At 43.0% G+C, this 72,089-nt stretch overlaps 1 protein-coding gene across 5 annotated transcripts; it reads right to left on the reverse strand.

Annotated features, from left to right (window-relative positions):
• Positions 1-25,985: 25,985 nt before the first annotated feature.
• IRS2 (insulin receptor substrate 2) lies at positions 25,986-55,620 on the reverse strand. Of its 5 annotated transcripts, none has more exons than XR_009451367.1 (3): positions 51,078-55,620; positions 32,921-33,371; positions 25,986-28,451 (listed from the first exon to the last, which is right to left on the reverse strand). XR_009451367.1 is itself a non-coding variant. In XM_059685101.1 (3 exons), exons 1-2 carry the CDS (start codon positions 55,081-55,083, stop codon positions 40,169-40,171), a joined length of 4,215 nt encoding a protein of 1,404 aa, XP_059541084.1. In that variant the 5' UTR covers positions 55,084-55,620; the 3' UTR covers positions 25,986-28,451; positions 40,154-40,168. The 5 variants fall into 5 exon arrangements, 4 of the variants coding, with proteins under 4 accessions (XP_059541084.1, XP_059541087.1, XP_059541085.1 ...); XM_059685101.1 differs by lacking the exon at positions 32,921-33,371 and adding an exon at positions 40,154-40,377; XM_059685104.1 differs by lacking the exon at positions 32,921-33,371 and having other exon boundaries at positions 51,078-55,619.
• Positions 55,621-72,089: the final 16,469 nt, after the last annotated feature.

Genomic DNA, 72,089 nt, shown 5'->3' on the forward strand with positions numbered 1-72,089 from the left:
AAAAGTAGCCAGCGGCAGGAAAAAAAGGAAGCAACAAAAAAGAGAAAGGAAGCTGGCAGTCCCCCCACCACTACCCCCACAATTCAGCTTTCAGATCCATCCGGAACAATTGCCTGCAGCCACTGGGAACCCTTCACAAAGCGGGAAGGTCTATTGCAAATTAAAAACAACAGCCTGCCAGTCAAAGGAAATGTTTCTAAGCACAGAAAGAGGGATACCACTGTGGGGGGTGGGTAAAAGGGCTTTGAGCACTTCTTCGAAGCTGCTCACACACAAAAGCACCTCTGTGCCTTTAAAACAGGAACTCCTGTAAGTGTCCCCGGGTTTCATAACCTGGATGCTGCCCGCAGTGATGTGGTTTGGAAATTAACCTTGCTTTTCTTCCCACTGCTGTTTTACATATTAATTAAAGTGTTTTCCTCAGATCAGGAATGCCTGCAGGCTGGCTGGGTTCTGCAAAGGCAGTTCATTCCCTGCTGCTCCGCCCCAGCCACAGCTGTGCAGAATTCAATGATTAAAACTTTCCCAAGTCTGCAGTAGACCCCTGTCTCCCTTCACTGGCTTCGTGGTAGAGAGCACACACTTTAATATGTCCTTTAAAAGTCATTGTTTCTTTTCCCCAAAGACAGATTGTGCAGAGCTAATTTAGGGGAGTGTGTTGTAGAAGACATTGTTGAGAAGGTGGCCAACTATTTTCTCCAACTCTAGTTACCTCACTCATGAGTCCACTTCTTTCCTTTTCTTTTTCCATCAGTGCTTGGAGAACATGTGTAAACAACTCACATTTTATGAATAAGTTGACTTGTTTAAATTTATTTGTTTTTAGAGAAACTGGTGGCTTAAAATTTGAAGGTGCGGGAAGATCAGATCCCCCAATGTGTGCAAGTGTTCAACAGAGTTCAGACCCCAATCGCCTGCTCCATTGTCAGACATTTTATGGCCCCATTTTCAACTTTGAATATCATTTTTTTAATGTGCTTAAGATACACAATAAGGCCAGGATTAATTTTCTATCTAGGTACGAGTTAATATTTCTGCCACTCAAGATAATAAAATTAAGTCATAGTTACTTCCTTAGGCTTTGGATACTTTAGCCCAATACATTCTTTTCAATTCTGAATTATAATTGGACTGTTTCCACGAACTTCTTGGATTATGTTAAATAAACACCATTTTGTGATTTTAGATAACCATTTTTTTTTTCTATAAAATCAAGTGTTAAGTGATGTAAATGGGTAGGCAGTGAGACAGACAAGATCAGAGCAAGGGTGATAGGCCAGGTGCAGAAAGTCACCAGGGTGGAAAGCCTCAGGTGCCTAGCAACAGGAAAAACTGGGAAAATAAGGATCTCAACCCCAGGTAACCTTTCCTCCCCTAGCACAGCTTCATTCAGTTTAGACCCCATGACCTTTCATGTCATTGGTCATGCAGTTTGGACCCTCCCTGACCTTTCCTCCCCAAGCATATTGCTAGTCATGAGGGTTAGACCCCCTCAGAGGAGGAATGAACAAGGAAGCCAGATAACAGGCCTTAAGCATTAAATCCCCAGGACAATGAGGTTCTGGCCCTCATCAAATACATCTAGGCCTTGGTTGTATTCAAACTCTAGGCACAGAAAAGCAGCAAAAGCCTCCCTCCCTTGACCTCAGGACCAGTTGCATTGACTAATGACCCTGCCCTAGTGCCAACCAATCAGTGGAAACCCGGACACACCAGGAATGCTGATGAATATTCTATTGAGAATAGAAGACTTCCTCACCCCCCTAAAATCACCACCCTTAAAAGCCCTTGGGAAGGAGGACCCAGTGCCTTTCCCCTCTCCCATCTTCACTCCCTATACTCCCACCCCAAGCACTTTACCTCCTGAGCACATTTCTTCTACCACTCACTTCTTCCACCTCTGTGAGTTTCTAAATAAACTTTCTCTTATAGTTTGAGTCTTGGCTCTGAATTCTTTCTTAGCCAAACTCAAGTACCAAGGTTGCTGAACCAAAGTGTGGTCTGACTATCCCAGGTAAAACTTGGTGCCATTCTAGCCACCAACAAAACTATAAAATGCAAAACTATAAATTGTAGGGGCTATAAAATGTAGGGACGATTGGGAATCTGTAATGAAAGTAATTAAATTCATATACCTAAAAGCAGAATATTCCAAAATTGATATAAAGGATATTTTGTAGATCCCAGTACAGAGAAGTATATCTTGTTGATTTATTAAAAGAAAACAAAGCTACCCTCAATATTTTCCTGCTTGGTATTTATTTGTAAAATTCAAGAGAGAGTAATGAAGGTCAGGGTTCATTGAAATGAGAGTTTAGGGGTAACCTCCATACTATCTATCAGTGGTAGCATCAGAAATTCTATTACTGTTGACTTATTCCTTGAAAACATGTCTACAGTAAACCCTCCTGCATGTTGTACATGTGCCAGTAGAATGGCAGAAATTCTGAACTAAGCCACTTAATTAACAGGAAATTTAGTGGCTCCTGTGCTGTAAGTCAAGAGACAGGGCTGCTTCCTATCTGGAGGAGCCAGGAGTCCACCGTGTCCTCAGTCTCAGTTTCTCGCCTGCATTAGTTTTGTCACAACACTGAAAGCTCTTGGTGTCCTGGGCTGATCCCCTGAGAGCTTGCTTATGTCCACTGAGTGATCGCTTCCAGAAGAACTTTCATTTGGCTGGGAAAGCCCTCCATGAGCTGTAAAAGTCTCCCTTCCCAGGCGTGCAGCAGTCCTGAGCCATTCAACAGCATGGTGGTGGCTCAGTTGCCACTCCCAGAGGGAGCTGTGGGTGGGACCAGCCTCCCTCACTGCTTAAGGTCTGCCTGGATTTAGCTTTCTCTTAAGAAACGTTTATTGAATGAAACTGACTGAGATTTGTAGCAAAGGAACAGCCTGTGCAAAATTGCAGATCCCCATCACAAGAATAATCCAAAGAGAGAGAAACCATTGATTACCTGTCAGGAATGTCATCAGGTTTTCTGCCCTGAGAAGGACATAAGCTGCAATGCCTTCTGAGGCTTTTTTCAATTCCAACATCTGTCAGATGTTATACTTGTTGAAAAAGGAATGACTTGAACCCAAATCTTTGCCTCAGGGACAGTTTAGTGGATTCAAGTGGTTACTTTGGAAGGCAACTCCACAGAGCCCAGTGGGGAGGTGGGGAGTCGACAAGGAAGGGAATGTGGTGAAGGATGTGCTTGGGAGTGAGTTAACACGGGGGCAGTTGGGACTCCAAGTGGCTGAGGACCACATAAACAGGGAAGACACAGCTCAGGGCTTCCCTCAGGCAGGACCATGGGTGAGGTGGCAGGGGTCATGGGGCACAGGGAGCTGCCCTTTGTGGTGAGCAGAGTCGGGGTGTGGTGGGCCCCAAGTCCTGCTAAGGTGACTCTAAGAGACGCAGCAGAGTGGTTACCTGGGAAAGCACAGCAGGCAATGGGAACAGAAGTTTCAAGGAGAAACTTTCAGAGAAGAACCTGGGAACCAAACCAAACCAGAAAGCTTTTCAGGACACAGTTAGAGTTTTCCTCCCAGTGAAGTTGGGACACATCTGACCTATTTTCTTAATAGGATCACAGTGCTTCTTAATAAAGAATAAATCAAAAGGGGGCAGGGGCAAGAGCAGGGTGACAAGTTAAGAAGGAAGCCAAAATCCAGGCCAGAGGAAACAGCCGAGCCAAGTGACAGCAGTGGGAGCTGAGGAGCTTTCAGTAGTGGACAGAGGACCCATTTGAAGGGATAGCCCCCAAGGACTTGCCGCTGTGCTGGAGACCAGGAAGATTGCCACCTGCCACCACATTTGGCCTAAGCAGCTGAAAGAATGGAGCTGCCATAGTGTGGTGGGGAGGTGACAGGAACAGTAAGGTCAGGGATTAGGGAGGCCACAGGGAAACACGGATCTGGGGATGTGGAGAGCCATGGGCATATAGATGGTTTCTGCATATTTACAGACATGAGATTGGATGGTGTGACCATGGTGGTGCGTGTAAAAGGCAGCACATATGTCTGAGGCCCGAGGCTGGTGGGATAATGTCAAAGAGACTAAATGAAAGCAGGCAGAGATGAAGGAGGAATGCAAGCAAATGTGCTGTCCTGGAAACCAGAGATGCATTCAAGGGAGAAGAAAGTGGCCAATGGTCAAATCTACATGACTGAGGAGAGAGAGAGAGAGAGAGAGAGAGAGAGAGAGAGAGAGAGAGAGAGGAAGGGAAGGGAAGGGAAGGGAAGGGAAGGGAAGGGAAGGGAAGGGAAGGGAAGAGAAGAGAAGAGAAGAGAAGAGAAGAGAAGAGAAGAGAAGAGAAGAGAAGAGAAGAGAAGAGAAGAGAAGAGAAGAGAAGAGAAGAGAAGGGAAGAGAAGGGAAGAGAAGGGAAGAGAAGGGAAGAGAAGGGAAGAGAAGGGAAGAGAAGGGAAGAGAAGAGAAGAGAAGGTTTGCAGATGGTATTCTTTTTCTGTTTAGTTGCCTTGACCTGGGGGTGGGGGAGTGGCAAGGGGAAGTGGGGGTGGGGGGAGCTGAACTCTGCTGCTTCTGACTCAAGCTGTTATTTTATTCCTTATAATGTCCCCACATGTTTAAAGAAGTGAATGTGCATATTGTGGGATTTAACATAATTTTCAATGAATGAGGGAATTCAGGTAGAGGGTTTCTCAAAATGCTAATATCAAATGGTCAGATCTTCTAAAGGAACATCTAGGGTACATTTTATGAATAGGTTTATTAAATCCAAGAGGCCCCCCAAAAGGATACACACTCATGATATATTTGCCTGTTACACATAATCATATCTTTCAAGAACAGCCCTGCCAAAATATACAGAAGAGTGTCGCCGAGTTACCCAAACTGGCCACAAAAGCTATTTATCAAAATGCAAAGTTAGTCTCCTACAGAACTGCCTTTTCATACAAACCCACAATCCCACAAACAAATGATTTTGAAGACCCAAGAATTCACATTTTTTGAGAGATCCAACGCTATTGGTACAAAAACTTCAATCACCGAGAGGCCAACGCCGCACGAGGTTTAAGCTCCCTGAAGCTGTTTGGTCTTTCTTAACCACATGACACTCCTCTCCAGTTCACTCTTTTGGATGATTTGCACATTTCTAAAAGGATTATCCCTGAGTTATAAAACCACAGTTACCATTATACTTTTATAATCATCACTTATTATTTTGAGTCAATTTTCTAAATATTTACATCCATGAGTTTCAAGGTTCATGGTAGATGGGACAGTCACTGATTCCTTCCCTCAAGGGACATACACTTTAGTAGAGAGTTAAAACAGTTACCCTAATTCAGGGGCAAAATGGGACAAAAAAGTGATGTGGATCAGTCATGTGTTCGAGGGGATCAGGGAAGTCATGGAAGAGGTAACAATGGAGAAAGACCTTCAACAATGAGCAAGTTTTTGCCAAGCAGTTAGGAAACAGGAGAAGCATGAAGATAGAAAGGTGTAAATGTGCAGAGAGGACTCCTTATTCCTGCCTGCCATGGGGCTGCTGCAGCACAGGAAATGTGCAGATGGGCTACAGGCGATAAGGCTGGAGTCCAGGCTGGAGCTTTAAGGGCCTGCAACACTAATATGTAGACTTTGGACTTGGTAACAAGGGGAAACTGTTAAGGTTTTTTGCATAGAGCAGTGACATAATCCAAGCTGAGCATCAGAACCATTAGTCTGTCTCTGTGCAGAGGTGGACTAAAGTGAGATAAACTGGGACAGGAAGTCCAGGCGTAATAAGCAATGTTATCAGTGGGAATGGATGGATTCCAGTGACATGTCTGCCGGGAGCCGGTCCATGCTTGCTGTTTCAAGGGACCTGGCATATATGGCATACTGTTCTTAATATGTTTGCTCACCTTCTTGGCACTATGTGTTTTAACCAAGGTCTCCTAGAAAGGTTGTTTCCCCAGGTAGGAATTTTTCCCTGAAGTCAGGGAGGGAATAAAACCCCTTAACTAAGTGCCAGGCAGGTAATTAATCACTTTAACTACAAACAATCATGCTTAAGCTGCATAATCTTTACTCCCTGGAATGGAGATAAGAAACGCCCTAACCTTTGTAATAGAGATTGATAGGATTGAATCAACTGGTATAAATACAGTTGTAACAAGACAGAAAGAGACAGAACTTAGAACACAGAACTTACAAGACAGAATTCAGAAGACAGAAAGACACAGAACTTAGAACACAGGGCTTGGAAGACAGGACCAAGAGAGACAGAGCCTAGGCACAGAACCTACACAGAACGTTCTCTAGAGACAGAAGATGGACCCCAGCATCTGAACCTGACTACAAAAATTGGCAAGAGAACCTGACTAGAACCTGGTGACTGAACCTGACTGGAGTACCTGGACAGAACCTCTCTGGAGAGCCTAAGCAGAACCTCTCTGGAAATCGAGACCAGAACTTGGCTGGAGATCCTGGCTAGGCTGCTGATCAACTGAACCCTGTCTCCATGTCCTTCCTTCTTCGCCGACTCCGTCCACACCTTTGGGAACCCCTGGACCCGCTGGGGTTGGACCCCGGCACATGTCAAAGACTGAAACTGATTGGCTGTAGGCAGAGTGAAGGAGGCTGTCAGAAATAAGCCGCCCACTCTAAGTCTTAGCCGCCCTGACTCAGAGAAAATGGTCAGGAGGTGGAATTGGTTTTTGGGGAAGACAACGATACAGTTTTGGACATGTTGAATTTTTAAGATGCCATAAGGGAAACCCAAATTAAGGCATCTCGCAGGCAACTGTGCATGCAAGGTGGTGGCTTCTGGGATTTGAGAGGCAGCTGCAAAGAGAAACCAAAGAGCAAGGTCATAAATAGAGAAAGAAAATGAAGAGCTGAGAAGGTCACTGATGGAAACTTGGAGTTGATGAGGTTATAGAGCAGAAGAAGCAAGAAGGGGTGAAGGAAGAGGATCATTCAGCAATCAGAGACCAAGAAGTGAGGGCATGGGGACTGTGTGTACAGGTTTGGAATCAGACAGATTGGAGTCCAAGCCCTGATCCTGCTCTTCTGTGGTCATAAAACCTTGGGAAATTGGTCTCAACTCTCTGTCAGCAATCCATCATGTTTTAAATGAGAGTTGTTGTGAGGGTGAAATGAGAAGAGCGGTGTTTGGTGGGAGGTCTGGCTCACAACAAGCACTCAAGAAAAGGTGTCATGACTTCATTAAGCAGGGATGATGAGTCACAGGGAGCTGCTCAACAGCAATGTGTTATTGTTTTGGTAAGTAGAAAGTTGTCAACACAACCATTTCACTGGCTGGCATAGTGGGAGCCAGACTACAAAGGGCTAGGGAAGGAGTGACTATGGAAATAGACAGGCATTTCTGTCTCCTTTTCTTGACCTGGAGAAAGTCTTTTTTCCTTCCTTCCAATTGTAGCTGACAATTTATCTCTTGAAGGTTTTTCTTGACTCTTCAAACCAGAATTAGTGGCTCCAGCCTTTGGTGTCTTGATAGGTCTTTGTTCTTTATATTAGGTCCCAGTGACACAATCTAGTCATTCATTTTCTTACATGCATGTTTTCCAGGAACTCGCCCACACTGATTAGACTGAGAGTGATTCAAACTGGAATGATGACTGACTATGGATGACACAGCAGGAGGACGAGTGTGCCAAGTGGGTGCGGGGGGGCGGGGGGGATGGTTAAGAAGAGGAGGAAGAAGGGATCTCTGATTGGTGAATGCAATTACGTGGAAATAAGGATTATTTCGACAAAGCCAGGGCCACTGTTGGGTGGTGAAGACTGAGGAGATGGACTGAGAAAGCCCATGCAGTGTCCTTGTCTTATAACAGGTTCAAATGATGTTCTGAGGTGTTAAGAAGACAAAGATGGAGAAATAACAAAACATCAATGAAACCCAAATTGAAATTAGAAATTTGACATGGTGTGTCATGTGCAATCCCATGCTAGGATGCCCCTTACTACAGGATCACAAATTCCTGCCAGGAATTTGACACCTGTCAGGCCTTTCATGGCTGATCTCCTCACTTCTACAGGATGAACGTGGATGGAAATGCATATGAAGCTATTGAGGGTGGATGAACTGGGAGAATAGAGAGAAGGGAAGGACTAGTGGTAACCATTGACTGGTGCACAAGTTCAAGAGGAGCATCTATTGTCATGTGACTTTACAAACTAAACCACAGGACTTCAATGGCAGACACCAATAAAGCTTCACCTTTGCTCTGAAGGTTTTGCTTTGAGTTTGTGAGTCAGTTGGGTGACTTCTCATCTAGACTGGGTTCTCTTATGTGTTTGGGACAACTGGACTGACTGGTGTCTTCTCCATGTGGTCGCTCATCAGCCAGCAGACTAGCCTGGACATGTACCATGGTAAAGGCAGGGCTCCAGGAAAACAAAAAAAAGGCTGCGAGGCTTCCTGAGGACCAGGTACTGTCACGTCCTCCACATCCTACTGGCTACAGCAAGTCACAGGCCAACTAGACTCTATTTTTTGGTGAAAGAAATCTCAAAGTCACATCTCAGGGGGTTGGGCATAGGGCCAGACAAGAGAGAGGAGTATGTAGGACCATTTTGCAATCAATTTACCACAGGAAGCCGGAAGAAGAGAAGGGGAACAAAGAAGATTGGTAGATGGCCAGGCAAGGGACTTTGGAGTTTGAGGTCTTGGCAATGGATCACTTTCAACTCCTGGTAAGGCCTAATGAGTAAATCTTGGAGTTGCTTGTTGATACTATAATCTGTCATGCAGACTGTCATATAATGAATTGGGTAAGAAATCGTCATCATTTCTTATGATCTATTTTAATGCTGTGACCTATTATAAAATTAATGAACTTCACGAAGGGCTTGTGACTGGAACAAAGTAAGTGAAAAGTATAGATATTTGCTGAATGGATATAATTTAATGACCCATGAGATAATTCACTTATAAGGAAAGTGAGGTCCAGCAAGGTAAGATAATTTGCTCAGTGTGACACAGGAATATTCCCCTAGTCTTTCCTATCTTCCTTTCACTCTTTGTTAATAAGTTTTATATGCCTGATAGAAAAAAGAAATGATTGAAGTAACAGTAACATTAAGTCATGTAATTTTTATTTATCCCATCTCCCCAAAGAAGTACTGAGGCTAATATGATATATTATGTGGTATGAAATAGAGTATCTTATTATATAAGAAACTCTATTATATAGATTCCATGCTAATTACTTAACAATATGGCTTAGAAAATCAAATCCAATAACACTGTTCAATCATTTTATTGTACCGTATTTATTTCAGCATCAGGATTTTCCATGACAACTCATTCCATATTTATTCAAGGAAGGCTTTCATAAAAAAGGATCCTTGTTTTTATAGTCTTAATCTGCTTGTCAGTGTTTCCCTTTGTCAAGAAGAAAGTGGAGATCCTATCCCCAAACTGCATTATAGCCCTTTGCTAAAAACAGCCTCAAACCACAGAGGAATGAGGCTGCAGAAAATAGTAAAAAAAAAGAAGAAGTAGCTCAAAGACAAGGTTCCACAATGAGCATGTGCCATGGAAAGTGATTTGACTAGAAGCATCTGTAACAGCAGCAGAAGTGATCAGCAAGTAAAAGCTGAGGGTGCTGAAACTGGATTTGTAGGCATGACATTATAAAGGAAAACATGGGATCCTGTTTACCCCATAACAAAGCTTATTATTATGAACTAGGGGCCCGGTGCACAAAATTCGTGCACTGGGTGTGTTGCGGGGGGAGTGTCCCTCAGCCCAGCCTGCCCCCTCTCACATACTGGGAGCCCTCAGGCATTGACCCCCATCACCCTCCAATAGCAGGATCAGCCCCTTGCCCAGGCCTGACGCCTCTGGCCTAGGCGTCCGGCCCGGGCAGCGGGGACCCGCAGCTGCAGCGGCCCCACGATCGTGGGCTTTGCTTTAGGCCCAGGCAAGGGACCCCTAGCTCCTGGGACTGCCAGCTTCGACCGTGCCCAGCTCCCATCGCTGGCTCCACCCCTACTTCCTGCTATCACTGGCCAGGGCGGAAAAGGCACCTGATTTTCCGATCATGGCTGGGGGGCAGCTCTTCCCTCCCCCCTGGGTTTCTGATCACTGTCAGTGGCAGGGGGCTTCTTCCTGCTTTCCCTTTCGCCTCCCTGCATTGTGCCTACATATGCAAATTAACCGCCATCTTGTTGGCAGTTAACTGCCAATCTTAGTTGGCAGTTAATTTGCATATAGCCCTGATTAGCCAATGAAAAGTGTAGCTCGTACACCAATTACCATTTTTCTCTTTTATTAGTGTTGATTATTATATAAATTAATATATTGGTTGTATTTAAAACTTCATGTCTGTGCAAATATTCAGATATGTATGTATGTATTTTAATTCAAGTGAATAGATAAATTAATTATCTAATAATAATTGAATCATTCTTTTCTCCTTTCCCATTTTCAATTCTCCCATAACTCTAAAAAATATAAAGGTAAATTAATGTATTGATTATAGACCTGTACTAGTATGGATGGGCATAACAAATGATTAGCCACTTGTCAACCATGGAAAGGAGTGTGGATTCTCCTTCAGGTGTGCTGGAAGCCACTGGGGAATGATTTGATCTGACTTATATGGCATATATCTCACTGAGTTGTATGGAGAATGAAATGGAGGGGGGTGGGTGGGAATAATACAACAGGGAAGATCACTTTGGAGGCAGCAATGTAGCTAAATCAAGAAATGATGATGACATGAACTATGAGGGGAGATGGTGAGAAGGTTAGATTAAGGGCAGGACATCCTTTTAAGGTGAAGAAATTAGGATTTGATGAAGGGTTAAATGTAGGGTATGAGATAGAGGGTAGATAACAAGATGGTTCTCAGCTTCTCAGGCCTGTGTGTTTGATGGATGATGGTGCTATTTACTGAAGTAGGGAAGACTGGTGGGTGGGACGGGTTGTGTTAAATAAGAGGTTTTTTTTGATCATGTTGATTTCAAGGCATCTGTTAGACATGCAGGTGAGATGTTCAGTAGACTTGAGTCATTGGCATATAGATGGTGTTTGGAGCCATATGTTTTTGTAAGATCGCCATCCAAACATTGTGTTTTGGAAGGAGGTGGTAATGAGGATATTTGGCAAGAAAAGCAGAATGGGGGATTCAGGAGGAGGAAGAGCAGGTCTAGGCAAGAATATGATTTTTTTTTTTTTTGATATGTTGAGCCTGAGGTGTCTGTGATACACCATTATGAGTTGTTCAGCTTGGAGTTAAGTGAAGTTGAGACTCATGAAAATTAGAGTTGAGGACTGGAGAGAGTCAGGATATAGTGTTGGGAACTGAAGAATTAGGGTGCATGAGAGTATCCAGAAAGGATGTCGAGTAAGGTGAACAATGGGACAGTTAAGAACACTGATTCATAGCACAGGAAGAGGGAAATGTGCTAATGAGAGAAGCTGTGTCACACAAACTCTAGTCAAGAAAGGATCTGCTTCTCATGTCCGGGTTAGCATCACTGTCCCTTCTTACCACCCATGGAAATTCTGTCCACCAAGCAGTACAATCATAAGAAAAGGGGGTTTGATTCTGTAAACACTCCTAAGGGGCATTTGGGTAAATATTCAGAAAAAGAGAAGGAAAGTCATACCCTGACCACAATGGAGTAGAACCCCGGGGATAAGTAGGTATAGGAAAGAAACTCTTACCACGACTTTGCATAACTTCTCGTCATTTCTCCCCAAACTCCAGAAGACTACTCTCACGTGGACCTCTGTGACATGTGGTGACATAAGGAGATGCTTAGGGAGAAGGCAGCTGCTGATTGTGGAGGTTTCTTCCCCTGCTTCAGAGTGGTTTAGCAGACATCCTTTTCACTGCACAGTGCCATTGGTGTCACCGTTGGATGAGTTATGCCAGGAAGACTGAGTCCATCCTGCCTTAGCGACTCCCCAGCAGGGCCCAGGCCTTCAGTATGTCCGCCTTAGGGGAGACACACTCAGATAACCGGTTACAGTTACCCTTGTGCCATGTCATGAGTGAACCTCCCGGTTCCACTCTGGTTCATTAGCCCATTATTGTGCCAATTTAGAAAGGCAGATTTTGAAGATGAGTGAAATAAAAGGTGAAAAACACGAATTTTTAAGAGTTAGCTCCTCTTCCCAATGTGTGTGATCCACTCACTCTGTGCTTAGCATTATACCCCTTGCTGCCCAATGTGTGGTCCCCACACCTGCAGCATAAGCATCAGCTGGGAGCCTGATAGACAAGCAGAGTCTCAGGCTCCACCCCAGACCTACAGAATCAGAATCTGCATGTAATATCTGTGTGCACATTAACATTGGAGAAGCACTACTATAGAATCTACACTAATAAAAGAGAAACAAATTGACCATCCCTCCGCTATGCCCACCAGCCAATCAGAGTGATATGCAAATTAACCCAACAAAGATGGTGGTTAATTTGCGTACACAGGCGTGTAGTGAAGACTGAAAGCCGCATAGAAGGAAGGCAAGTGCTGCAGAAGGGAGTGAAGCGAGAAAGGAACGGAGCAGAGATGGGAGGGAGCAAAGTGGCAGAGAAGGGAGGGAGTGAGGCGGCGGAGACAGGAGGGAGCAAGGCAGCTTGGCTCCCTTCTCTGCTTTGCTCCGGCCTCAGGAAGCCCTATTCTTGCAGGAATCTTCCTGCAATGGGCCTCTAGTATTAAATAACACTTTACTTAGGTCTTATTTTAGGTGTGAACCAAAGAGGCAAGGCAAAGCAATGCAGATTGCAGAGATATATTGTTAGAGATGGTGTGGCCTGCATACCTACTTGGTACAGCCCTCTCTCACTCCTTTAAGAGTCCCCTTATATATGTTCACTATTTCTAGGACCCAGCAGCAGTCCAAGAGATTTCCCCTGTACCAGCTTTTGAGCAGGAAGTTGAGTGACAAGTGACGTTTGTCCAATGTCGTGCAGGACACAGACCCAGGCTCTGAGTTTTTATCCCAGGATCTTTGATGCTGTAGTTCCTACAATCTCATGTGTCAGAGACTGAGAGGAGCAAACTCTCATATTTTCTTTGCCATCTGCTAGTTTGGACATTTACCACTGTGTCTCAGTTCAGTCACTTCCACATACTTGCCACAAGTGGGTATTTTACAAACGTCTTATAACAGCTATTGTAAACAGGGTGACTTAAAAACAGCAGAAATCTATTGCTCACAGTCTGAGGGCTGGAAGTCCAAGCTCAGGATGCTAACACAATGATGGTCCACTTCTGGGTTGCAGACTGCTGATTTCTCCTTGTATCCTCTGGTGGCGGAAGGGACAAGGGAGCTTTCTTGGGCCTCTTTTATAGGGGACGAATCCCCTCCATCACCTCCCATAGGTCCCACCTCCCAATACCAGCACCTCGGGACTTCAACACATGAATCTGGCAGAGACACAAACATTCAGTCTATAGCAACAAGTAAAGATTAGAAAGTATTCTACAGAATGACAAAAACTATTTCAATATATATATTTTAAGTTTACTTACTAGTACATGTATACCTTTGTGCAGTTCAAGATTTCTAAGTCTCACCTTCCTACCTGACCTTGAGTGCAAAGAAAACAATTAAAAAGTTTTATTTTCTTCCCCTTGATAATAGTTTAGAAAGCAGCTCAATGAAACTCAGGAAAAGGAAGAGGGCACGTGAAACCCTTTTTCCACTGAACTTATTCTTAAGCAATCAAATGAAAGTGCCTGTCAGCCTCTGCAGTATGCCAACCATCTGGCCTTTGCATCCTTCCTGAGTCACCAGGTAAACAGCTACTGGGCTCCCTGTACAGGCTGTCTTGATCTGCTGCTCAATGCCCTTAGGTGTGTATATTTACTCCCAGGGTTGAGCATATTTCAGCCACACCTGGATGCCTCCAGGTAATTGGGAGAAAACTTTTAGTGGAAGGGAAATAGCATAGCTTTGAATAATTGGAATGTGTGTGCAGGGGAAAGTGAGTGGGAGGGAGGGGGGTTACTTACTCTCCTCAGAATAGAGCAACTTTGCTTCCTATTGGGAAAGTGTGCAATTGGAAGGAGATAGACATGCTAAAAGGCTCTCATCACTGCTTCCTGCTGTATTCAATTAGGCTTCTAAAGGATGCCAGAAGGGAATTCCATTATCAGAGTGACTCCAGGATTTACCAGAACTCTGGAGGACAAGTCCAGGGGGCTGCCCTCTTGCAAACATGGTGTGAAACCAAGGCAGGATGTCATGATTAAACCAGATGCAGAGGTACAGTAGTCCCCCTTATCCGTGGTCTTGTTTTCTGTGGTTTCGGTTACCCACGGTCAACCATGGTTCAAAAGTGCTAAATGGAAATTTTTAGAAATAAGCAATTCATAAGCTTTTGATCGTGTGCCTTTCTGAGACTATGATGAAATCTTGCACCCTTCTGCTCTGTCCTTCCCCGGAATCATGAATCATCCCTTTGTCCAGTGTATCCATTGTACCCACCCGGTTGTCATTTAGAAACCATCTCAGTTATCATACTGACTGTCACCATATCACATATAGTATCACAGTGCTTGTGTTCAAGTAACCCCAGTTACTTAATAATTGCCTCACCATGCAAGAGTAGTGATGCTGGCAGTTTGGATATTCCAAAGAAAAGCACTAAAGTGCTTCCTTTAAGTGGAAAAGTGAGTCCAATACAATAAGATATTTTGAGAGGAAAAGAGGCCACATTCACATAACATTTATGACAGTATATTGTTATAATTGTTCTCTTTTATTATTGGTAATTGTTGTTAATCCCTTACTGTGTCTAAGTTATAAATCAAATCTTGTTCATCGCTATGTATACGTAGGAAAAACATGATGTACATAGGGTTCGGCACTACCCGCGGTTTCAGGCAGCCCCTGTGGGTCTTGCTCTGTATTCCTCAGGGTTCAGGGGGCTGCTGTGTTACTTTAATTTCATATCGCCATGGCCCAAGTTAGACGTACCCCCTTCCTAGGGAGTCTTCAAAAGTCAGCTAACTTTTAGCAACCACAGGGGAGGTGATAAGAAAAGGGAACACGGAGCTCTCCGGAGCACTACGCGCTGGCCTTGCTGTCCACAGGCCTGTGTGCTTTGGTGGGGGCAGTGGTGCTGTCCTTGGAGGGATGGCTGGCTCTGGCCCCCGGCCCGATGTCAGCGGCTCAGGCCAAACAGATGAAAGCAGGAAGTGATGACTGCGAGCCAAGAGTTTAATGTTTTGAAAAAGGGGGCTGGGCGGGAGGAAGGAGTGCGAGTTTGCTTTGAGAGCAGTAAACAAAATCTTGGCTGCCTGCCAGGGAGGAGAGCTTGACATCCAACAGATCCTCGAAAGGTCAGGCCACCGATGGGGCCTCCTTAGGGCTGCGAAGGGGGCAGCGGGAAGGGGCTGCCGGGCCAGGAGCAGTGGGCATCCTTGCCCTTCTCGTGCCTCAGGGGGTAGGTATGGCAGAGAGGAAAAACCCAGGATGGTTTTGGTGTCTGGGGATAAACCCAACCCAGGCTCAGCTTTCCTAAGAGCAGTGGGATGACGGCGTCACCCTGAGCTCTTGCCAGCAGGTGCTCTTGGCCGGCCGGGAGCTTGTTCCCACGAAGGCGAAGGTTCCATGGCCACCCAGGCAATGGCCACCAGGTCCTTTATGGAGGGCATGGCTTTGTCTTAGCCAAAGGCTTCCCTCCCTCTGCTGCAAGTGGTCTGAGAGCTGTGCGAACACATCTGCAAGAAGAAAAGGAACTTGGCAAAGACAGACCCCAGGTTTTTCATCTACTGCCATTGTCAAGTTTGGTCCTCTGGCTCATTTTAAAAATAAATATCTTTTTATTATTGATTTCAGAGAGGAAGGGAAAGGAGAGGGAGAGAGAGAAACATCAATGATGAGAGAGAATCATTGATTGGCTGCCGCCTACATGCCCCACACCTGGGATGGAGCCCACAACCCGGGCATGTGCCCTGACCTGGAATTAAACCCTGACCTCCTGGTTCATAGGACAACACTCAACCACTGAGCCACACCAGCCGGGCATTCGTCTTGCTCTTTAGGGGAAATCTGCTCACCCACAGCCAGCACAACAGTTATAAACCAAATTTCTAATCTCAGCAAAGTCGCTGTGGGCGTGACAATTTCTGGCATCCTCGGGAATCACAGGATGATGCAGTGAGGTGTCATGTAAAAACACATCTGGAGTGATGACACCTTTTTCAAAACCCAATATCTGATTATTTTAACAGAACATGCCCATCTCCCTCCTCAGCACGCCAGTTAATAATCATCACCATGTGAGAACAGGGACCGTGACTTTTGTGCGTTTTGCTTTCTTTTGGACAGCAGACATCACTGATGATGACAATAATGAAGATATGAGATACCAATAATTATCACAGTGGATAAAGAAAATAAGGGGCCTAGTAATTTTTTTATTAAACTGACTCATAAAATTATCTTCAAAGTAGGGTGGTGGACTCGTCAGCATCAAGATCTTGTTAGCATAGGGCCCAACTCCTTCTAACTGTGGAGCCATCCAAGGCCTCTGTGTGATTAGCCAGCAATGAAATAGCACATGTGTTCTCCTGCAGCAGAGACCAGCCTGGTCACGGCAGGACACTTGGGCCAAAGACAACAGCCTATCAGCACATGGCCACGTGCAGTGACCATGCACGCTGGCCCTGAGAGCCTTGGCTCCCACGCACTGTCCTTCAGCATGTCCATACGAACAGGATCATTGCGCTGTCAGCTGTGGTTTCGGCGGCAGCTCTGGGTCTCTAAGGAAATCAAGCACTTTGTTGAAACAGCAGAGCTAAGACCGTTTCCCCCAGCAGAAGCCTGGTTCTGAGCACTTTACTATTGCCTGAGACTTCACTTCCAGCCCGTCTGGTGTGTGTGGACATCACACATTCCTTCTGCTAGGATACACACTGTTTATGTTAATGTCCAGCCCACTAGGTCCCGCCCCTTCACTTGGAATATATTTGCCACCTGAATGAATAACCCTTCAAAGCCAAGGGAAGTTTCTATTTGTTTCTTTAATGCTGTCCTTCCTCCTGGCTCACCTGCTCTCTGTATTAAGCAGTAGAGCAAAGCTGTCAATAGTCACATTTATTTATTGATGTGTTTATTTATTTATAAGTAAATATATTTGTATTGATTTCAGAGAAAGGGAGATGGAGAGAGAGAAAGAAACATCAATGATGAGAGTGAATCATTAATTGGCTGCCTCCTGCATGCCCCCCAGTGGAGATCGAGCTTGCAATCCGGGCTGTGCCCTGACCAGGAATCGAACTATGACCTCCTGGTTCATAGGTTGATGCTCAACCACTGATCCATGGATGCCGGCCAGGCAAAACTTAAATGGCACAACTTTGATAGAGTATGTGCATAATTAATTTCATTTAAACATGAGAGTGAAATAGTGAACTGTAAAGAGTGGAATGGTGGAGCAGGAACTAAGTATTTGGCCTCCCCCTTGTTTTTCCAGTTGGTTTAGTATGTTCCTGCCCCAGGGCCTTAACACATGCTGGCCCCTGGCCTTTGATGCTCTCCTTCTGAATATCCACACAGAGCTCTCCTGTCCCACATGCCCCGCACAGGGCTCTGTGTAAGTGTAACCTCAGAAAGGCCTTCTCCAACCGCCCCTACAAGAAATAGTGCTCATCCATTCACTCCGGCTCTAGCCTGCTCTACATTTATTTCCTGTCTTATTTATTTTCATCTCATATTTTATATTTATTTACTTATCTGTCTATCACTAGAAGGGAGTTCAGAGAGTGCCGGACTAAGGTTTCTTCATCACGCTATCTCCTGTGCCCAGAAAAGAACCAGACGTGGAGGAGAAATACAATAAACATGTGTTGAAGAAATAAATAATGGAGAAGAGCTGTTCAAATATGTGTTTCAAATATGCAGGTGTATACTGTGTCTTGCCTTCTCAGTTACCTAAAGGCAACCATCTTCACAGTTGGACAGGGTGACTGTGCTTTTCTATACCTTCTGAGAAGGGGGAGAGGCTGAGTGGATTTTCTGCATGACCTGCCCTTTCTCATGGAATTCCTGCCATGAATTCATGTTAAATGAATTTCCCTGTTGTCTCTGGGCAGCTGAGTGAGGGACCAGAGCTAAGACTGTTCTACCACAATTGAGGTTCACATGTAATCTTAGTTGATTTAAATTTGTACACTTTTCCCTGGAAAAGCTGTGTTGTTCTCACAACAGAAGATTATGTAATTTTTAATAGACATATCCATATGTGTATTTCCTATTCAGCATTGCCTACGTCAAAGGAAGTGCATGTTAGTGAAGCCATTATTCTGGTATGCTCAATGCTTTTAGCACTCGTCCACAAGCACCCTGCCTTCAGACCAAGTCCTTTCACTTCAGAGTCCTGCTATTTTTAAAACTCTTCAAAGGGAAAGAAACCTAATAAAAGACATATATTTAAAAAGCAAAACATATGATCAAGTTAACCCAAAGGCAGCAGCTGCTTTTGAAGTCAGAGCTACCTATATGATACTTCAGAGGTTGCTGTCTACCCAATTGTCATTCTTCCCATTCTCCTTAAACAGCCTGAATGAATTCTGCAGTGCAGTGTTCCCAGTTCTAAGTCTGTTGTTTCCCAGCATCTCTTGCAGCAGCTTTTATACGTGTCTACAGTCCAGCCTGTAAGACTTGAGCAGAAGGTTCACTTATAAAGTCACTGCCTAAGTCAGTAGGGGAAACATTTTTAGTTTTTTCCAGTCACCTTATATGTTGTCAAAGCAAATGTGACGGCTGCAGGAGCCACCTCAGACCATGACGCCAACTTGAAGACAAAAGATGTGCACTGAGGGTGGCAAAGCTACATGACAGAGGGAGCCTCGGTCGTAGGAAACTTGATACCCACATTGGAATGCCCACATTTGGTCTAGTTTTACCTGCAAAAATAAACCTTTACATCTTTACTGTTGTTTTGGCTTTTCATTATATGTAGCTAAATATGATTCCCATACATGTTCGGCATTGGGGGAGCATGGAGATGCAATATTGGTCACTTACTATAATTCAGAGCATGTATTTTCATTTCCTGAGCAATGTTATGCCTTCACAAAGCCAATAAACAAGGTAAACATGGAGAAATAATGCAATATAATCATCAAAAACAACAAACTCATACAGGTATTATTCTAGTAATATAGAAGAGCAATGCAATCATTTAAAATATTGAACCAATATTTGTTATACATCATGTGTTGTGTTAGCTCTACCAAAACATAGTGGGAAAAAGCGGGGGCCAGAAAAACAGCTTTGAATTCGGACTCATTGTTTATTAGCTGTGGGACCTTGAGCAAGTTATTTAATCTTTCTGAGGTTCGGTGTTCTAAATAACACTTAGCCCCAGGGGGTTTGTGAATGTGAAATGGGAATGTAGATAAATGTCATAGGACAATTTCTTCAGAGTTTTGGTAGCTTCTGTATCTACAATGTGACTCTCCATCAAGGAACTTTCGCATGGAGGAACATACATAAATAGATGATAGAGTGAAACTTGGAAGATCCAATGACAGGGGGTGAGCAGAATATTTTGGAATCCAGAGAAGTGAGTAGCTAGTTCTGCTTAGGTAAGCTGAAAATAGGTTGTGTTTTCATGAAAACTGTTCACCAAATATTTCTGGATTACCTCCTTCTGACACATGACAAGGTTGTCTCCCATCCTCTTTGAAGACTTGGCCTTAAGATCAGCTTTGGCCAAATGAAAACATGAGCAGCAGCAACATGTCTCACTTCTGAGTGTAAATTTTAAGAAGCAGTGAACAGTTCACCATGTTTCCTACTAACTGTGCTGTGATTGTGGAATAAATGATGGTGCCTTCATCAGCCTAGGTCTCTGGTAGCACCATAAGCCAGACCCCATTCCTCCCTCCACCCATTCACATTGGAGATATTGCGAGTGAGAAATTCGCTTCTGAAATTTGGGGGCTGCTTGTCACTGCAGTATCGCCTATCCTATCCCAACTGATCCAGGTGATATTTGAAGACTAAGTACCCATTTCCAGGCAAAGAAGGAGCACCAAGAGAATTTTTAATGCAAAGTTACAGTTTTATAAAAGGTTTAACATTTGGAGATGAATTCAGTGCAACTGCTCCTAACACTGGGCAGAGAGGCAGAAGTTGCTCCTGAAATTAGGTAGATAGGAGACAGAGTATATAGGGAACCTTTAACAATGCCAATTCCCTCAAAGAGATTCAAACTCAGAAAACATTCAGTAGAACCTCTAGATTCAATAAATTAAGAGCTCAAAAACAAATTAGTAAACAAAAATCAGAATAAGATGCAAATTTGTGGGATATGGTTCTAAAATCAATGAATTAAGAACAAAAACAACATTGACACAGTACTAATACATATATTACAAATGTAAGAAACAGGGTAGACATGGCTAAAACGTTTTACTGACTCAGGAAAAATTTCAACTCATGATGAATACCAACAGATGAAAAAGGACCAAGATAAAAAGACATTTAGAAAGAAGCTAAAGATATGGATATAAAGATACATTAAAGATAAAGCCCATCAAAATGATCATTGCCCGTAAGGTAGAGAACTCAATACATTAAAAATAAAAGTATTCAAAGGTATAAAACAAGGGCGTTATCTTGACAGAAAGAAAGATCTGTATCTGCAAACACAGAGGTCACAGTATTGCCAAGAGTATTTGAAATAAAATACTCAACACTGAGACATACCCTGGTTAAGTTACTGAACTTCAAAGAATAAAGGTAGAACTTATCAGGCATCTAACCAGAAAGGAAAAGTCAGTATGAGAGTAAGACATCAGCTTAGGTAATATTTCTACTTACCAATATTCAATGCCAGAAGGCAATGGAAAAATGTATGCAAAGTTCTTGAGAAAAGAACCTAATGACCTAAGGATATTCTACCCAACCAATTTGTTGCTCATCTACAAAGGCAACAGGCAAATATTTTCACATATGAGAGAACTTAAGCAAGATAGCATATAGAAAAGTTTCTTGAAAAGTTTTGAGTTTTCTGTTTGTTTGCTTTTAGTAAAGAAAAGCAGACAATTCATAAATGGATCAAAAAAGTAAGCATGGTTAAAAGACCAGTGGCAGGAAATGAATCACTTCAAGTTGAAGTTGAAATTTTAAAATCCTGTTGATTATATTACAGAACAAATGTAACTTCTTTATCCTCGACAATGCAAAGATAATGATGTAACTAACACATATAAGAGAGAAAAAGAGGAAAGAGGTGGGGAGTGGAAATGATCATGCGAATGGCCTCAGATTTTAAAGGAAGAATTGATGGGATGATGTGTAACATTTAAATGTGTACATTTAAAAATGCATCAAACTTCTAATATTTTGCATTAGCTTTTCTTGAGAGATCCTTTATGAAATAACATCTCTTGGTAAATAAACATTTATTTCAACTTCAGCAATTCTTTTCAGTTCGTTGTTTTCTTTCATCCATGAGCTGAGTACCATTCATGTAATTTAGTAAGGCTTGGGCACAGACTCACAGTAAGGGTGGAATGCGGAGGAGAGGGCCATGAAGGGAAGCCTAAGGAAGTAGGCAGAAGCTAATAATGAAGTACTTTGTGTTTACCAGGCTAAGAATTTTGACTTTTCCTATAGGATAATAGGGATGGAGAGGGGTGGGATAAAACCAATAGATTTTTTAACCCAACTGGAGACCTGCTCACATGTGTAGTTTAAAAGGATCATTCTGTCACTTGTTTGCACCATGTTTTATAATCCCTTGAAATGACATGAATTGGAGATAGCATGGTTTTACAAAGCTAGATGATAGTCAGGATTGACCTACGTTCCTGATCTTTCCTTCAAGTTTGTAGATTTTCCTTCAGGTTCATAAACATTATGTGGGTACAAACTTTCGTTACAAAATAAACTATAAGAATTTTATTTTTCCTGCTTAAATCTAATGCTAAGTAGTATGCTAATCCTCAGAGATGTCAGGACAAGGAAAACAACCAGGATATATGGGCTTTCAGGCTGGGCCCTGCACAAGGCCTCGTGGCTGTGCTGTGAGCAAAGAAGAGAGCGAACCCCCTGCTTCTGGAGCTGTGAATTGCGGAGGCCCCTGGCGGTGAGAAGAGCTAGTAGATCTTGTATGGCCAACCTGCCCTCTCTCATCCTTCAAACAAAGATGGCTACAAAGTCCTATTTATAAGGCCTCAAGGAATGTAATCTAAAATTCATTTGACAATAATATTGATATTTAATAATCCTCATTATTATCAAATTATTTCTTGTGGAAAATGAACACATTTTTCTCACTTTTGCCCCCTTTTTTTCTGGTTATTTCTTCTTCTGAGAAGGTCAGTTGACAAAATCATTTGCTTAGCATAGTCTTTAATGTAATCAATGCTGACAAATCGCCACAGCTTTCTCTTTTCCAACTAAATAGTACTTGCTCTTTCAGGCACCTTCTAATTTCCCATCCTTTGTATCTGGCCAGTGTTGCTCAGTAGTTGAGTGTCGACTATGAACCAGGAAGTCACGGTTCAATTCCTGGTCAAGGTATATGCCCGGGTTGCAGGCTCAATCCCCAGTATCGGGTGTGCAGGAGGCAGCCGATCCATGATTCTCTCTCATCATTGATGTTTCTACCTCTGTCTCCCTCCCCCTTCCTCTCTGAAATCAATAAAAATATATTATAAACTAGCTTCCAGTATTGCACAGGATTCAATAATAAAAGCAAACATACGTGAGAAACATAGTAGTAGAATTATGTCCACAGTCTTGAAAATAAAAATTCTGTATTTATAGGTCAGCATCACTATTACATTTTTGATCATGCAAAATTATTTTATTCTACTTGTGCTTTATTAGAAATCCTCCTTTTCCAAATCACTGGAGATTGGGAGTATGAGCACCATAAATGGAGAGAACACATTTGAAGAATAATTGTATTTGGAAAGGGTTTTGATCACACGTTGGTTTCCTACTGCCCTTGGAACTTCATCCCTTCTGCGTGTGTTCCCACCACCCAACTTCTGTTCAGTATCTAGCAGGCTGGTGCTTCAGGGGATACTGACTGCTTCTCAGCCCAGAATGTGAATCCCTTTTAGTGTAAATCAGCCACAGTGCAGTCTCCTTTCCCAGGGACCAATGTCAACATGGGCATGGGACCCAGTTCTGTTCAGTGGACTTAAGGCAGAGCTGGGTGAAGTGGGCAGCTTTGGGCCTGTTTGCTTCGCTCCAAAAAGACACCAAAAGAAGCGGGATTATCTTTATTGGATATTATTATTTGAGGATATGCTGTTTGGAGCTGTTGTAACTATCTTATAAACATGAGGGGACAGGTCTGAGAGATAAAAGCCAAGATCCTGAGGATGGCTGAGTGAGTAGAAAGATGAAAAGATCCTGGGCCCCTGATGATGTCATTTAGCTGTCTTATGAATCTAAGCCTGAACTTCTCATTATGTGAGATGATAAAGTCCTTTATTGTTCAGTGGTTCGCCAAGTGTGGTCCCAACCAGCAGTATCAGCATCACCTGGGAAATTGGTAGAAATGCAAATTTTTGGGTCCTACCCGGACCAAGTGTAAAGAAAGGCTAGGAGTGGGCCCTGATAGCTGGTCCAGAAAGCACACCAGGGGATTCGCATAAGCCCCCAAATTTGAGAACCACTGGTTTAAAAGCCATTGAGTTGGGTTTCCTATTATTTGCAGCTAAACATATTCTAATAATTACAAGCACTTGTATTACATGTATCTTTTCTGGGAAACTATCAGTTAAGTTGTGTGTTTGGGGTTTTTTCATATTGAAGTCATTTGCACATTTAGAATGTTGTGGAATGGAAGATCTGGAGAAATGAGAACATGTTGTATATTCTCTGATAAGAGTCCAGGGCCACCCAGGTAGGCGGGTCAAGAGTTGACGTAGGGTTTTTAAGGTGAAAGGAATTTTGGTAAAAATTTAGAGCTTTTAGAGTTCCTAGGTAAATAGAAGAAATTCTGATCTAGAAGGGGAGAAACAACTTTAAAAGTACATCTCCAAACAGAGGAGCCAGTGCCCCAAAGAGGGCAGAATTTTTCTACATGCAGTGGCAAAGGCTGTGAGAACTTGAGGGCTCAGGTGGATTCAAGAAAAGTAGTTTCAGTCCAACCGGTGTGGCTCCTTGATTGAGCGATGACTTATGAACCACCAGGAGGATGCTGTCTGATTCCTGGTCAGGGCACATGCCCGGTTGAGGGCTTGATCCCCAGTGTGTGGTGTGCAGGAGGCAGCTGATCAATAATTCTCTCTCATCATTGATGTTTCTATCTCTCTCTTACTCTCTGAAATCAACAAAGAAATGTATATTTTTTAAAAAAAGTAGTTCAGCATGACAACAAGGAGGTGCCAAGGAAACCACCAAATTGCTACGTGGGGTCCTTTGGAGCTACGAGGTGAAAGCAGGCTCAAGAGACAAGAGCAGAAATGCAGGTAGAAAAGTTCAAATTTAACAGGAGAGCCTGGAGGGATGTTCAGTGTTTTCAAACTGTCCACCACACGAGATTACAGAGTTCTATTATTTAGAGACCACTGTCCAAACAAGAATTATGAACACATTTCACTTAGTTGTGTAAATCAGAGAAATGTGGAAGAGCCGCACAACTGGGGCGAAGATGAAGACACTGCATATTTTAAAAGAAGCAATTCTGCCTTTTGTCCTTCAACTGGTGGCATCTAAGAACTGCCATACGTAATGCTGGCTTCACTCAAATACTAGTACACCTCGTCAACACAGGGTTAGATGCCCAAATGAATGAACAGTCTGCCCCAGCCCACCTGGAAACTTGCTCTTGCTAAGTGACATTAAACCTGGGTCTATGGCTTCAAGAGGGACTAACTATGGTCTGCAGATCAGCTCAATGATATTGGACTCTTGAGTCTAATGACAGCACCCCGAGAATATGACAGCACCAAAAAGCCATCTGCACCTTCCAAGCTGACTACTAAAACCATCAATGGGTCAGAATCCAACTTCCTACATCAATGTGATGCAATCTTTATCTTTCATCTTGTTATAACACTTAGCTTCCTCCTAAAAGTTTATGAATTGGTTTTGAGTATTTCCAGACCTATGGCCCTTTGAAACAACTCTTCACTTTTTTATGTCATTGGCTCTTCTGGGAAAACACATTTGCCAATTCCGGCTTGAAAAGACTCCCCTGGAGTGACATCTAGCATTTACCCTCTTGTCATTACACTTCAGGGATATCTAACCTTGCAGATCATGCCTCCTTCTTTGCCAAACAGGAACCCTCAGAACAATCCATCACGGCACAATAGGTCACATTGTCCCCTGCAAGTTCCTACACACCACATGGTGCATGCCAGTCATGTGAATTAAGAGCCATTATTTTAAAATCATCTTCTAAATTCCTCTGCTTTTTATTTGTTCAAAAGAGATGGCACCCATGTTACTGCACTGCTATAATTTTAGGGTAAAAATGTACAAAAATATTTCTGACGAGGAAGCATTTTCCTTGGTAAAAATCAAGTTATGTTTATATTTTCTGCCTCCTAAATTGCACTCATGGCTCTGTCTTTACTTCTACGTGTTCTCCATGTACGTATGCATGCATTTAATCCTGTGTGCGTCTCTGGGAGGCTGCATGGCAGAGTGCACAGGTGCACAGATTCTGGGACTGCAGTTCTGGGTTTGACTCCTGGTTCTGCTGTTCATGAGCTGTGTGTCCTCCAACAACTCATTTAACCTCTTTGTGCCTCAGTCTCTTCATCTATAAGATGGGGTGATTCTTAATACCTGAGGTTGTTGTGAGCTATAAAGAATTTAATATTTATATAGCATTTAGAACAGCATCCAGCATCTTGCAAGGATTCTGTTTTGTAAAGTAAAAGTCTTTGTTTACTTAACACATTTTCTTTTCAAAAATTTTGTGATTTGGGGATTTTCTGGTTCCCAGAACATATTAACATTGAGAGGCATCAAATGTTTTTGTAGGAGCCAAGTGTTTCCTTGTTTACTCCAAAACACCAGGAGTGGCTTTATGTTAAATCCAGAATCCACCTTGAAAAAAATATCCTCAAGGCTTTATTCATTTCATAAATAATGTATTTTATTTTATTGCATATGGCTATTAAGGAGAGCATCCATGATCAATACAGACTAAATACAATGCACTATTCTAGTTCCATTTATTCTTGTCTCCAGCAGCATCACATTGACCCTTATATACAGCGTGTACAGTGGAAGACAGAGCAAGATTAGTTAAGTCTTTTGTCATATCACAATAGCAAGAAATATATTTAACATCTTGATATCCAGAAACAATACGTACCCAAAAAAGAAAACACTGTTTAATAACTGTTAAAGTTTATATAGCAAAAAATATTTTAAATTTAAGGTAAGTCAGGCAAAATGTACAAAGACCCCAATATACATTGTGAAGTTTTAGCAAACATAACATTTATACATTTTGGTTCCATTCTGTAAACTAAATTAAAACTGTAAATATTGCATATGCCTTTTTTGAAATGTACAGGATAGAGGAACATTTAGTATATTACCGACTTTTCATTTGCTAGTTTGAAGTTGCAGTATGAACATGAACCATTGCTTTAGAGGCATGACTACTCTAAGTATAGAGAGCTACTTAAATACCTTCATACACTGTATTCAGCAGGGCCCATATTCAGTCCTACGTACCTGGGGGAGTCACATAGCAAATACCGCCCGAGTCCTAGTCCCAAGACTAAATCAACACTTTAGGACATTTTATACATTTTTATAAAGTATGTCTATTATACACTGAAATTGACCTTCAAACTAACGTCGTACGCTCTATGCACTGCTGTGATGTGTAATTTTAGAAAAGTAAAACTTTTAAAAAACGTCCAGGGGGATCACTTTACATTCAACTTTGTCTTGCAATACAATCCTCTGTTCTAAGAGTTCAGCATGGAAGCAGGAAGACGTTTGCATTGCCATTAAATATATTCTTAAGACATTGAATTTTTTGGTCTTCCTCTAAAAAAGCCTCATTTTTAGTAATGCATTATTCTATAGCGATATATATCTATATATTTATATATAATTTTTTCTCCAAAAAAAAAAAAGAAAAAAACCAAGTTCACATCTCCAATGAACTAGTGTAACCTCTTCAGGACTATCAGAGAAGATAGGCACTGGGGATGTACCCATGGGAGAAAAAGGTCTGGGGCCCTCCATCACGTGTCAAGGGAGCAGCGAGATGACATGACGTTCTGCTGGTCAAGGGCAGCAGTTTTAGAGGACACCTGTGAGAATCGACACAACACTGGTATTTTCAGAACACTGAAAACGTAAGCGTAGTCTTGTCAGGAGTTTTCCAACACGTGACATGTACTGTGAGATTGTTTTCCTTCTTTTTCCTTTTTCCATTAACAACGCAGGGCCCGAAATGCCTCTTTTATCAGTTTCTTTCCTCCACCCCCCATCCCGTTTTTTGTTGTACTGTTGTTCAGGAAAGCCTCGTTGGCCCACACCATAGCATTATAGTTAAGATAATAAATACATTTTTAAAAACTCTGCTAAACCGGTGACCACCCTTGAATTGCTGGCATGCCTGGGGGAGTTTTTGGTTAAAGAAATGCAAGCTCAAGATTAAGGACAGCAGAGACATTTGAGCTTGTAAATAGGATCAAAGGCTTTCGCAATTTGAAGTACCTACATAAACATCTACATAGAGAAGATTAAACAACTCTGTTAAAAAGAGATATTCAGTCCCTGCCCCAACACCTCCCCTCCCACCCCCAATACCCAATACAGATGATGATTTCCAAAAGTAGGCTGCTTTAGTTACATATAATTATTATTTATTAATCCATCTTCAACGTCCAATCACAAATTTCATTCCCATAGAGAAATGTCAGCCCCACACTGGGCTCTGTCTGTGAGTAAACACGCAGGAACCTGGACTGGAGTCCAACAAGCAGCTGTGTACTGGGACCAGTTGAATAAGGCTGATGGCCACACTGGCGCCACATTCAGCAGAGATACACGGAGGTCCTGCCGGCCCCCAACCCCGCAAATCCGGCTTCACCTGGAACTGAGGTAGGACTGTGGTAGTTTTGAGTGTATGCCAGTAAATACCAGATTTTACCACTTTAATGGGTATTGGTAGAATCTCCTAGCATGCCGAGGGACAAATTGGCTTTGCCAAAATGAACGTCAGAAGAAATTAAGACACTGGCCACAATTTAAAAGGCCAATGAAAACATCCCATTTTCTTGAGAATTACTTCTTCAGCAAATTGTGTTAAAAACAACGAAACAAAACACAACACAAACAGCACAAGGATGAATGCCCCCTATGGGAACCAGTGAGGGAGGCGGCCGTTCTTGCCTTGTTGGTTTCATCTCTAGTACAGCCGCAGATGTTTAAAACAAAATAATTGCTCAGGTCCAAAAGAACAATTGTAAGCAGCTTCAAATGTTTATAAAATGCTGAGCCTCTTCTTTTCCATGTGATTCTCTGATGTGTGATGTTGTGGTAATGAAGCCAGGCAGGTCTTCACTCTGAAAAAGACAAGAAATCAGTCAGTAGTGATTGTCAGGAGAACAAGATGATCCTTATAGAGTGAGAGAAAGATCCTTCTTAACCTGCCTTTCCAATCTGTGACTTTCATAAAATGATGCACTTTGGGAAGCAAACATTTATTCAATTCCCTCTTCCAGAAACAAGTTTGATGGGTACAGTCCTATTCGGTTTGCCTGGAGGCAGAACTATTAGGTTTAGAGTGAGTTGTGAGGTCCAGAGTGAAGCTCACATTTTCAACTGAAGAAAACTATTCACGTGTGCTGTTGTGAGTCATTCCATTGAATGAGACATAGAGCCATAGCTCTACCCTTTAAAGAGAGGGGCTGTGCGACCTGGCAAGGGCCCCTCTAACTGCCCCTCTTGATGCTTTGAGGGGGAAAACCCACTGCCCTCCTGACAGGGCTGCTGAGATGATGAGAAAACACGGCACACGTTAAAGTACATTGTAAACTACACCGACTGCCCAAAATGTGTATCGTAGTAAGAAAGAGGGAGAAGTGAGTCCTGCTCTCAGGAATTTGGATCATCTACCCTATTCCTAAAACAACCCAAGATTTCAAAAGCTCCTGCAATGATGCACTTGTTACATACTCTTCATCTACCCAAGTCTCCATGTTCCAGGTTAATTTACTTCCTTGCTGAGCGTGGAGGGGGCATGCCATTGGACCCCAACCAGCCATCGTTGCTACTGCCCTTCCAGACTAAAGACTTTAACCCAGGGGTCCTCAAACAACGGCCCGCGGGCCACATGCAAATACAAATATTGTATTTGTTCCTGTTTTGTTTTTTTTACTTCAAAATAAGATATGTGCAGTGTGCATAGGAATTTGTTCATAGTTTTGTTTTGTTTTTTTAAACTATAGTCTGGCCCTCCAACGGTCTAAGGGACAGTGAACTGGCCCCTGTTTAAGAAGTTTGAGGACCCCTGCTTTAACCTTTTTCCAGTTTCCAACATTTACAGCATATTCTTACCAGACTTGTTCCTTCTTTAAGGGACAGACTCTGACATTTCATAGCATAGTACCTTTTCAAAAAAGCTTAGGCTCTTCAACAAACATGCCAAGTTGTTCATCTCCCCGCTCTCCATAACTCTAGCTACTAGATTACTCGTAAGCACTGCTGGTCACGCCCTGCCCTAAGCAGGTCATGTTCTTCCTTGCAGTTGTATTTCCATAGCCTGCACTTCTGATCATTTAGAATTCTGATCCTAGACACCCACCACCCTCTCTGGTTTACTTCTTTGTAAATCCCGTTCTCCGCTGTTCATCTTGAGTTCAGAGGACCGATCCCAGCAAGAGAGAAATTTCCAGTGTGTCCCACAATGGGGAGTGAGTGTGTGAAACCTCCCGGACTCTGCACACCAGGCAGGCAGTCCCCTGGTACAAACTGAAAGCACCGACTGCATCGTGTGGCCAGAAAAACAAAAGCCTGCACAGACTGGGTTCTGTCAACCTGCGAAGGAAATACTGGTTCTTTTCATGACTGTTTTTAAAATGTCCCTGCAAGGAGGCAGTGCTAAGTGTGTCTTATTATTTTTAAAAAGCATTACTTAGGTCCTTCAAAAAATATAATAGGCAAACTGTTCTACGAACGAAACCTAACGGAAAACAGGACCCAAACTGTCCTTCGAAGGAAAGATGCGTCCTCCAGCTATTCACTCATTATTATTGTGACTGCCGGGTCTAAGAGAGGCTGCACTGAGAATATGATGAACATTTTAAGGTTTGCACACCTTAAAGGCAGGCACTTGCTAAAATGTACCTGAATTGGCCGCTCACTCTAAAATGACTGCATTTTGTCACTCAAGCCGTGATTGTGAGACGAATCCACCACCACCCCAGAGTAGTAAATCCAGACCCCACGGATCCACTTAACGAAAGATTTCTATTCACAGTTTATTTTTACACTAATGATTAGCTAAATGTGGCTAAACTGTCTCCTGTTAACTCCATACCCATTTCTTGAAAGCAGCTAAACAAGTTCTTTATTTCCCCCAATTTAAAACACATAAGTCATATAAATGGGGGGTTCATGATTGCTAGAAATTTACTTTCCATTCTCATCTACAAAGTCAGGGGGCCATGGTCACTGTCACCTCGTTTTCAAGGATGCTTTGTTGCTATGAAACAAGTCCTATCACTAGATGTTCGTGAGCTCTCATCAATCTGAACACATACTTTTATCTTCTGAAGTATGATACAATTATCATGACCTTAATTTCTATGCACTACCATTATGAAAGAAAAGAGTTGATAATGGCAAGGAAATCATTCATTCATGCTTTTATTCATAAAATAACCTTTACACAAAAAATTCTAGTTTGGCGCAGGGCCTCTCTAAGGCACATGGGATATGCATGAGTGAGAGAGTTCCTATCAGAACGGGAGTCCCACAGCAGCCCTTCTCTTGGGAGGGAGTGAAAGCAGGCCTTTGAAACATGTGCGGCACTCTAGAAATGCCTAGACTGTAGATGACTGCCAGGCTGCGGTTACTAGCAAAGGAGAAAGCTATTCCAAAAGCACAGCAGAAGCGAGGGCTGTCAGCAACCCAGTGATGCAATTTAATGTTGGGACAGTAAGGAACCCAATTTCCCAGGAGGACGAGCTGCCCTAGGCCTCTAAGGAAAGGAAGGGGCAGGGAGAGCCACTGATGACTGAGGTGCAGGCACACGCGTGCGTGTACTGTCGCAGGAGGAGGAATCTGCTCATGGCACCTGAGACAGGAGCGAGCAGGCTCAGGCCAGGGGGGCCAGAAGGATGGCGGCCACCAGCTCAGAGGCAGTTGCTTGGGCATGAGGTGTGCAGTGCTTCAAAGATATTTTTGAATATAGAGATGTGCACTAGAGCAAAGGCAACATGGATGCAACCTGTCTCCTCTTAGGATACAGAACAAATGCTTTCCCTGGACGCCTCCCATCACTGCAAAGGGAGAGAACTGAGACTGGCGGGTCTCCTCGTGGCTCATGGAACCTCAGTCCGTGCCACCCCACAGCCTCCACTGAAACATCTGTGGCTTACCACCAACTCCCTGGACATCCTCCCCCACAGGAAGTACCCACAGCAAACATAAATAGAGCTAGCCATCAAAGGCAATCCTTGCTGAGATGCAAAAGAAGGAAAAGGCTGTGGATACCTCCAAATCGGAGTGAGATGACTATTACTTGCTGAGCAAAAGGATTCTGACAAAATCTATGGAAGGTAAATGCGAAGAATGCGCAGAGGAAAAAAGGGGTCTGTTTTAGAAACCTAACTACAACTTGTTAATGTTATGGAAAGAAAGCCGGATATAGAAGATAAGTGCCTCAACTGAGATCTAAAACACCCTTTTCCAATATGGGTGGGATGTAAATCTCTGGTGCACATGCCAGCAAGGGCTCTGACCTAGGAACACAGGAGGGAATCAGCCAAAGGAAAAGGTGGCATGGGAACTACTCAGGAAAGATGCCAGGGCTAAAAGCATTAGCATCAAACCAGGTCTGGAGGCCACCTGGAAACCATTCTTGAGGGTCACTCCCCCACCCATAGGAAGAAGGAGAGAGAGGCAGGAGCTGGAACCTAGGAATGTGAGCACACTTCTGGTCTTTTTATTTAAAGTAAGTTAAGTTATCCCTCCCCTTGCAAATTAATCTGGTTCTTCCAGACAAGGAAATAAAATGTCTCCTAACACTGCTACTGTCCTGATAAATTCAACTTCCATGGAGGGCTTCCTAATGATGAGATTCAGCAAAATTTTATTTGATTATCTATATTAATTCTAGTAGAAGCAAAGAACAAATGATTAATTTTAGGATCACTGCACACTGAATATTCATTAAGAGGGGAGACATTCTTTGAACACATTAGGTGCAGCAGCAAAACAAAAGAGAATATAGCAAGAAGCATGTGTTGGTCATGAATGCAATTACAGAACAACCTGCACCGATTCTGCTCCTAGAGGCAATGCAGCTAAAAATAAACTTATTGATACTCATTGAATCTGTCATATAATTACACACTGTACTATTCTGCAGCTTAGACATTGCTCTGTCCAGAATCCCATTCACAGGAGCATTGATCTAGAGTTACTTGATTTAAAACACAACTTTCAGCAAAAAGATTAAAGTTGTTCCATATGACAGGTCATCCAGGCTAGCTAGTCCCCATATTTTGTTTTTCTGTTTTGTCACATATGACAAATGATGTTCATATGAGTACAGTCCCAGGTTCCAGTTAATTCCCTGGAGACTACTAATAATTCCACCCCATTTCTAAAATACTGAAGAGCAATCAGAATGCAAATGACAAGAATAAAGGTGGGGTCCAGTAAAGACCAAACCTTCAACCTGCTCTATTTTACTAGATGATAGATAGATAGATAGATGATAGATAGATAGATAAACTGAAAAACTTTGCCATTAAAACAAGTGGGAAAGCTCCCTTTCCCTAGGCACAAATGTTAAAATACTAACATTCCACGCCACCTGTCTGCTGGGCTCCATGATTCCAGTCACATTAGTGGAACATACAGTGAAACATCAGGTCTAGAATGTAGAGCTCTATGGAGGGCTCCATATATAGCTCCATGATACAACTCCATGTAGGGCTCCATCAACACCTCCATGGAGGGCTCCATATACAGCTCCATGGAGGGCTCCATTCACACCTCCATGGAGGGCTCCATACACAGCTCCATGGAGGGCTCCATTCACAGTTCTATGTAGGGTTCCATATACAACTCCGTGTAGAGCTCCATATACAGCTGCATGTAGGGCTCCACATAGAGTCCCATGTAAGGGTCCATGTAGCCCCATATGAAGCTAAGTGCAGAGTTTCATGTGCAGCCCATGTAGACGGTCCCATGGAGGGCTCCACGGCACTGCTGCAGGGAACAGGGCCTCACTGGCCTCACGGTAAGCAACACTGGACCAAATAGAGTACAAATCCATTTAGTAGGTAACATTTTCAGGCATATCCGAATTAAGAGTTCTACAGACATGATTTGCATGATAAAATGAAAAAATATACTTAAAATAAAAATTTATATTTTGGTAGCAACTATGATTAAGAAATGAACTCTCTGGTGAGCCCACACCTGTCCTTCAGGCCCATTCAGACCTTTTGTGTTAAACATAGAATTATGGAGGGAAAAATAAACTTTTTCTAGGAATCAGAAATTCCTAGAAAAATAAACCTGATAATTCAGTATCTCCATATTTTACTGAAAGCAAAACACTCTTAGAATATACAAGCAAAAAAAAAAAAAAAAAAAAAAAAAAAAAGTTAAGGTTGGGTGTGATAAAGAACAAGCCAGAGATTCTAAGAAAAACGGTTACTAGAACTTTTCTTTTAAATTGGAAAAAAAAAATCACTTAAAAGGAAAATATGGAAGAACAAGTTTCCCTGGATAAACTGGGGTAGTAAATTACTTTACCAACCCTACTTGTGAAAGAGTTAAAACGTTACATGAGCTCATCACTTCCGCTGAGAAAACCATTTCATTCTGAATGCTTGTTATTAAAGAAATTTCCTAGCATCAAGTTGTAACTTGATGTTAATGACACAATATGAAACAGGATGAGACAATGAGAAAACCTAGTTTTCATATAAGGCTTGGGTTAATAAAAGGTATCTCTCCTTTTTTAGCTCCTGTTTAATCCTTCACATAAGACTTTGTCTTAATCCCCAAAGACTAGAGTAACCAGGCCTCCTGGACTGTTCGCTACACACTTCCAATGTCCTCCACATAGTCAAGCTTTCACCCACAGCCACTGTAGTAATTTTATATTGCATAGCTTCAGCCGACTTTATATCAGAATGCCTAAGTATGCATTTCTTTTCTGTACTTGTTATTAAAAGGACTAATGTGTGCATCCTATAAGCTACTCTTCTATGGCAAGGTTTTCCCACCACACCTGCAGCAGCAGTGTCCAACGTCATAGGAGAAATATTGTTATTTTTCAGCACAAACGCCCAAGAGGCAACAATGCCTCTCATTGCCGGTGGACCCTTCTGTTCAATTATAAAATGTTAGGCCTTTCTAGGTAAAATCCAGGTGAGGGAACATCAGTGGTTTGCCCCAAACCTCACAGCTGGTCAGCAGGAGAGGAAAGTCCTTACTTCTCCCAGAACTTTCCTCACTACTCCACTTGGGGCCATCAATGTGAATTTCTGCAAATGATGAAAAGGGAGTGAGGCTGAGGAGGAGGCCTGGAATTTTCACTTGGGGACCCAGAGTTTAGACATTTACACAGTACCATGAGCTCTTTACACAACTCTTCCCAGCGAAACAAAACACTGCACAGACAATGAATCTCTGCTCTGTGCATCTATCTCCCCTGCTAGGTGAAGAGTTGGACCATGCCTGTCCCCAGCATCTGGCACAGTACTTGTTTGGTCCTTACAAAGCTTTGTTGAATTAAATTGAAACAAAACCCATGTGGTTTATGCCATTTCTCACAGGCAGAAAGGCTAAACATTTTTTTTTTAAAGGAGAACAAAACTTTAGAACTGTCTGAGGCTCAAGAGAAAAGACCTTAGAAGAATGAGAATGGCATTCTAAGACAGAGGTCAGCAAAGTACAGCCAAATCTGGCCTGTTGCCTGTTTCTGCAAATAAAGTTTTATTGGAACACAGCCACACTCATTCATCTGCATTATGACTGCTTTCACACTTTAATAGCAGAGTTGAGTATTTGTTACAGAGACTGTATGCCCCACGACATAAGGAAGACAATGAGGAGAAAGAAGGACTAATTTGTCAAAATAATACTGTATATTTCCATCTGTATATTACACCTGGGAACTAACTGATACCCCCTTTGAAAATTATCTGCAAGCTTACATACTTTAGAAATGCAATACTATCTACTAAAAACCATGCTATCCGATTACAGACCCTACTGAAAATAAGGAAGCAGGTTATGAAACCATTTATGAAGCTGACACCCTTTTGGAATTAATTTTCCTTACCTATGGTTCTTCTATGTGGTTTCTCATGTATAGCACAAAAGTACTGAATAACTCTGATTATTACTAAATATATCTCACACTACCACTCTCTCAACTTTAACAGAGGTAAAATTATACACATCAGATCTGCGATGCAAAAGGGCCAAATTTTTTCTCTTCCTTAGGTCACTGGAAAATGTGAATATAAGCATTATGATTCTGCCCTACAAAACGATAAGAATATCTGGACTAAATGATAACTTGCCTAAAAGTTGCAAATAGCCTATGTACGGTGTAATTCTTTCCTCAAATTTAACACATTATAGTTATGATTTTATACTGATGTAAAAAATACGTTTTTTATTTACAAAAATGTTTATGTTGCTTATATCTGAAGTCCTCAAACCTAAATGCTTTTCCTATGAAATATGGTAATACAGAATAACAGTTTATTCAAACTATATGCATCCCCATTAGCTTGTTGTTACATATCATTACAAATGAACCTTTCTTTCCAATGTTTAAATATTTAAGAGTGGCTACTACATTTTTTTGCTTTTTTTAATTTCATGATTAACTCCTTTTTTTGTTTTTAGCATTGAAATTAAAATATGCGTTTTCTGAAGCCTGAAATTATGCCCAATGCAGCTCAAATACCTTCTATAACATCACTAAATGTGACCAACTTATGAGACACCTAAATAGGTATACCCTTGGGATTCTAAAATATAATGTTTTTCATATTTAACAAAAATGCAGTAATTTGAAAATGTATTAAAAATAGGTATACTCGCCAAAACCGGTTTGGCTCAGTGGATAGAGCGTCGGCCTGTGGACTGAGAGGTCCCAGGTTCGATTCCGGTCAAGGGCATGTACCTGGGTTGCGGGCACATCCCCAGTGGGAGATGTGCAGGAGGCAGCTGATCGATGTTTCTCTCTCATCGATGTTTCTAACTATCTCTCTCCCTTCCTCTCTGTAAAAAATCAATAAAATATATATTAAAAAAAAAATAGGTATACTGAAGTGCTTGTCTTTCACTATAGGGAAAAAAAAGATTAAAGGAAAAAGGGAAAAACTGTGTGATCCACTGCCTCTCCTTTCCCCCACCCCACTAGGCCACTGAGAGGGCCAATCCTCCCTCTAGATCAGCGGTTCTCAACCTGTGGGTAGTGACCATTTTGGGGGTCGAACAACCCTTTCACAGGGGTCGCCTAAATACATCCTGCATATCAGATATTTACATTACAATTCATAACAGCAGCAAAATTACAGTTATGAAGTAGCAACAAAAATAATTTTATGGTTGGGGGTCACCACAACATGAGGACATGTATTAATGGATTGCGGCATTAGGAAGGTTGAGAACCACTGCTCTAGATACTGAGCTCCCACTGGGCACAAATGTAGTGGCCTCCGCAGCGTCTGCTTCTAAACTGTAGGTAAATTCCTCCCAGACTATGGTGTGTAACATCTGCATAACACAGGATGTCAGCTTTGCCTCTTGGGAGGAAAACTGTATCTAATGTAACAGCCCTTGTGAAAATGGGCACTCTTTCAGATCGACCAGTAAGGTCAAGGCTGAAGGTCAAACCCTACTCAGGAATTGAAGTGCATGCATAGTCTCTTTACCCAGCACAGGTCAGAGTACTCATTCCATCATCAGTCACCACAAAAGCATTCCCGGGAACTTAGGAATGACTCAGGGCAAGCTGTTCCCACACCTTAAAACCACATGCCAGTCCCATGGCTCAAGCAGACGTGGGTGTGGAAAGCCACTGGCCCCACCAGACTTAGGGTCCTGGGGCCCAGGACCCACCACACCAGCCTGTTAATAGGGACATTATCCTCCAGCCCTGGATTTTTCACTGGGTCACTGTGAAACTACCAAATGAAATTCTACATATACAATTTATAAATAACACAAATACATATATATATATATTCATATGCGGCAAAGCACATGCTATTGGCATGACTTGCATCTTGTGGTTGATCCTTTTGCTTTCTTCATGCACCTTTAAAAGATGTACACATGTAACCACATGTTTTGTTTTGAACTACAAAGACTTCTTAAGCCCGGGCAGCCCTTTGCTGCCAAGGAAAGCCTGCTTGCTCCTCCCACCCTGCTCTTTGGGCTAAGTTGTGGAGCCACAGCCGTGGTATCTGAGTACACTGGCCATCACAGCTTTTTCTTCATTCAAAATTATATCCATGAATGACATCACGAACAACTGCAAATTCAGCAGCACACAAACAACTGATGAATACATAAAAACAATGGCAAATAGCTCCCGGAATAAAATGAATAAACTTGTTTTAATGGGAGAGAAGCAGAACAGAAGTAGAATTGTTTTTCTGGGGGTAACTCTAGGTCATGTAAAGCTAACAGTTCTCAAACGCTGCATAGGGCGCCTTGCCTAGCTGCTTTCTTCACGCCCCGTGGATGGGACAAAACGCCCAAATAGGGGCTCCATGTGTCCCTGGGTAGGCAGCTGCACCAAGGGAGAATGCACAAATTCCTCTTCATGTCGCCTGTGCCCAGCCTGCACGATGGGTTATCAACTAGCTGGGCTCTGGTTAGTTGGGGCCACTGGGCATTGCCTCTCTGTTTTCTCTGGCTTCTATACAAAGATGCACCAAAATAGAGATGGACATTTAAATTCCTCTGGTGCAGATAAGAGACGGAGCTGACCCAAGTTCACCGATTCAGTGTGCATGCTCCCCACACACAGGCTAAGGGGGGGCGGGGGAGGGTGTCTTTCTCAAGCAGCTCACCAGCGCTTCTCAAGCTTCACACCCTCCACTCCAAACTCGTTCCGCAGTGCTTTCTTAAGGTGGAAATTCTATGAAATACCTGGACTGATTTCAGTTTCCAGATCAGCTGAAGAATTAAGTCAGTTTGTTCGATAGCCTGAATTTAGCACCCCTCACAGGAAAGCAGAATATCCGGGAGACCTGAGTCAGGGAGAGCTAGAAGTGAGGCTGCACGTGGCACTGACGTAGCTCCAAGAGATCTAGCTGTCCAAGGTGTACCCCAGGATTTTTTTTTAAATAAATTTTTATTGATTTCAGAGAGGGAAAGAGAGATAGAAACATCAATTATGAGAGGAAAAATCACTGATCCACTGCCTCCTACATACCCCACACTGGGGATTGAGCCCGCAACCCGGGCATGTGCCCTGACTGGGAATTGAACAGTGACCTCCTGGTTTCATAGGTCGATGCTCAATCACTGAGCCATGCCGGCCAGGCCCCAGGATTTTTTTACAGACAAAGGCACCGTATTGCCTAGAAGACACAGAACCAGCTAGCAGCAGGCCTCCCCGAACAGTGCCTCCCCCTGGGCCAGGAAAGGCTCACCAGCATGGCCGTGGCATGCCTGCGGGAAGAACTTTCCACCCCAGGGTTTTTCCTTAAAAAAAATAAGAGTGATAATAAGACCTGCCCTCCAAGGAGGCTCTGAGGATTAAATACCATTTGAAAATGTTTTATAAATTATAAGGCGCTTTACAAGTATGTTTGTGTAATCAAGTATGCAATTCTATGGCTAAACACTGGCACTTTGATTTCGTAGTTTATCTTGTGCAAATTTCTGGCTGCCTTCCCCACTTCAATTACACCTCGGTATCTTTAATGCACTAGAAAACTTTTAGGGTTCTTCACATCTTATGTACGACTTTTGAGAAAGAAGTGGAAGACTAGACATAACCTCACTAAGGCAGACGACACGATGACAAAAGGAGGTGACGTCACTAGAAAAGTTTCAAAATACTACATTCTGTTCCAAAGAGACTATAGCTCCCTTCCACAGTTAAATATGAACGAACATCCATACGACCGACGGCTGACCAGACTCTCCATGGCCCGTTGTCACCTCTTTCCCGTCACTGACTCTCGCCCCGCTCCCTCTATGTCAGCCGCACAGGTTGACTTTTACCCTGGAGCATACTTGCAATCTTCACCCCAGGGCCTTTGCATGGCTACTCATCCCCTTTGCCTATACATGGATTCTCCCTCTAAATACCTACAAGACTTGCTTCTTCACCGCCTTGAAGTTGTCACCTTCTCCCACTTTATTTTCTAGACCCATGGTCGGCAAACTGCGGCTCGCGAGCCACATGCGGCCCTTTGGCCCTTTGAGTGTGGCTCTTCCACAAAATACCCCGTGCAGGCACGCACATACGGTGCGATTGAAACTTCGTGGCCCATGCACAGAAGTCGGTATTTTGTGGAAGAGCCACACTCAAGGAGCCAAAGAGCCGCATGTGGCTCGCAAGCCGCAGTTTGCCGAGCCGCAGTTTGCCGACCACTGTATTTAGACCATTTATCATCACTTATAGTACTTCATATTCTGAACACATTTTAAAATTAAGTTTATTTCCTAGGTTTCAAAGGTAGACTTGAAGACTCAGTACCTTCTGCTTTTTTTTTTCTTTTTAGCTTAGAAACCGAACCCCTTTCTTGTAGCCTGTACTTTAAAATATTTTAAAGGAGTGAAATATTTAAAAAAAGCATTTAGCATGTAACAACTGGCCTCTTGTAGTGAAAAAATATGAAAGTGTAATAGTTTGGTTAAATTTGAAAGGTGAAGGGAGATCTAACCCTTTCTGCCTCTGTCCCTCCTGCCCCAAAGCCCAGGCTTCTACCCTCCCCAGCAGCCCTTAAGTGAAGTTCCTGTCGTTTTTTGTTTGTTTGTTTTTTTCTGGAAAGAACAGATAAAAGGTGGGAAAAGGTAAGAATGACAGGAAACTCACCTGGAGCTGACTCCATCAGCCTGATGGGTTGGTAACACAGAGCTGCCCAACCAAATGGGACTGCCCTACTCCGACTACAGTGGCCACTGTGGTGGAAGGCAGGGGGTCCAGCAGCAGCAGGCTTCCAGAGCAGGAGGCACTATGAGTGGAGGGGGCTGCTGCTGGCCAGGAGGCCTCCTCCGCACAGGAGGAGAAGGGGGCTCTCCTGGATAGATCATGGATGTCTGCAAAAACGACGGGATACACACTTTTACAAAAGGCGTCAGAGCCACCCAGGTGCCAGGTGCTTCGTAAGAAAACGCAATCCTACTGGGAAGTTATTAGGATGATTAAAAATTAAGCAATTCTGAAACATAAAATATAAAAAGAACTAAGACTATATTAAATGTGTGTGGATTCTTTCTGAGAAAAACAATAACTAAAAATGTTGACTTTCTGTGGAAAGGCCCAGTTGTGTGCAACCAGCAGTATGAACCCCATTTTCTTTTATTTTCTTTTTTTAAAAAATATATTTTTATTGAGAGTCAGGGAGAGGGGAGAGATAGAAACATCAATGATGAAAGAGAATCATTCATGGGCTGCCTCCTGCACGCCCCCCACTGGAGACTGAGCACGCAGCCTGGGCACGTGCCCTTGACTGTAATCGAACCCGGGACCCCTCAGTCCGCAGGTCAACGCTGTATCCACAAAGCCAAGCCAGCTAGGGCATGAACCCCATTTTCAATGTGAGCTCTCTCGTGGGTGCAGCTGTGAATGTCTAGGGAATTCACAGGAAGAATTCCTATCACACATTAAAGAGGGAGTGTCTTTTTAAAGCAATACTTGAAGGCGAGCCAGAGAAGAATCAGCAGGCACAGGAAAGGGAGACCAATAAACCAGCCCTGGGAAGTTTCTGGAATACCACCACTGCCAACAAAGACTGGGCACAAAGAGAAACACTGGAATCGTGAGGAGGCAAGGCTGCCAAGAGCTTAGAGCAGGCTGACACCTAGGAGCTAGGACCCCAGCAAAATCAAGCCTATAGTTTCTCAGAGAAGAAAACTGATCCAGAAATGCAGCCTCCTCGAATGCACCCCAAGTCTGTGTAGGGAGGGGGCTCAACGTCTGGACGGTTCCTTCAGAACTTTCGAGCAAGGGCACCCACAGCTCCAGCAGGGCCATCCCATTCTTTGTCTTCGGCCAAGAATGCCTGAAGAGTGGGCACCTAACGTAGGGCTCACAGTGGCTGCCCAGAAAGCAGCTGGAGTGGGGTGCTGTCCAAGTGGACTGTAAAGGCGCCGCGGGGACAGAGGCTTGTTTCAGACTTGCCTGTATCTCCCAGAACATCTACTCCCGTGTTGGTACACAATGAATTCTCAATAAACCCACTGGCTTCAACATCAACCATCTCCCAGCTTTAGGAAATGGCTGCACACCCCCTGACTTCAGAATGTTCCAACTGAACTGCAGGGACCCCGGAGCTGTGAAGATGAATGCTTATCGCCCGGAGTTATTCTAGGAACTTAATTAAATGCTCCATGCCGGGGAAACATGGATATTTTACTGCTGCGGTTATTTCACTTGGAACTAAGACTACTAATAAACCAGCACTACTGATAAGCTAAACTGCAAATAATGATAAGAGGCAAAACAGAATTAAGGTGAGTCAGTTCTGTGGCATCTTTATAATTTTGATAGGACCCTAAAGACAAAAATGTCATTTGGAAGCTACAGAAATGTTATACTTGAGAAGAAAATGCTCACTGCAAAACTTTGCCAGAATAAGTAAAATTTTAAAGAATTTCTAAAAAGTCATTCATGTGTATAAGTTTGTCAGGCTTTGCTGTTTAATATATCCACACCATTCATTATTAAAAGTTTTAAATCTGTTTACTCAACCAGTTCAAGTCAGTTTTCTAAAACTGACTATACAATAAATTTACACTCCTGAATTTATATGATCCTAAAGAAGAAAAATATTAGATCTTGCAGTTTTGCAACTAACATATTTTACTAAAGCACAGCTGAATATTTTCAACTGAATTGTGCATTTCTTAGAAGTCTACTTGGTGAAGTAGAGGTTTCACCAAATTTATTTGATATATAGAACTGGAAGAGCATAGATATAGCTTATGGATTTGTTTTGTTCCCTTTGCATATGAAAAGTGTTATTTTTATGTCACTTTTCTGTTGGAAAACAATAAAATAAAACCCCTATGATCATACGAGAATAAAACAGAAGCACAACATGGCCAAAGATCACTTCAGTAATCTTTTTTTAAATGCATCCAGGGGGTGGTATAAGAAACTGGCCACTATTACCTTCCTTTCTAAGAATTTTTGTTGTCTTGTAAGTTCAGAGCCCAGTGATGTCCACAGTGTACCAGAATGCTAGTACCTCCATTTCTGATCTTCAAACAAAACCAAGCTGCTCATCATTCTAATCCATGCCTTACTGTCCAGAGTTCCTCCAGCATTATTTGCTTCATTTCTGTCCTATTTGCAAACTTTCCCCCCTACTTCACAATTTCCCTCTAACTCATCCATCCACCAGGGGCTCTGGAAGCCAGGAACAAGGCAAGGGATGCAGGAGGCCCTGCTGGGTGTGCAGTGGGCCTGGCAGGGCAGTGGCTGGTGGTGAATCTCACATGATGGGCTTGGGGGTGGCCTCTGCAACAGACCTGGGAACTCATCGGCATCAGATGGCCACTTACTTCAGTCCCTATTTTCAGTGACTTTCCACCACCAGCATTGGGCCAATTCCCAGGCCCTCAGGGGAAGGCGAGATTTCACAGACGGCTCCGAACCTCACGCAGGGAAAGTCTGCCGGGCTTAAAAGTGAGGATTCCCTAGAGAGCACATCACAATCTCCACCCTGTCACCTTTTCTGCCTGACTTGCTAAGTGATCAACAGATAACCTACCGCAAGGATATTCTGAACTTTGCTTTCTTCGTAACCTGAAGGATAGCTTCATCATGCCATTCATCCCCAATGGAAGGAGAAAGCCTTCCCCTATTTTGTTGATCCTGCGTGACAGAGAGTCTCCAATCCCATGCCTCTTGTCAACAGAGATGCTGGGTAGAGCACTTGTGCACATTGCTTGTAACGGCAGGCGCATGGCCCCGAGGCTGCCATCTGCTAGGAAGGAAGTACTCTCTCCTAGGATGCTGCAGAGACTGACAGCGAAGGTAAACAAAATCCTGAGTCACCGCACGAGTACCACGAGGCCATGGATGCCCGATGACATTTCTGAAAAGTATGGGTAGCTTATGACTCTTTATGTTTGCTTAGGTCTGCTTTATTCTTGTGCATGTGGGGTTCTATGACAGTCACATTAGCAGAAAGGTAGCACCTTTGGGAAAAACATTTCTCTTCATATAAAAACTCAATTACATGTTTTCATTCGGGGGGGGGGAAAAAGAGGGAGGGCGCCTTTAAAAAAGGACACTGGTAAAAGAATTCACTCCGCAGAATACCTTGCAACAACTGATGACTTACTTATGGGTTCTTAGGCAAATTCTAAATTGGTTAGTTTTCAAATAAACTCACCATTAAAGAGGTTAATGACTCATTTCTTAGGAACCTGTTAATGGACTTATTCATAATGAGGAGTATATGATATACTGCTTATAGAGTAAATGCATCTTAAAGACACCTCAAGCAGCAATCGAAACACCGAATGACCCCTTGGGTATAATCAGTGGCCCAGGGTGAACCAATCTACAAAGAGCAAGAACTTACATTTTCCCAAATAGAGGCCTTTTGATCTGAATTATCCCCAACATTTTATTTCTTCTCCTTTTTATTTCACAAGCACATGAGAGTGTTTAGCAAAACTTCACTCTTCTGCCTCATCAGTAACACGGCTCACAGAGTCACGAGCAGCCCTAGTTCCCTGATTAAAACATACTCCTGATTTAGGAACGCCTCTGCATTCTCTACTTCTGCCCACTAGCATACCTTGTCTGTGCCTGAAAGAATTTACTGACATGTTCCGAAGTAAAAAGATGGATACCACTTCCCCAAATACTAAATGTTCTAGAGGGAACAAGCCATATCCTGGGAGAAAGTTATTCATCGGTACACAAAGACCTACAGAGACAGAGAATTCCCTATTCTTTCTTGATAATATTTACAAACATCCCTACCAACTAATTAAATCAGTGACCTTGGAAAAGACTCCCGACCTCCCTTGGGCTCTGTTTTCACAACCTTAAAAATAAGTTACATTATAATGCCAATGGTTCCCCTACCCTTTTCCCTCAAAACGACCTTGTATTTTTCCCTGGTTGTCACTACACTGTGTGGAAAGAGTTTTAATGTATTTGGTGGTGGTAGTGATGGGGAGGTATCTTATCAAGTATAATATATATAGTTTGCTTTTCTGAAACAAAAAACAGGAGAATGAATGTAAGTTTTCCACCTTGCAGACCACTAGAAGTCCTGGAAGCGAGACTAAAAACAAACAAACAAACAAACAAAAAGCACCCTGAACAGATGACCAACCAACCAACTTGATTTGACCCTAAAATCCCTGACAATATGAGAACCCTGAAAGCAGTATAAATCCTAAACTCTTCAGAGGGGACTTTCCTTCAATGTCCGGTCTTTCTGCTTAACTGTCTCCATTTTACTCCAATGAATAATGCACACAGAGAAATTATCACCCAAGTGAAATAAAAAACAAAATGTTATAGGAAAATGCTGGTGAAACAGCATCTTTGTATGAAGCCCAACACTATTCCCTTTGGCTTGAGAATCTTGGGGAAATCACTAGCCCTCTTGAAGCTGAAGGTTCCTTATTTTAAAAATTGGGGCTCCAAGTGGCCCTGTCTATGTCATAAGGTTTTTGGATGTTATGTGATACTGTACATATAAAAATGTCTTAACACTATGAAGTAAAGAAAAACACCTTTTTGAATTTTAGGCAAATATTCTGATGCAAAGGGGAGACGGGCTTGCACTTATCTTTCAATATTGACCAGAATAAAAAAATATATTGATCAGAATAATGGTTACATTTTTGTCGTCTCCAATTTCAATAGCGTCCTTTCAAAATCATTCATTGCCCACCAAGTTTTGGTGTTGTTAGTTATACTTAGAATTTGGAGGCAAAAGATAGACTGATTTAAGTAACTACTTTTACATTTGCATAGAAAAAGCACTATGTCACATTCACAAATACAGGCCAAGTTTAAAGATGCATTTGCTTGCTCGTTTTATAAAGTTTCTGGACATGTAGAAGTGACTTTCTGCAAATTTAATATTTTTCTAGCTCTGAAGAAATCAGAATCCCTAAACTGACTATGTTATCGGGAGCCTAAAAGTTTTAACCAGATTCTATTTCAGCAAAATTCAATGAATTCAGCTCCAATACCATGCAGAGAAGTATATTGTATTCCTTGTGCCCACCAAACAATATGCAACATAAACTCTAACTCTCTCTAGTCAAACTTTCTTCTGTGCCTTTTATTTCAGTGCATAGTTAATATAAGTCTCTGTACCTATCTAGAAAGAAATCGAATAATGAGTAGCAATGATCAATCTCAGCATTTCCTCCACCTTGAGTGATAACTTCACCAGTTCACAAAAAACCAACCAATCAACTGTCTATAATAATCTACCGTGAATGATTCAAAATAACCACTGCAGTCCCTAAGAACACATTCAAACCAACCAAGTTAACACAGAAAGAATGTTCTCATTTAAATTTGGATAGCTCTGTTTTCACAAAACCTGCCACTGACAAATAGCATGAACTGATTATTACGGAGGTTCGGGAATTTTTTTCCATTTGTCTACTAAAACGGCAACATGAAAATGCCTTGCCTGACTTGTATAGAGATACACATTCTGCCTGTCTGCAGTACAGTCTGCAGAGAAGTCCCCACTAGTGGCCCCAGTGAAGGGCTGCCTTTGGGGCAGGGCGTAGCGCTTTGCTTACCTCCGAGTGTTTCCCCCACTCTACTTGGCAGTGCAGATAAAAGAGTAAAGTTACATTTTCCCTTAAGTTTCTAAGGTGAAATGGGAACACTTGATTCTGTGCTACCCAAAAAAAACAAAACAAAGAAACCTCTCCACTTGCCAAATCTGATACCAAAAGTTAACTAGCTCTTGGAACTATGCTTCTACAGAAAATGCATTAGTGGGAATTTTAACAGAAAACCCATTATACCTGAGCTGTTAATAAAACTTCTGCAAGTTATCCTCTTCAGAAAGACGTTCATTTAAATACTAATAGTTCTAAAGGATATAACACCTTAACTATCTAATAAAATTCCTTTTTTTTGGGGGGGGGGGGGAGTGTGTCTGTGGAACTACAGAAGAACCATACACTACAAGTTTTTCCTAATGTTTGACAACCAAACAAATTAAAACAGTGCAGGGGTGACCATTCTAATTAAATCAACCCCAAAGAGTGAAACTCCGGGGTTGAACAATGGATGATTCAACTAATGAAAGTTTAAGAGTTGTGTTTGCCTTTCACTGCAGCCAGCATGAAGAACCCAAACTGTCAATTTAAATAAATGTATATTCTAATTATACATTTTCATCTTGACACCATTTGACGATATCTCTTAATATGTAAACAAATTTAAAAAAAGGTAATCAAAAATATGGTCTTAGTATAGTTTTAGGATTAGGGCACTATTTTCCTTAATTGTTATTTTATTATGTAATTTAAGACACTCTTTCCTTACAATTGATAATGATCTATGGAAAAAAAAAAAAACACAAAAGTTAAAAAAAAAAAAAGAGGGGAAAAAACAGTGGTTCCTGGAGACTGAGGTGGAACTAGCAATCAAACAGAAAAGGCAAACATTTCTTAAATAGGTATTGATTGGCTCCATTCAGACAACTATGAGTTTTTGTCTTTTTCTAAGAGAACACCCATTTACAAAAGCATCTTTCCTGTATATTCTCACAGTTTCAAGGTAACAAGAGTCAATAGCGTCATTAGATGTGTTAGCACATTTCTTTAGAAGAGCTTAACCACTGTTAATGTTTACTATCTCCTGGCCCTCCCAGTGGCCCTGTGACACTGAAGGGAGAGGCTTATAATGATCCCATTTTACAGATGGAGAAAGTGAGAAAGAGGGATTAAATGGCTTCCCTCTGGTCACACAAAGACTAATTAAGATCAGCAACTGGAAACCTGGTTTCCTGATTTCTGGTTTAGTGTTCCACATACTATGTATGCTTCCTTCTACGAAGTACTATTTTTGTAAAGGTTTCTCTTTCAATAAAGGAAATAGAACAAGTCATGTGACTTTCATTCACGAAAGCCTCTGTGTTTTCATTAGCATCTTCGTTAGACAACTATGAATAGGGTAGAAGCAGGGCACATTATTATCCTATTATGACAAAGCTATCCAGCTAAAGCAGAAAAACATGCACCACAGAAAAAATAAGGGGTATTGTTTGTCAAGCAATCTCACTGGCGTTCTGAAAGTGTTCAAATTCTTTGCTTTAAGACTTCAGCAGGCAATACTTTTAAACATACATCCTGACTGCACTGTTCCTGTGGAAACATTCCTCTTATTCCATGATTCTTTTACCATAGGCTATGAATAAACAGACCCTTTTACTCAAACATAATTTAAATACAGATGCTTCCAATGGCAATTCTTACCTAATCTGCCTTGTACACATAGAAAAAACAGTTTTAGAATAAAAATCCCACTAAAAACGAACATTAAAATACCTTATTTTTGGTATGTACCAATCTATAATCAAAATACAAAAATATGTAAGAGATAATTTTTAGAAGTAGTTTTAAAGCATAGTAAATTCAGTAACATACTCCCAACTTCCCCAACAACTACAGGCTAACAGATTGGTTGGATTTTTCTACATACACACACATAAAACACACGGTAAATAACCTCCCCTACTTACAAATGAGATGCAAACTTTAGACTTAAATTTTTATTTTCTCTGGACTAATATGTCTACATTATGTACATCTATCTCAAGTGTACTAACTTTTAATTGGCTTGAGCATTGAAACCTAACCCCCACTCCCAATTATATTGTAAACAACTATCAAAGATTGCTGGAACCTTAGTCTTGGTCACCACTTATGCAAATACCAAACACTACTCAGGGCCCCCAAATGATTCTGCTTCAGTATAAGCAGTGCGGTTTTCCCATGCAGAACCCGATAAGCTCGATGTGGAAATAAACATATGCCACTTCTGAGAGCCAGAGCAGTGCACGCAATAACCCAGGAAGTTCTTTTTCTAGTTCATCTTCAAAGAAATGCTTTGCACGTCTTCCTTCTAGAAATTATTCTCTCCAAGGATTAAATTATTCATCTTCTGTGAGCTTTTTATTTATGAGCACCCCAAACAAATGTCTACGGGAATACATGAGTTAAATACAAGTGGATGCTCATTCTGAGTTTCTAAATGTTTGCCTGGCTTCACAGACCACAGTTTAGTCTGCACATTAATTAAGATGACACCCTCCTCTTTCCTATTCTACTGTTCTCTGTGTTCAAATGAGTTTACTAGAAACCCATTTTGGCATGTGATCCTTTTTAAAAAAAAAAATGTGGTTTGGCACAACGGATCAATTGCAATTATCAATTTTGTTTAAAAAGAACCCTTTTCCTTCTTAAAATGGTGTTTACCACACAGACTTTGGAAAAACAGCAACCAAAACGATCCCTCATCTTTGTTCAGCCACCATGAAACATACAAACTGCTGTTTTGATTTCAGAATCCTGAATCCTATAGGTTGAAAGGAATTTTATACTGGTGGGAAATCTTAAAACAAAACAAGCTAAACAGGGTCCCTAGCTAAACTTATCTCTTGCCGTTTAAAATTTTCCCTAGTCTGAAAAGGGCATTATATCATACACGAATCACGTTTCTCAATGTATCTACTTTATCAAAAAGGCCTCGACTCCTTTTAGGCCTGCAGTCGCAAGCACACTCCAGCTCACTCCTCCTGTTACTACAAGAACCCACTCCTGGGGCCCTCCTGAATCCAGTCCAGGTTTTTACCGCCTACTCCACCAAAAACAGTAAAAGGTGTTATGTTCTCAGACTGTTTTTCTGATTAGAATCAGATTTCAGCAAAATGTACTTTCATGTTCACTGTGGCATATACCCATTTGGGCATACCAATAAAATGTGTGTGTGTACACCCCCCCACCACCACCACTTGATTCCAGTTATACGGTGTGTTTATATGGTTTATGTCTTGAAAGGCAGCTAATCCTTAACTCCATGACACACTAGCAATTTTTCCGAAGTACCTGTAGTGCCTATTGTAACTCCAAGGAAAATGACCTTCAGCTGAGAGTCACCATTTAAGGGAAACATTCTGACAACTTCCAATTGATTTAATTAGATACTGAAGCACCACATCCCTTACAATTCTGTGACTCTTTTCATCTTTCATTCTATGGTTTTAATAAAAACGTAAATAGCTTTTTCTCTGTTCTATTACAATAACAGGGCACTTACCCTACAGCTATAATTTTAAATCCCATGGATATTATCAAACACATGCTGCATTTAGACAGCATTAAACTGATCTGTTTACTCTAAGAAAAAAAAGAAAAAGAAAATGGCATATGGATCCCTAAGCCACCTTGTTCATCACCTTGTTGTAACCCCGGCAGACTGTTGACCTTAGAACAGCATCCACCACTATGTGTTCTGTGGTTCCCACAGTGCCTCTATGTTACTAGCAACCCTGCAGAGAATCAGCTACACAATTAAAGAAGAAACCCTGGAACATCCCTCACCCCTTTATTTCTCTCTCCCCCACATCATTCAAAGTTTGAAACAGTCAGAATGCACCGCCAGCTGCAAAGCAAGCAGTCTCTCTCTCCTCATGGATATTTGATGAGAATGTGAAGAACAATACGGGGCACCAGCCTATCCGATTGTTCTTGAAAAGCCCCATGATGCTGTCTTCACTTGTTTTCTCTAAAGCACTGATTCTAAATCCTGGCTGCATATTATCACCTGGGCAACGGAAAAACGCTCCTGCCTCCACTCTGCCCACTGGATGTTTTACTTGAGTGTCTGGCGTGAGGCCTCATAGGTTATTTTTCATACCTCCTCGGGTGGGTCTAACCTGGGAGAGGGTTCTCAAAGGACAGCAGCAGCAGCACAACCTGGAGACTTTCTTAGAAACGCAAATTCTGGGCCACACCCCACACCTACTGCATCAGAATCCCTGGGACTTTACACAGCCCAGCCATGCTGGTTTCAGCAGCCTCTCCAGGTGACTCCCAGGTGTGCTCAGGTTTGAGAACCACTGCTTTTAAGTTGTGTTTAAGCAGCATTACTATTTCAGCCCCTTAGGAGAAAAGGAATGTCTCTAATGGAAAAGCCCCTATAGTTTATGTGCAAACTGTAAATGGTTAACTGTTCCCTTTAGCGGCCACAAAAATGGATGCTCATTTCCTAAGTGACTTTCGAGCCTGTTTTTATAAACTTTGAGGCTCAGCAAGAATCAGCTGGGGCCCTGCTCCAGGAAAACAAAGAGAAAAATGAAGGTTACAAGCCTGGGAGAAGTCAGAACTTCAGGGCCCTTCCGAGCAGAACTTTCCCACTCTCAGATCAAGAAGATGGGTTTCAGGTGGGGACCTGGAGAGCATGTCCAACGTTAATAGGTGGGAAGAGGACTGTGGGAAAGAAGAAATGTTTGGGGCCAAAAAACAAACAAACAAACAACAACAACAAATAATAGTTCCCTGAATCGGAAGCTTCACATTCAACTCAAAGATGCTTTGACTGTTCTTGTCAAAGTCTTTGAGGAAAGAGGAGGACACAGGAGCCTAAAGTAAAACAAAACAAGAAGCGGGGCCAATATTTGGGCATTTAGGTCAAGGTACCAAAAGAGGGAAGAGGAGTGAACCCACCAATGCTCAGCCACTTTTCCCACCCTTCCTCCCACCAGCCACAAGGTGAAGGGCCTCACCTTTCACAATGGTGGCCTCCTTCAGGCGATGGGACAAGAAGTCAATGCTGGCATAGGTGTTGGAGGGCAGCGCTCCAGGGCCTGGACCCCCACACACCCCAGCGGTGCTGCTGGCCCCCACAGTGCTGATGAGACCCCCGAGGCTACGGGTCCGGCTCCAGGCACTCTTGTCGCCTGGCTGCGGATGCGGATGCAGGTGTGGGTGCTGCTGTGGGGACGGCAATAGCCCCGGCTCATCCCTGACATCGATGGCAATGTAGTTGAGACCATTCTGGAAGCCAGCTGAGGTCTCCCTGCGCATGGGAGAGCCACTGCCCCCGGGGCAGCCAACCAGGCCCCCAGGCTGACTTGGTGTCCATGGCCGCGCCTGCTGGGGGAGGGGTGGCTGCGGCTGGCGAGGGGACGCAGGGGGCTCGTCACCCCCACCGAGGACGCCGCTGCCACTCCCTTCACTGCTTTTCCTGAGAGAGACATTTTCCACGGAGGCCGAGTTGTGGCGCTTCGGGTTGTGAGCAAAGGACGGCGACACGGGAGTCACAGTGGTGGTTGAGGAGAAGGTCTCCGAGCTGTGGCGGCGGCGGCCTCCCTGTGGGTCTGCACGGATGACCTTGGCCCCCCGGTGGGGGTCTGGGGGCTGGCCAGCCTGCAGGAAGGCCTCGACCCCCGACACGTGATCCATGAGACTCAGCCTCTTCATGCCGGACGTGGGGCTGGTCACGCGGGCACCGTCTGGCTTTGGGGGGGCCACGATGGGTTGCGGCGGGGTGGCAGCCACGCCAAAGGCCATCTCGGTGTAGTCACCATTGTCCCCAGTCTCCGAGGACGAAGAGGAGGCAGCACTGGGGCCCTGGGATGTGGGTGCAGGAGGCAGGCGGTACAGCTCCCCTGGAGGGGGTGGCGGAGGTGGCTGCAGCTGCGAACTGGAGGAGGGGGCGGCAGGGCGCGGGGGCAGTGGCGGGTACCCGGAGGAGGCCTCCGGGGACAGGAGGCCATCCAAGGAGCCCACTGGGTCCCCGCTCTGGGTCTCAGCCTTGGGTGACTTGGGGGAATTGAAGTCCAGGTTCATGTAGTCAGAGAGCGGGGAGCGCTGCCGGCTGTCACTGCTCGTGCCCGGGGTGCCAGAGCCCAGGGACGAGGCTGGGCTGCTGGCAGACAGCAGCGAGGACGACGAGGCTGCCGAAGCCAGCATCATCGGAGGGGCCGGGGGCGACAAGCGCGCTCCAGCCTCGCCAAAGTCAATATTGATGTACTCGCCCGGGCTCTTGGGCTCGGGCGGTAGGGGGCACTCGTGCATGCTGGGCAGGGTCTGAAGCCCCTCCAGGGACAGGCGCGTGGGCCTCACTGCCCGGCAGCGCTGGTTCAGGAAGCCCTCGGGGCGGCCACTGCCGCTGCCACTCTGCCTCCCTGCAGAAGGCACTACGGAGTGAGGAGGCTGAGCGTGGCTGCCCCCACCCACCCCAGCCACCACGCTGCTGGCCGGGTGCGTGGTCCCCACGCTGGCCTGAGGCTCCAGCCTCTCCTCTTCCAGAATGCGCCCTACGGGGGAGCTCATGAGCACGTACTGGTCGTTGTCCCCATTGCAGGTGTAGGGAGCCTTGTAGGAGCGGGGTAAGGAGCTGTAGCAGTAGCCAGGGACGCTCCTGAGCATCTCTCCAGCGCCGTGCAAGGCTGCGGTGAAGAAGTCGGGTGGGGTTCCCGCGGTGCCCGCGTCGCTGGGGGACATGTTGAGGTAGTCCCCGTTGGGAAGCTGCTTGCTGTCGGTGCTCTCCGTAGGCAGCTTGGAGCCACACCACATGCGCATGTAGCCACTGTCCTCAGGAGAGCTTTCCGCCGGGGAGCAAGCCTTGTAGCTGGCCCTGTTCACCGGAAAGGCCCTGCCGGCCACATTGGTGGGTGCCGGCGCTGCAGGGCCGGTGGGGGGCAGAGCTGCAGCAGCAACCCGTGGGTGCAGGATCTGCTTCGGGGCAGACACGCTGGTGGGGCTCATGGGCATGTAGTCATCACTCTTGCAGCTGCCACTGCCACCACCCATGAGGGCCGCTCCAGGGGTCATGGGCATGTAACCATCATCCGTGCCCAGGTTGCTGCTGGAGCTCCTATGGGACCCAATCTCAATGTCACCATAGTCCTCAGGATAAGGGTGATAGGCCACTCTGGGAGAAGATGTGGGGCAGGATGGGCAGAGGCGGCCAGAGCTGCCAGAAAAGGTGGCCCGCATCAGGGTATATTCATCCAGGGACGCAGAGGAGGGCTGGGGCACCGCCCGCTGCCGGGCAGGTGTGGTCAGGGAGTAAGTCCTCTTCCTCAACCCTCTGTCCAAGTCCTGGGCTCCATCCCCTGAGACTCGACGGTAGGGGCGGCCACAGTGGCTCAGAGGCCTGTCCATGGTCATGTACCCGTATAGCTCGCTCCCGCTCCCATCCTTGGCAGGGGGCGTCTCGGCGATGGACTCAGGCGTGTTGCTCCTGTGGCTGCAGAAGGCTCTCACGTCCCCAGGGCTGGAGCCGTACTCATCCAGGGACATGAAGCCGGGATCGCTGGGGGAGCCAGAGGCTGAAGCGCTGCCGCTGGAGGGCCGCTGGCCCGCGTGGTGGTGCAGGGGATGCTGCAGGTGCGGGTGCGGGCCCGGAGGCAGCGGGTAGGAGCCCGAACCATGCCCGCTGCTGGACGACAGGCTGCCTGGGCTGGTGGCTGCTGGGGGCGAGTGCGCCACGGGCATAGACATGGAGCGGCTGTGTTGCAGGGCGCCCCCTGCCGGCGCCAGCGTCACCTTGCTCGCGCGGTTGCCGCAGCCGGCGCTCAGGGTGTGTGAGCGGCTCAGAGGTGTACGCACCGGCCCCGGGCTCAAGGGGCTCCCGGCCACCGACACCGGCCTGCCGCCCGCCGCCCCGGTCCCGGCCGCCGCGCCGCCGTCGCCCTCGCTGGCCGTGCGCACCCGGCATGAGTTGCACTTGGTGGCCGGCGGGGTGGCAGCCAGGCTGTCGGTGCGCGTGCGGCGCACCAGGCCCGTCTGGCTGGGAGGCAGGTTAACCAGGTGGTGGTGGCGGCGCGCGCCGGGGACGCTGATGGGGTGAGTGGCAGAGGAGCCAGACGACTGGCTCTTGCTGCGCGGCCGGAACTCAAAGAGCTCCTTGAGCGCCTTCATGGCCTCCAGGATGGTCTCATGGATGTTCTGGGCCACCACGGAGTCGTCAGCCTGCATCCACAGTTCGCCGGGGCCGGTGACAGCCGAGCGGCCCACCTCGATGAAGAAGAAGCTGTCGGAGTGGCCGCAGCGGCGGATGTTCATGAGCTGCAGCGTCACCGACGGCTGCTCGCAGTTCAGCTTCACGAAGCCGATGGTGCGCGCAGACAGGCACAGGCGGTACACGCCTGTCAGGTTCTTGCTCTGGCCCAGGCCCTTGGGCTTCAGGTTCACCTGCCACACCTCGCGGTAGGCGGCCGTGGCGGGCGCCACCAGCCCGTAGCTGTCATCGGAGCCGGCAGAGCCGCCCAGGGTGCCGGGCAAGGAGGCGCTGCAGGACCCGGCGTGGGTCGCGGTGGGGGCCGAGTCGCCGGCACCCGCGCGGCCCTCACTGACCAGGTCGGTGAGCGCGCGGTACCAGCCCTCCTGCTCCTGCTCGTTCTCGGCGGCCACGGCGAAGTACTCGTCCTTGGTGTAGAGGGCGATCAGGTACTTGTGCTTGGCGTCCGCGCGCTTGTTGATGTTCAGGCAGCAGTCCAGCGAGATGACCCGCTTCGGGGCGCCCGCCTTGCTCCGCCACTTCTTCTCGCTCTCATAGTACTCGAGCCGCGGAGGCTGTGGCGCCGGACCCCCGCCCGCTGTCGCCTCGTCGCTGCTCGCGCCGGGCCCGCGCAGCACGAAAAAGCGCTTGTGACCGTGCTTCTGCTTGCGCAGGTAGCCGCACTTGCGCACGCTGTGGTTGTTGTTGTTGTTGTTGTTGTTGAGGTTGGGGCCATCGCCGCCCGCCGGCGCCGGGGGCCCGTGCAGCGGCGGGCTCGCCATCCCGGGCACTTCAGGCCGCGATGCCCAGCCCAGTGTCAAGGGGCTCGGGGGGAGCAGAGGGGGCGCAGGCGGGGGCTGCTCCCTCACCCCTGCTCGCCCGCTCGAGCCCAGGTCCCTTGGGCCCAGGAGGTGGGGAAGGTTCGGGGAGGCCGGCGGGGGCCGACACCGAGCGGTGGCGCAGCACCCTCCGCGATCCGGAGCCCCAGAGGATGCCCAGCGCCGGCGGTGGCCGCCGCCTGGCCCGGCTGCCCGTGGCCGCTGCCTCCCGGGCTCTCGGGCGGCGCCTGGGGACTCGCTGGCTGGGCGGAGAGTCGGGGTCCCCTAGTCGAGGGGCCGAGCCTAAGGCTCGCGCGGCCGCACTAGTCCCGCCGCCGCACCGCGCTCGGGGTGCCGGGGTGCGCCTGGGCACTCCGGGTCCGCGCTGCTGCCGGGGCTGCTGCTGCTGCTGCTGCTGCCAACCGCGACCAGGGCTCTTCGCGGTCCCCGCCGCACTGTGAGTAACACATCGCGCACCGAGTGACTGAACTAAGAAGAGCAAAACAACATGTGACTCGGCGTTACGCAGGCACACACTGCGCGGCCGCCCCGCCCCGCCGCCTGCATTGGCGCCGCGCCTCCCGACGGATGGCACGCGCGACCAATGGGCGTGAGGCGCGGGGGGGTGGCCCGCGCGCCCCCGCCCCGCCCCCCTTTCTCCCCGGGCTGCGTTTCCCGCCGTCCCCGCCCTCTCCCGCGGAGGCTGGGGCTGGGGCGGGGTGGGGGCCGGCCCAAACCTCATTAATCAGAGGCTCCTTGTGGATGCAGGCGGAGGAGATGCCACCCAGGGCGGGAAAAGGGGCGCGCAGAAGGGGCGGGGGCCAGCCGCTGTGCGGAGGGTCCTTCCCTCCCGCTTTTACTCAATTAATTGGGCTCGGAACGTCCGCCTGGGAGGGGCTCGGAGGAGGAGACACTGCAGGGGACAGGGGCCGGTGACGATCCAGGCCCGATACCGCCCTCGGCTCTGGGCGCAGGGAATGGGGGAACACCCCACTTTGGCCCTTCATGGCCCCTCCACCGCCACACTCGCGGCGGGCAAGAAAGGGTAATGAACTTGGCTGCCCTCTCGTAATCCCCTCCTACCAACACACACTTCGGCGAGCGGATCCTGCGCCCAGACTCAGGGTGGGCGCGCGCCCGCCCGCCGCAGCGGGTTTGCGCCTGGGTGGTTCCTTGGTGCCCCGCCGGCGGCTTGTTTACGATCATCACATTAGTCACCGGTGAGCTCTGGATCGATATCAGCTTCGTGCCCCTTCCTGGAAGGAGAGCCGGGGTGCGGGAGGGGCCGTGGCGCCCCCAACTCCCGGCCTCACTGGTCGCGGGTGGCTCCCAGGGCCCCACCCGCCAGGGGTGCCCTTCCCCCGCACTGGGGTCGAGGGCTTTTTCCCGGGCGTCATCAGCACCATTCACTTGTCTTGAGAAGTTGAAATTCTCGGTTAGGGATGTAATAGAAAGAGGAGGACGTAAACAAAAAAATGCTGTTTCCATAGTGCCGGGAAGAGGGTGGGCTCCAGCGAGAAAACAGCTTCGGGATCCTGTGCCCATGGCGGGGTATCCCCCCCCCCCTGCGGGGTACCCCTGTTTCCCCTCCGACCCTGGACTGCCTGCACAGAGGCGCTGGGGATGGGCGGCTCCAGACCTGTACGTCCTTACCAGGCAGCAACTGCTGTGTTGAAGATGCCCTTGAATAAGTGCTTTTATTTTTATATCTGCGCCGCTTTTGACTTTCAAAGTGGATTACAAATGAGAACCCATACAATGGCTTCTCGAAAATGACAGAAGTGAGGGCTACCGGTGAGGGCGGGAGTCCCCGGGTTGAGATCCTATCAGGCTCAGGGGCTTGCAGAAACTAAGAAAGCTAACAAAACAAACCCCTGTCTACTTAAAAAAAAAAATGTGTCTTCATGAAATAATTTGAAACAATAATGTGGCTATTTTTTTTATTAAGCCCTGCCTTTGAATGTCCTCTGTAGTCTATAGAAGCCTTTATTTTTTTAAGATGTAATGAAATCTTAAATCTAAGGAAAATAAGTAAAGATTGTAATTTTTGAAAACGTGTTATATTATAACATATTATAATATAACATGTGTAAGAATGTGGCAAAGATTCTGCTAACATGTGTAAAGAGAACCCTACTTACACGAAGATCATAGCATTTATAGCATGCATACACTTATGAAAAGCATACATTTAGGAAGAATAATAAGTGAGGCAAACAATAGAATTTGCTCAAAGAAGTATATTTGAAGTTGCACCTCCATTTGAAGCCATGCTTTAAAAAATACGGCAAGAATGCCATTTGTAAGTGTGTGTGTGTGTGTGTGTATGTATGCATTTGTGTACGTATGTATATATAGGTGTGCATGTAGGCATGTAGGCATTTAGGCATGTGTGTATGTATATGTGTGTCTGTATGGGTATGTATATGTATACCTACACATGTATAATTGTGTGTATGCTGGGGGACCCACCTTTATGGACATTGTACTCTGGCCTTTTTATTCTTTTAGACCCTGTTGCTCTTTCTATGTTAACAAATGTTGCCTAGCAATATGTCTACTCAGATGAAAGGATTCTTATCTTAGGGCTTGAAGAAAATGTGGTTCCGTTTTATTGGCTTTGTGATGATTTACATCCCACTATAAGGGATGTTAACAGGCCTGCCTGTATGTTCACTGATGCTAACTAGCAGACAATGATCATGGGGCAACCTCTTTTCAGCATCATGCAATAATGCTTTCTTCTGAAAAGTACCTTTTGCAATTGTCTCATATTTTCTTTTTGATTCAGACTTTAATACAAAATTAGATTTTCACATATTTATTGAATATTTACTTGCTGTGCCCATCAGGTGTTCACAGTGTCATGTTTTTATCCCTTAGGACGATTCTAGTGTCAAATGCCAGTATTCAGGTTAAGGTGTCAGGGGCTCTAAGTTGGCTGTTTGCACTTTCCCCATGTACTGTCTCAGTCACCAGTTAGGGGCAGAAGAGGGAAGGGGGAGGAATTATCACCGGCATCAGTGGTGTTCTCATACAAGAAGATCACAAATCTACAGCAAAACTGCAAACTACTTGTCTTCCCGACATCTTAGAACCTCTAAATACAAATTCTATTCTTATTAAGAAGTCAGTTCATGAAACTCTGTAATTGGAAGTATCCCAGTCTTCCTCCTCCACGAAGGAACTCGTTGTCTTTCTCCCTTTCTATTGCCAGATAAGCTATTTATTTCCTTAAAGCTTGTTCGACACCTTGTGATTTTCCAACTGTTCTCCCATACTCTTTCAGCAAAAGTCAGCTAACAACATCTGCCAACCTGCTCTCCGTGCAGGCTGGGTACTGCTTGTGTGGCCTGTTGCCAGCAAGCAGCCTGGATGACATTTTTTTCTCATGGTCCAGGATCTTTCATTGGAAGTCCTCTTTCCTTTCATGGATAACAGAATGGCCATATCTCTTAGCAAGGAGTGTTTTTGTTGTGTGTGTGTGTGTGTGTGTGTGTGTGTGTGTGTGTGTGTGTGTGTGTTTTGTTTGTGTGGGTGTGTTTTGTTTCTGGGTTTTTTTTTTTTTCCATAAAATTGTATGCAATGACCCTTTTTATTTATTTATTTTTTTTAAAAAAAGCCTTTCCTGGGATAATTTAATTGCCTTTCAGAAAATAGTCCATTCATTAAAATATAGATGTTAAAATGTATAAAAATCTATACTACTTATAATAGTAAGCATCATTTGTACTTTCTCTGTTTCATATAGAAAGGGCATGTTAGGAGGAGAAAAGTAGATAACATTTCAGTGCTTAGGGTTTTGTTTTTTTTCTTTTTAATTCATAACATTGTAACTGCTTGACAGTATTTTCTATCTAGATTAACTCTACCTGAAAACTTCCTAGGGAGATTGTTCAGTGGAATACTATATGACCAGTTAAAATAGCTTTAAATTAAAATGTACTTTAGGAGGTATAGATTTTAACTTCAGAGGTTTATGTCACAGGATATATTTGTCTTTTAAAAGAATGGCAACATTTCATCACATTTTGCTTTATAAATAAAGTGCTTTAGTAACTCATTTAATAAGTTTCCCTTTCTCTGATGAATGAGCCATGCAAAGACAGTTTTCCTCATCTAGGATTCATAAAGGGACTTTCTACATTATAGTGGCTAGGTGTTTTTTTTTTCCTTCAAAAATATATTTGCTAATATGTTTCAACTGAAATTTCACAAGAGTTTTGTAACATGCTAATTCTGAGCAGCAATGCTTTATATGAAAGAATGTAAACTGTTGTTCAGATCACTTGTTATCTAATGTATGGCATTCCAAATGTTTAAAGCAGCGGTTCTCAACCTGTGGGTCGCAACCTCTTTGGGGGTCAAACAACCCTTCCACAGGGGTCGCCTAAGACCATCGGAAAACACATATATAATTACATATTGTTTTTGTGATTAATCACTATGCTTTAATTATATTCAATTTGTAACAATGAAAATACATCCTGTATATCAGATATTTACATTATGATTCATCATAACAGTAGCAAAATTACAATTATGAAGTCGCAACGAAAATAATTTTATGGTTGGGGGTCACCACAACATGAGGAACAGTATTAAAGGGTCGCAGCATTAGGAAGGTTGAGAACCACTGGTCTAAAGGATCAGGATTTGTTAATAGATCATATCAGTTCCTTGGAAATTGTAAAGACTTTCCACTTTAGTATTTATTTTGATCATTAAAAATACTGATATAGTCCAGCTGATATGGCTCAGTGGTTGAAGGTCGACCCAGGAATCAAGAGGTCAATAATTTGATTCCTGGTCAGTGCACATTCCCGGGTTGTAGGCTCAATCTCCAGTAGGGGGCGTGCAGGAGGCAGTGGATGAATGGTGTTTCTATCTCTTCCACTTCCTTCCTCTCTAAAAATCAATAAAAATATATTTTAAAAAACACTGATATATTTCCAATAGTCTTTTTCTTAAATATTCATTTAGAGAGGAAGGATTTTCCATAATAAAGGAATATTTCATGTGCATATAAACAGAGCAAACTACTATAGATAACCCACTTTCACCCATAAAAATTAATTCTGTTTTGAAGAATACTCATTCAGTAGGCACAAGAACAGCTAACCGAATATTAAAAACATTTTTGTTTTAAATATAATTATGTTGAAGAAATTTAAACATATAAACAACCAATTACAAAGTGACTACAGTTAGTAACTTAAAATTCTTAGTAATTCACCACTGGATTTTGCTATGTTTGAATGTTTGAAATAAAAATTTTACATTATTTACTGTATGACATTACTACTGAATCATAAAAAAAGCAAAAGGTTTCCTCGTAGAACACTCCTCTTCCTGGGAATGCTGGCCCTGTAACCTAATCACTCACATTTTGCATGACTAAATTGATGCCTGGTGTGGTGATGGCTGTTCGTGTTCTAGCTACTGAGTTAAAAACGTTTGTTTGTTGTTGTTGTTTTCTATCAGAACAGAACAAAATTGCCTGCTTCCCAATCTGTAGCTCATGAGCAGGTGACAGAAGAAAAAGTCTCTAAAATGACACAGCTATTTTCCAGGAGAGGGAGGGGGGATGAGCAGTGAGGATGGCTGGTAGTGTCCTTGAACCCAGAGCAAATGTTAGGAAGGGGAAAGACCAGCCCCCTGGTCATTGATCCCACTGTTTGTTCTAGGAGTAAGCTTTCACCTGTTTTTCTAAAACTGCTCAGGAGGTAAATAGGACACGAGCTACCTTTTCCGCCAGATGCTCTACTGTTTTTGTGGAACTGAATTTTAATCAGAAATCTTCCACTTTTCTGCCGTTCACGTGCTGTTTCCAGGCTTGCCTTTGAGTCTGTTTTCTTGAGTTGTTTTGAAATCCAACCCAAAGATAACAGAGGAAATGTGACCCGCTCTTGTGAATGCTGCCACCAACTGGCAATGTTTCTTCCCAAGGCAGAACCGGGCTCTCCTGCCAGTTGTCACAGCCAGAGTGGTGGCTGCTTTTTTGAAACCTGGTTACAACCTAACATACATTTTTGGGGGGCAGGGTACAAATCTTTAAATAAGTTGATAGAAACAATTTGAAATAAAACAAAGAAATATTGACAATGAGTGGCTAAGAACGATATCAGATGACAAATAAGGAATGGATACATTAGTAAGTTTACCAACTTATTTTTATGGTTGAGTAAGTGTTAAGCTAATGTGTTCACATTTTCTAATACGTTTTATATTTCAATTTGCATATTTTCTGTGCCAGTTTGTAAGATTTTAGAAAACTATCTAGCCAACAAAATAAAAACAAACAAGAATCTACACTCATGATTGTTTTGGAATGTTTGCTATAGTAATCCCAAGAGTTACAATCAAGATTTGCTTGTCTTGTAGGTAAACATTTAATTATATTTCTCCCCTAAATTGGCCTATCAGTCTCATTTTTCATTTTTTTAAGAGTAAGCCAAGTCCTATTGAAAAACAAAATTTGAAAAAAGTATGGATGGGAAATAAAATATATTTGAAAACTATAAATAATGGAAACATTTTAAAACTTTAAATGACAAATAGCAGTAATTATGTCAAATGTAGCTATCTTTTTTATTAAAATAATTTGGACTTATGTACTCAGGACTTATTTATCAACTCTAAATGTATAAATTACATCTTCTATCTTAATTGCTTCAGTCTCCGTCTTTAGACAATGCAAATGATAGAGATATTCAAGTTAGTGATGGTATTTAGAGCTAATTTATCCAAATAGAGTGGGGGGGATCAGAAGACAATTTATTTGCTATCAAACATGTTCTTCAGGTACCTTTATTTGTGGGTGGAAAAAAAGCTTGTATATAAAATAGCAATAATAAAAATAATAATAACTAGTGAGAGTCGTTTACCAGTGTATTTATGTAAGTTAAGCCATTTGATTCTTACCAGTCTATGGGATAAATAAAAAATATATTATCTTCCCATAATGCCAGTATTATAAATATATGATAAATATATGATTCTAACACAACTGAGCATGGAGCCTAGGTCTTTAAATTCCTCTACTGGGTAATCTTTTCTAACCTGTCCTGTGAGTGCACATACATGTTTAAGAAGCATGATTAGCTATTTACATATGCATTATGTTTTTTTGCCTTGTTTAGAACAATTACAACACAAATGATATTAACTAAAGTGACTTGAAGAAATATGAATTAATGAGGTTCACAAGAAAATAGATAAAGCAACAACTTGTGAAATTAAAGCAGATGCCACCTTTTGCCATTTCCCTAGGACTGTTAAATGTTAAACAGAGATTTCAGTTTAGATAAACACATTCTAAGAATTACTACTGGAAGTGTAAGCATCAGCCTGTATTTCGAGTTTGCTACTTCTTAAATAAGATGTCAGCTTATTGTCTTGCTAAATGAGAGAAAAAATAAGAATTACATTAAATTTTTCTTAAAATTACGTTTTATATTGCAGGGATGTCTTTTTAGATAGTAAAGAATAAGAATTAAAAAGTCATGTTATCCATCCTGAAAAGCAGCACACAGAAAATAAAATATATGAATATTTTGAGACATGAGATTCTTCTGTTTTTATTTTGGTAAATGTGTACCTGGTTTTAAAACTTGTACAAACTAAAAATGTATCCCAATTTCAAAGTTGCACCCATATCCTTCACAGTATAAATTAAAGGGAAATTAATTTGCAGATTGTCATTGATCCTCTTTACTTTTCAGTTATAGAATAATTAAAAAGTAGGATTATCGTTTATTATGCAGGTGAATTTATATCTTTCTCAAGTCAAAATATTTAAAAAAATCAGCAAACATTGAATTACTAAACATGTGTTGAGTATTTGTTAAGTATCAAGCATATTTTAGGAATTATCTGAAACAGGTCTTTGCCCCCTGCATTTTCTATCTAAATAATAAGGCACTATTTTTCTTAAATTATTTATGTTTGAGTAACAACTACATTTTTTAATGATATTGAAGTCCTTGTCGTTCATTTTATAAATAAGACACATCTATTTAAAAGCTACTAAGGGTGTTTAAACTCAGAGAGTGCTATCAAAGTTATCAGCTGAATATTTTGCAGGGAATGAAATTGTAAGTAAAGTCTCTAAATTTCGTTTCATGGAAATTAGTTTTAATGAGTCAAACATCAATAATTCTATTTAATCTATTTTTAGGTTAATTTTTAAGAAGCTAATGTTTTATACTACTGATTTCTTTTTCTTGTACCTTTGTTAAGTATTGTTACATAATTCGGAAACAAAAACTGTTATATGTTATTAAAACCATCATCTGGCATTTTTCTTCATTTCCTTAATGCTTTATTTTAATTCCTAATGTTGCTATATTAGCCTCTTTGTACTAATACTGCATGGTAGATAAAATGGTTTTTATCTTGACCCCAGGAAGTTTCACAAAATATCATATGTCACATCATATTCAGAAAAATTCTAGGAAAAGGTGACATGAAAATATACTAAGAAAAGAAGAACTGGACTTCATTTTGACTAAATAGAACTAAATTTTAATTAAAATTTTGTTTGCACTTAAAAGAAAGGGAATAAAGTAAAAGATAAAGTGGGACAACTTTAAAATTCATGTTATTTTAAAGGTTATTTTATTTGATTGATGTTAGGTATTGAGCAGTTAATATCCTCATTGGTTTGCAAGCGACCCGATCCTGCAGCTTCCTGTGGTGTCTCCCACAGCCACCTTGCTGTTAGGCATCCTCAGTGTGCCCCACAGACGCATCACCATGGCTGCCCCATTATTCAGTGTTCAGTTAAAGAGTAACAACTCCATTTGTAACGATACTGAAGTCCCTTCCACTCACTTCCAAATGCTCCTTAAATATAATAAAACTATTTACTATTGGTGTCTCACTGGTAATTTCCCATTGGTTCTTTTTTCAAAAATTCTTAAACAAGTTCACTTTTCTCTCTTCTACATGGTGTTTGCATCCTAACTAATTTCGTAGGAGGGGAAAACCCTTTTTAGTCTCCCTGAGTTTGTTTTCTGGATAGTATCCCCAATCATGATTGGATTACAGTTTCAAACATAATAATGCGTAATTGCAACATTTTAATGGTTATAACCAAGCGCCTATTTTATAAATAAGACATGTCCATTTAAAAGCTATTAAGGGCGCTTAAACTCAGGGCGTGCTTTCAAGGTTATCAGCTGAGTACTTGGCAGGGAATGAAATTGTAAATAAAGTCTCTAAATTTCGTTTCATGGAAATTAGTTTTAATTAGTCAAACATCAGTAATTCTATTTAGTCTATTTTTAGGTTAATTTTTTAAAAGCTAATGTTTTATACTATTGATTCTGCCTAGGTCTAGAGTACAAGGAATTATCTGCTTAGTATGGAATAACAGTGAGGTTCCCAATTACGTAGTCTGGTAAATTCATCTTTACCCCATGGAATATTGGATTCTTTTAAATGTGTCAATATGTTTCAAGCATCTACTTTGTGTTAAACACTGACACCAAAATGCAAGCCTACAACAGCCCTCCCACCTGTTTCAGCTGTTAGGGAAGTCTTCCATTTCCCCCACCTTTTTCTGGGCAAGTGAAATTTGCATGCCCCTGGCCTCCCTTTAATCTATTCAAGCCACCTCTAGGGATTGCTTTTGCAGCCAATCACCTTAGCCCATAAAATAATGGCTCCCTCCAGGACAAGCAGCTGGCTTGCTTATTTCCTGCTACAAAAAAGGTGGATGCCTCAAGCCCAGTGTGTCAGCTGTGAAAATGCCCCTGCAGGGGTAGTGTCCATTGGGGCAGTGTCCATTTGGGCTTCTCCATGTCACCTTCATCGTGCTTGGGGAGAGGGGAGCAAGAGGAACAGAAGCAAGTTTCTGGCCAGAAATCTCAGATCTGAGAAGCTCATGTCCTCCGCCAGCATGCCTGTCATAGCATCAGGCTGACCCATCAGTTTGTAAAAAAATGTAAAATGAAATCTCAGACCCCACAGTACCCTGAGGAAGTTCGCAGTTTAATGGGAGAGAAAGAACCTATAGGCAGATAGCCAATTCAAAGGGCTAATTGTGCGAAGTTCAGAAATAGGTCCAACTGCATAGGGGAGATTTGTGTATTATAAATTTTATTTCATTGGGGAGAAGATAGATCATGGGCTTGGCATACTGGAAAATAAGTCTGAAGACACAGTAAAGTTGGGTCCCTGGTCTTCTACTAAAATGTCAGATGAATCAAAGTTTTAAATATTAAAACAAGAAACCATAAAATTTAGGAGAAAATGAAAGAACTATTGAAAGATGAGACTTTTTGAAAAAGAATTCTGTGAGGAAAGATCCAGTAAAAACAAAGTCAAAGTGTAGATAGTACACTGGGAAGAAATTGCAGCTAGTGTCACAGATGAAGTGCTAATTATGTATGTGTGTATATATGTATGTATGTGTGTATACAAGTATGTATGTATTTAAAAGGTTTGCTGTGAAATGGACACTTGAAAGAACCCGTTGGAAGTGTTTGGGAAATAAAGGAGGAAAAAGCATAATACTCTCTAGGTCCATTGTGTTGTTGAAAATTGTCAGAATAGAATAAGACGATACCATATGATTTTGCTTATGTGTGAAATCTAAAAAACAAAGTAAAAATAAACAAAGAAAACAGAAACTAACCCATAGATACAGAGAACAAATTGATGGTGGTTAGATGGAAGGGAGGCTGGGGGAATGGGTGACAAAGGTGAAAGGAACTAATAAGTACAAGTTGGCAGGTATGAAAATAGTCACAGGATGTAAAGTACAGCTTAGGGAATATAATCAATAATATTATAATAACTATGCATGGTGTTAGATGAGTCCTAGACTTATTTGGGGTGAATACTTTGTAAGGTATATAAATGTCTAATCACTATGTTGTACACCTGAAACTAATATATTGAATGTCAACTGCAACTGAAAACTTAAAAAAAACCAAAATTTAATTAAACATAAAATAAAGAAAGGCAAGGACCAGTGAGGACAGCCCTGTGGGAGCAGGTGGTTGGTTTGAGAGAGCTTCTGCTGTGGGCAGATGTCTGTTGAATGGAAGGTTGTATGTTAAAAAGCTCCTGTAAGAGAATAATAAAGAGGCCAAAACGACATATAAAAGAAGGTGAAGGATCTAAAGACAAAGTTCACAATAATGAAAATAAGTGCAAGAAAGTATTAAACAAATGAAAGTTTGCTTAACCTCTCTCATAAGATAAATGCAGATTTAAACCACAGAATGCCACAATTGTTCACCTATCAGATGGGCACAGATCGAGAAGTTTGATAACACAGCTCATTTGCCAGAATGTTGGGAAAGGTTTCCACACGGGGTTGCTGGTGGTACAGACCGACATAGCACCTATGCAGGGCTATTGGACTATATCTATCAAAATGACAAATGCTGACATTCCTTGGCCCACAATTTAACTTCTAGAAATTACTTGTGCATATATGAGATGGTTTCTTTACATTAATACTTATTTAATTATTGTTTAGAATAAAAACTCATGCACATATGTGAAATAATATTATTGAAATATCTTCATTACAGTTTTGTCTAGAATAGCAAAAAAATGGAAGCAAGTTGAATGCCAACAATTGGAACTGGTCAAATTTTAGATAGATGATAGATAGATAGATAGGTAGATAGATGATAAACAGATAGATAAAGAGATATAGGTAGATATGTAGATATAGAAATATAGATGTAGATATGTAGAGATAAAGATATATAGATATAGATCTACACATATCTATCTATCATCTATCTATCTATCTATCTATCTATCTATCTATCTATCTATCTATCTATGTATATATTCATACCAGAGTATTGTACAACTATAACATGAATGAGACAGCTTTGTTTATGCTGACTCAATATTTGAGGATACAGTCTAAGGTGAAACTATAAATCACAAAACAGTGTGCATAGTATAGTGATAAATTTTTATTTTTTAAAAAAGCAGTGTGCCTGTACATGCATACACACCTTGGAAGCATACTCACAAAGCTGGCAACCCTGTAGACCTGGGAGGGGCAGGGGATGGAGTCAGGGAAGGACTCACCTTTCACCAAGTTACTTTTTCGATTTTCTGAATTTTGTAATGCAAGAATCTATGAACTCTATTAAATATTCAAAGATGTGTTTTAATTGTTAAAAGTTCTGTAGACCTTGGTGAGAGTTTGAGTATGAGGAAGAAGGGAAGCATCAGGAATGGCTCCTGAAAGTTGTGCACAGTAACTGTGCACACAGCAGTGCCCTTGATGTGGGAGGGGAGACTGGCCAAGGAGAGAGGGTCCACAGGGGGAACTGAGAGAGTGCTTCTAGACATCGGAAGTTTAACATAAATATCGCAATCCGAGAGGAGATGTCAGGTAGACCATTGGGAAGGTTTGGATGGGAGGTATCAGTTTGGGAGTCAGGGGCGTACAGCTGCATTTGAGTTTGCAGGATTAGCAAAAATCTTATGTGAGAGATGAGATAGAGAAGACCACCAGGATTGTGCCCAGACCACGTTAACATTCTAAAGTCAGGGAATCAAGAATGAATTGACCAACAAAATAAGACCTGAAGCAGGGAGGCATGGAACAGATGGACATACCTCGATGTGGGGTGGAGGAAAGGAGAAGAGATAAACCAAAGAACTTATGTACTTACAGACATAGCCCATGGACAGGAGCAATAGGGTAGTGAAGACATGGGTAGGGGCTGGGAGGATGGGAGCAAAGGGGGGTGCGGGGAGGGGAGATATCTGTAATACTATCAACAATAAAGTTTATTTAAAAATAAAGTCAGGGAGAGGAAGAGGGCCCCAAGGAAAACATTCTGGAAGAAGCCTTCCTTGAAGCAGGAGAAAACTAGCAGGTGAGGAATCCCGGGATGAGCAGAAGGGAGTGAGGTGGAGGGATCAGCGGGCCGTGGACAATGATGCTGAGTGGTCCAGCAGGCGGGTCTGGCCCCCTGGAAGCCGCCATTGACCTAGACGTGCTCAATTTCCTCCTGTGAGGTGTTCATGGAGGTGGGGAGGCTGGAATGCAGCCCAGAGAAGGCACAAAGGATGTCCAGGTTTCTGGAGATGACACTTAATGAGGGAAGTACTTTCAATTATGGGTTGAAAGTCCTGGGCTGACAGGAAAAGTGGGGACCAAGAAAGGCACTGAATTCCAAGGAAAGGTAGGGTAGGGACTAGCAGCATCCTCAGGGAGCAAAGGGCATTTGGGGCCCCCCAGATGGAACTGGGCTTCAGACAAGACCCAGGTTTATAGTGGAATGGACCCTTGAAAGAACCTACTGGGGATACAGGAGGAAAATTGGGCTTGCTGAAAGGCAAGGACCAGTCAGGATAACCCGTGGGAGCAGGTGGATGGCTGGAGGGGCTCCTGCTGTGGGCAGAAGTGTGATGCCTGGCAGGTTGCGTTTTAACAGTGTCTGTGAAGATACTAATTAAGCTGTAGCCAGAAAGTGAAGCCTGGTGTTGGGGGGGGGCACTCAAGACCCACTTTCTGTGTGTTGCTTGTGTTGGCATTCGTGGTAGGTGCAGCAAAGCTGTCACAGTTGAGTAGAGGGGCTCCAGCCATGGGGTTCTTAGTGTGGGGTAGGGAGGAGTAATATAGGTTCATCCTTGGTAAAACAAACAAACAAACAAACAAACAAACAAAAAACCTCTACCATCTGGCAAGTTATGTTACTAAGGGGGGAGGCTGTGCATGTGTGGGCCAGGGGGAAATCTCTGTACATTCCTCTCAATTTTGTTGTGAACCTAAAATTGCTCTTAAAAAAATAAACACTTGCCGAGACCGGTTTGGCTCAGTGGATAGAGCGTTGGCCTGCGGACTGAAAGGTCCCGGGTTCGATTCCGGTCAAGGGCATGAACCTGGGTTGCGGGCACATCCCTGGTGGGAGATGTGCTGGAGGCAGCTGATCGATGTTTCTCTCTCATCGATGTTTCTAGCTTTCTATCTCTCTCCCTTCCTCTCTGTAAAAAATCAATAAAATATATTTTTAAAAAAATAAATAAACACTTAAAATGAAAAAAAAAATTACCACGAGGAAGTACTAGATGTCACTGTGTGTTATAATTTAACATAGTTATTTTATATAATGTGAATTTTACTTTAAAAAATCTGCCATGAATAAAGCACATCACCTCTAAGAGAAGGTTCAAGTAACACCATGGTTTCCCTACTGTAATGACTGGACAAACCAAAGCATAACATTTATTCCAAAATATGTTCTTTCAAAAAGAAGGAAGGGAAGGAGACTAGAAAAAAGGGTAGAGAGAAACTGGCAAGGCCAGGATAAACATGCAAAGCCCTGGCATCCCCAAATTAAGGAGAAGAGAAAAACCATGTAGTGCCTGTAGTCCCACCAGATTTTTTTAAATGTCTCTGATAAATTAACAAGCTTTCTTTCCTAAGGTGGTTTTGTGCAAGAAGGTGCTGTGCTGAACACTCACTTTGGATCACCTGGGATGCACTTGAAAAGAAGGCGTTATGATCATGGGTTAAAAACGTCTGAGTGAAAGCTATAATTTGATTGCCGAAAGAGGCTTTTAAACCTCAACTACATGATTATGTCACAACAAACATACATTCATTTCTCTTTCCAATTGATTTGCCACACTATTTTGCAGCACACACATAGTTTCATGTGTGGCTTTGCAACCTACTATACAACTTCAGTGTCTTAATATTCACTTGAAGACACTGGCAATGATTTCAGCCATAATGTAACATACCACATATACTATATTCTGATCATTGCACAAATAAGTGCTGCCCTGGCCGGTGTGGCTCAGTTAGTGCACCAGAAGGTTGCAGGTTCAATCCCCAGTCAGGACACATACCTAGGTTGCTGGTTTGATCCCCAGTGGGGTGCATATGGAGGCAATGGATTGATGTATCTCTCATACAGGGATGTTTCTCTCTCTTTTTCTCGCTCTCCCTTCCTCCCGCTCTAAAAAATAAATAATCTCAAGAACTAATTGCTTATTGTAGAAAATTTTTAGACTATGAAAAAGTGAACAGAAGAATATTAAGCTTAGTAATAATTTAAAAATTAGTTATAAAATTAAAGTTATATAAATAAAAATTAATTACAATTTTATATCACCCAGAGACAACCATTGTTAGCCCTTGAAGGACTTTTGGGCATAAGATGCATACATATTATTATGCAAAATGGAAACTCTACTGCATATGCAGATATTAGTCTGTTTTTATATTTCTGAATGTCATCAGTTTCTTAAAACATGATTTTGTATGGCTACACACTCATTCCTCCATGCAATTGCACCATGACTCATTTAACCACTCTCATACTTGCCCATGTTTTGTTATTGCTAATTTCTTATTATTAAACATTTTTTAAAACTTAAAAAAATTAAACTGAACAGACTAAACAGTAGAGGTGGGGGCAAAAGTAGGTTTACAATTATGAGTATGAGAAACACAGAGTTTATTCTTGTAATATTATTAATTATTGTATTATTTTCCATATGAACAACTGTAAACGTACTTTTGCCCACTGCTGTATTTTGGTAAGTAAATCATCAGACATTTAGTTGTGTAAGTTAAAAACCTACTAGTCATTCTTGCTATGGTTATCACTCCCAATCCCAAACCATCCAAATTATCTCACAAACCTATTCGCTTCTTCCCACTATTCCTACCCCTGTATCAACACCTTGTCTTAATATTTTTGAGTTTCTTATTGGTCAAGTAATATGCTAGGAACTTGTTATCTCTTTTATATCTCACTCTCTAAGAGGCAGATGTCATGTATCCTCTTCCAACTTTTCTCTCACATATTTAATGGGATTTTGTTTTGTTTACTTTAAAATTTTTTGCATTATGCAACATAGTTATATTTAACATTTATATCAATTTTAAATAATTTTAAGTCACTATACTCATCTGTACCCCTGAAAAAATAGAATATCACCAATATTTTGAAGCCTATTGACTGGACTTATCACTATCCTGAATGTTGTTTTACTATTCTTTGATTGTCTTTAAGATTTTATCATATATGTATGTAAATAAAATAATATATTTCTGCGTTATGCTTATATTTAAGCATTATCATACTATTTGTATTATTCTGCAACTTGTTTTATTTACTAAACATTATATATTTTATTGAGATACAATTTGTATACCATAAAGAGGTGTAAGTCAGTGGTTTTAGCATACTCACAGAGTTGTTAAATCATCACTACTGTCTAAATCTGGAATATTTTTATTACTCCAAAAAGAAACCTTGTACCCATTAGCAATTCACTTCTGACTCTGCTCTCCCTAATCCTATTGACCACTAACCCACTGTGTGCCTCTATTCATGTAGCTTCAGTTCACTCATTTAAACTGTAATAAATATATAACAATTTTTCACTTCTGCCAATGGAAATTTAGGTTATTTGTAGTTGTTTTACTTTTAAAATTTTTATTTTAACCTCACTTGTAAAAATATATATTTAACAGTTTTTAACAATTTAAGCACTATTTTAACATACACTTGTATATACATATATGTTCTAAAGCACAATGTTTTGGACACAGGAATGGAATAGACTATCTTAATTCTGGCCATCTTTAATTTTAGTGCATATTTTAAAAATATTTTTAAAGTGAGTATACAAATTTAAAATTCTACCAGAAGGGTGTAATCGACTTTTAAATTTTCCTGTTTATATGTTTGTAAAATAATATCTCATTGTGGTTTTAACTTTTATTTCCTGCAGTTACTAAAGAGAGTGAGCATCTTTTCATGGGTTTATTGGCCATTTGCAGTTCCTCTTCTGTGAAGTGAATATCAAGTTTTTGCCCATTTCATCACTTGGTTGTTGATCTTTTCTCACTGATTTGTAGGAATTATTTATATATTCTGCATATTGATACTTTATAAAAATGTACTTCCCTGTCTTGTCACTGTCTCCTCATTTTCTTCGTGTTGTATTTTGAATGAGAA

The sequence above is a fragment of the Myotis daubentonii genome, chromosome 2 (assembly GCF_963259705.1).
Source record: "Myotis daubentonii chromosome 2, mMyoDau2.1, whole genome shotgun sequence".
Classification (NCBI taxonomy): Eukaryota; Metazoa; Chordata; class Mammalia; order Chiroptera; family Vespertilionidae; genus Myotis; species Myotis daubentonii.

Excerpts from the sequence above, each read along its gene's own strand:
- IRS2 (XM_059685101.1), bottom strand. The coding sequence starts at position 55,083 with ATGGCGAGCCCGCCGCTGCACGGGCCCCCGGCGCCGGCGGGCGGCGAT. Across the intron at positions 40,378-51,077 it reads GGAGGCCACCATTGTGAAAG|ACATCCATGATCTATCCAGG; the intron begins GTGAGGCCCTTC and ends TCGTTTTTGCAG.